Source organism: Telopea speciosissima, chromosome 4 (assembly GCF_018873765.1).
Source record: "Telopea speciosissima isolate NSW1024214 ecotype Mountain lineage chromosome 4, Tspe_v1, whole genome shotgun sequence".
Classification (NCBI taxonomy): Eukaryota; Viridiplantae; Streptophyta; class Magnoliopsida; order Proteales; family Proteaceae; genus Telopea; species Telopea speciosissima.
The window spans coordinates 10,131,394-10,186,441 of NC_057919.1; the positions used below are offsets into that span (position 1 = coordinate 10,131,394).

General features: G+C 38.4%; 5 protein-coding genes and 1 long non-coding RNA gene across 10 annotated transcripts in view; 5 read left to right on the top strand and 1 right to left on the bottom strand.

Annotated features, from left to right (window-relative positions):
* The first annotated feature begins 353 nt into the window (after positions 1 to 353).
* LOC122657964 (RNA-binding protein 39-like) lies at positions 354 to 20,258 on the top strand. Its single transcript, XM_043852778.1, has 14 exons — positions 354 to 489; positions 744 to 1,417; positions 7,456 to 7,534; positions 7,647 to 7,703; positions 8,689 to 8,744; positions 10,392 to 10,626; positions 12,254 to 12,340; positions 12,418 to 12,492; positions 12,750 to 12,833; positions 17,374 to 17,438; positions 18,537 to 18,786; positions 18,874 to 18,962; positions 19,852 to 19,966; positions 20,054 to 20,258. The coding sequence occupies exons 2-14, from the start codon at positions 813 to 815 to the stop codon at positions 20,093 to 20,095; spliced, it is 1,839 nt and encodes a 612-aa protein (XP_043708713.1). The 5' UTR covers positions 354 to 489; positions 744 to 812; the 3' UTR covers positions 20,096 to 20,258.
* Positions 20,259 to 22,490: 2,232 nt separating this feature from the next.
* LOC122657968 (probable 26S proteasome non-ATPase regulatory subunit 3) lies at positions 22,491 to 27,484 on the top strand. 2 transcript variants are annotated; one of them, XM_043852785.1, is made up of 9 exons: positions 22,491 to 22,654; positions 22,752 to 22,831; positions 22,947 to 23,137; positions 24,409 to 24,546; positions 24,645 to 24,781; positions 24,935 to 24,989; positions 25,367 to 25,477; positions 26,150 to 26,389; positions 26,808 to 27,484. In XM_043852785.1, the coding sequence occupies exons 2-9, from the start codon at positions 22,753 to 22,755 to the stop codon at positions 27,321 to 27,323; spliced, it is 1,467 nt and encodes a 488-aa protein (XP_043708720.1). In that variant the 5' UTR covers positions 22,491 to 22,654; position 22,752; the 3' UTR covers positions 27,324 to 27,484. The 2 variants fall into 2 exon arrangements, with proteins under 2 accessions (XP_043708720.1, XP_043708722.1); XM_043852787.1 differs by having other exon boundaries at positions 22,510 to 22,654; positions 22,743 to 22,831.
* Positions 27,485 to 29,771: 2,287 nt separating this feature from the next.
* On the top strand, positions 29,772 to 44,140 carry LOC122657963 (probable ubiquitin-conjugating enzyme E2 23). Of its 3 annotated transcripts, XR_006332394.1 has the most exons (10): positions 29,772 to 29,865; positions 30,816 to 32,850; positions 32,947 to 33,048; positions 33,304 to 33,432; positions 36,663 to 37,145; positions 39,370 to 39,439; positions 39,556 to 39,695; positions 41,382 to 41,693; positions 43,463 to 43,767; positions 43,937 to 44,140. XR_006332394.1 is itself a non-coding variant. In XM_043852776.1 (9 exons), the coding sequence occupies exons 2-9, from the start codon at positions 30,838 to 30,840 to the stop codon at positions 43,712 to 43,714; spliced, it is 3,501 nt and encodes a 1,166-aa protein (XP_043708711.1). In that variant the 5' UTR covers positions 29,772 to 29,865; positions 30,816 to 30,837; the 3' UTR covers positions 43,715 to 44,140. The 3 variants fall into 3 exon arrangements, 2 of the variants coding, with proteins under 2 accessions (XP_043708711.1, XP_043708712.1); XM_043852776.1 differs by having other exon boundaries at positions 43,463 to 44,140; XM_043852777.1 differs by lacking the exon at positions 29,772 to 29,865 and adding an exon at positions 30,441 to 30,684 and having other exon boundaries at positions 43,463 to 44,140.
* Positions 33,808 to 34,415, top strand: LOC122657975. The gene is made up of 2 exons (XR_006332395.1): positions 33,808 to 33,926; positions 34,109 to 34,415. It is a non-coding gene; the product is annotated as an uncharacterized LOC122657975 (long non-coding RNA).
* Positions 44,141 to 45,693: 1,553 nt separating the features above from the next.
* On the bottom strand, positions 45,694 to 46,347 carry LOC122657973. Its single transcript, XM_043852794.1, has one exon. The coding sequence runs from the start codon at positions 46,244 to 46,246 to the stop codon at positions 45,797 to 45,799; it is 450 nt and encodes a 149-aa protein (XP_043708729.1). The 5' UTR covers positions 46,247 to 46,347; the 3' UTR covers positions 45,694 to 45,796.
* Positions 46,348 to 50,592: 4,245 nt separating this feature from the next.
* Positions 50,593 to 55,048, top strand: part of LOC122657972 (protein Abitram) — a 5,435-nt gene continuing 979 nt past the window's right edge. For both annotated transcript variants that reach the window (XM_043852792.1, XM_043852793.1), the window contains exons 1-5: positions 50,593 to 50,823; positions 50,915 to 50,963; positions 51,041 to 51,164; positions 54,560 to 54,630; positions 54,720 to 54,792. In XM_043852792.1, coding sequence (XP_043708727.1) covers positions 50,634 to 50,823; positions 50,915 to 50,963; positions 51,041 to 51,164; positions 54,560 to 54,630; positions 54,720 to 54,792 — 507 coding nt within the window. In that variant the 5' untranslated portion in view covers positions 50,593 to 50,633. The remainder of the gene's footprint in view (positions 50,824 to 50,914; positions 50,964 to 51,040; positions 51,165 to 54,559; positions 54,631 to 54,719; positions 54,793 to 55,048) is intronic.

Here is a 55,048-nt window from a genome sequence, read left to right on the forward strand (position 1 = left end):
TCCAATTCCAATGTGTACTGGACAATTTATTACAATGTATGAATACGTAAAGGCAAAATGGAGATCTATAAAGATCTGTTTGTTTATTGGATAAAAGTGGGATAGGCAAAAAGAAATAGAAAAAGTGCCGTATTTCCCCCACAAAATACAGGATGTGTGTGTTTGGATACATGGGGCGGGAAAAACACAAAATTTTATCCCACTTAGACGCCCTAGGGCCAGGCTAAGGCAAGTTTCCCCATAGGCCATAGCCATCTCCTACAGTCACGAAATACGTTACACAAACTGTCTCTAATCGTCTAGTGTCTTTGTTAGCTGGTAGTTGGAGTCCATATAGTCGATACTCGAAGATATGCTACACCCATTTGCCCTAAGAGACTGAAGAGGGATAGAACTATGGAGACCGTAACACGAAAACCGTTGTAGCTCACTGTTGGCCATAGCCGTCGAGTTTTGAGCTTCCTTTTCTTGCTGCTATATCCCGTTGAGGTAAACGTACCATTTGCTGGAACCCTAATACCCTATCCTGTTTTCTTCTCGCTAGGGTTTTCATGTCAACTCACCTTCTCTCTCCATACATTTCTCATGTCTAGGGTTTTAGCTTGATTACTTTTTTTTTAATCTATCTTGAGAAAACCCTCACGGAAGACTCGAAAAGCCTAATTATTAAGTTCATTTCTATTCTTTATCGCTTTTATTGATTATAACTTGGTTGTTTTGGTTGAATATCCTGTCGGTTGCAGAGTTTTGACTGTGATTGGGTTCTAAGCAAGGTCGTTTACGGCCTTGTTTTGTTGTCCGAAGAGTATTCGATGGATTTCGACGAGTATGATTACTTAGAGAAAACAGTTGAAAATCCAGAAGCGCCGAAAGAAGAGAAGATTGCAAATGGTGGCGACGGGACTGTTAAATCGGGAGAGAAGGACCGTAGCAGGAGCTCCAAGCATAGGACTGATGATAACGAGGATGATTTAGATAACCGCTCTAAGCGAGCACGATCGGGAGATGACTCTCGTGATCAAGATCGGCACAAAGAGAGGGGCTCCTCTCGTCACCGCTCGTCTCCTGATCACCGGTCCAGGGATGGTGAGAGGAGCGAGAGGGACCGGCACCACAGGGATAGAGATAGGGATAGGGAGAGGGACAAGGACAGGGACAGGGAGAAGGAGGAAAGGAACGGGAAGGACAGGGATCGTGACAGAGATAGAGAGCGGGAGCGTGAAAAGATAAGAGAGCGTGACCGAGAAAGTGAACGGGACAGGGAAAAAGAACGGGAGCGTTCACGCCGCAGCAGGAGCCGCTCTGAGAGGCACCGCAGTGAGCGTGATAAGGATGCTGAACGTGAGATAGACAGAGAGAAGAGCAAAGAGAGGGAGTTCAAGGAAAGGGAGTTACGAGACAAGGATCGAGATGGCAGGTATCTCTCTCTCTGTACTCTCCTCTATGTTTTTTCAATTTCCGTTTTGTATAGACTTGCATTCTGAAGTGCTCATTTTGTATATTTTAACTGCTGAATGATTCATACCCGTAGACTGCCCATCTGGACTAGCTTTCTGCAAATTCTTTTATGTTATTGAAGATTTGAAGTTGTTACTTAATTGTAGCTAGCAATCAATAGGCAATCATAAGATGGACTTGCCATGTTGTTGATGTCTTTAATGTCTTGCAGATTTCGGTTCCGCAGATTAGTACACAAGTTTATGCTTTGTGATAAAGCCTAAACAAGTTTAAATGTTCCTTCTTGCTTTGGGCACATACCCAAGGGAAGGTCTTGGCAGATAATTTGGTGCCAGGACAGTGATATTGTTTTAATTTATAATTTCAGGTGTTAGCTTGAGTAGGTGTTTGATTGGTTGAAGAAGTCAGTTCTCTGTTGGATGAATTCCGTGAAATTTTATTGATGTGGTGTTGATACACCTGGTGCCAATAAAGATGGGTAGAATCATGAATTTTATCATCAAGTAAATACCATTACGCATTTGGTTATGTATGATGACCGTTGTTGTTTTCAAGAATGTAGTGGATCCATAATTTGCGCTCATATCCAGGTAAAATTTATCTCGGCTAGCCTAGAGCCTTGGCATCATACAGGGATGTGCTTTAGATGTAATTCCTTATGTTTTAGTTGGAATTTCTGCATTTCCTTTTAATTAAGAAGTATTGCCCTAGAATAATGGCTAGGAGAATCTTGAAGACTTTGTAAGTGTTATGGAGAACAGTTCCTTTTCTGTTTGATTAATTTTCATTAAACTGTATCTATTGATATTAGTTGGATCTCAATGGAAGTGATCTGGTCCAATTCCATTTGTCATATACTTGTATTAGAAAGCTTCACACACTTATACAAAACTTAATCTCATGGGTTCCCAGCATATCTTTCTCTAGGATTTTGGTCTTTCATAAATAGTCCCCCGTTGCCTTGAACATTATCATTTCTCTAATTCAACTTCTGTTTCCCCCCCCCCCCCCCCATTTTTAATGGTATTTATCCTTCAACTTTGGTGGTGATGCCAAAATCATACCCTGCATATTACATTAGCTCTCAAAAGATATCCTTGGCGTTCTCTATATTTTCCACTTATAGTTGGGCACCTTTGTCATCCCCAAGAAAAAAAAAGACCAACTTGAGAAGCTTAGGGATCTTTCTAAAGAGGCTATGATGTAGATTCATCATTGAAATGTGTTTATTTCTTTAGAAATAAGTCTAGGGTTGGGTTATATACATGTTGGGCCTTTGATCCCATCGGTTTTCTATGTAATAGGCCACTTTTATGGGTCTAAAATATGGGTAATTAGGTTGCATACGGGATTAGATGTTTTAGTCCTATACTTAGTTCATTTTCATGTTTTTAATGTTTTAAATTGAACCGGTCCAAATCTGGTTTGAACCAGTGGTTCAATTTAAGTGATTTTATTAGTTTTTCTTTTAGTTGTTTAGTTGGGCTGGATTAGGACTCTATTTTGAGTCTATTGCAGTTTCCTAGTCACTTTAAGTTACCTAATAGGTTAAGGATAGGGTTAGGCCTTTCCGTTTTAGTGTCTAAGTTTATTTTTGAGTCTTCTATATAAGTTTGTACGGGAGGCCAGCATTGAATATGAATTTGATTAATAAAAACTCAGCTTTATGCTTGCTGCCTTTGTTGCTGTTGTTGCTCCTTGAGAGTGTTGCATCCTTGTGGGTTTATCAAGGTGGAAGAAATTGGTGGATCTCCAATCGACTCCTTGCATCCTGAAGATCGGGAGACCCCATTGTTCATCTTCAAAACTGTTGCCATTGAAGATCAGTGTTCAAATCAGATCCTGGTTGAACTGGCTCCTAGTAGGTCTCCTACCTATCTAGGACTATATTATGCTACTAGGTGAAGCCGGGAAATTTGATAGCTTGCATGATCTAGGAGCATCTCAAGCTTCAAAATGTATTTCTATCATAATTCTTGGGGCTAATTTTTGAGGGTCAAAATTTAGGATGTTATGTGTGCAGTTTGAAAGATTATTAAGTTTGTTTTTCAATGGGGCCAAACTCTTGTAATTCCGACCTGGTTTTGGAAGTTATAGTTAATTTACTAAGAGGGTGTTTGTTTTGAGGCTTCTCTTTGTTTCTCTTTTAGGAAGTATAAGTCGGTAGGTATTTTTATTTCTAAATTTGGGAGCATTCATTGGAGTTGCCAAGTTTTTCATTGGAGTCACAATGGTAATTTTGAGTCATGGTCACAGTATTAGAGAGTAGTTTAAAAAATTAGGAAATGGTCTTAGTGTTTGGGCTTTTAGTAAGTTTAGAGAGCCTAGATGTTCTAGGTGGTTTATGTTTTGTTCTAAGAAGTCACATGTGTTTGGGAATTGTCAAGTCAAGAAGTTTTTTCTTCAAAGCATTTTTAGCAGTATAATGTCAAGGGGGCTGACAAAGGAATGTATTCGAGTTGAGATTTACTTTCTTAATATGAAGGTGAGTTGTTGCCATTGTCTTCAAGGCATTGTAACTGTGAGCCTAGGTGACAAGGTGCCTCTTGAGGTCCAAGGCAGTCAATGGCCTGATGCACCAAGTTGTACCGAACCAAAAACTTGATATTGTTGTCCTCCACAGTTTGTAAATATCAATCTTTTCTCATTTGCACATGTTATGTTTCTATAATCTCACTTTTATTCCCTTATCACTGAAATGCTTTGGTATTGCATATTGTCCTGTTATCCTTGGATTTTTTTCCATTAGTTCTGTGTCTAGTCCAAGATGATCAGGGCTTTCAAAGGATTCATAAGGTATTGTTACATTCCTTGTTAAGGTTATCTTGAAAACTGTCTGTTCCCAACAAAATGTTGTTTCCTCATTCTGTTTTCAAGAATATTTTTGTGATTTTTAACTTCTGGTTAATGGATTCTTACATTCTTTTTTGGCACCACCAGTGCTCAAGTATCATCTAGTTGCTTGTGCTACATGTCAGTGTTGGCATTTCTGACTATTGAACATTAGATTTTGAAACTCGCAGATATGCTAGGGAAATCTTCAGATGGTCGATCTGGCAAGTGAGCCAGGCTCAGAAACTCAGGTCCTGGGTCTCAAAAGTTTCTTCTTTGTAGACTTTTTGGGGTCCGTTGAGAAGCTTGCATTTGCAAGATTGGTGTAGTTGCCAGTCAGAGTTTTTGATGAGGATTGGTGATGTCAATGTTAAGATTTTCATTATCCTCAACCTTAGAGCAAAATGGCTTAATTATATTTATTCTGTTGCAGAAATGCTGGTGAGGGAGTAATCGGCTCTGCTTAACAGAAGCACTTCATCCTCTGATGCTTGTGAGGAAAATTGGTGTTCAGTTGGATGCCAGATCTGCCATAAGATTTTACAGGATAATCTATTTTTTAATTATTTATTACTTCTTTTGATGATTGTCCACCATAAGTAAGGATTAGGCTTTTGGGGTACTTTCCAGCTAATGTCCTTTCCCAGAGGTTAAGTTTCACTGCTTATAGGTTCTCTTAATATTTGAGTCCCAAGTTTTAGCTGCAACTAATACCGAGTGCCTTGAATTTATACCCCTTTTGGGTTCTTACTACTGTAGGTTTCTGGCATCCTCACCACGTTAATTTTATCTGCCATTCCTTGTATGCTTATTTTCACTTTTAATAAATTTCTTTTTCTTCAGGCACGAAATTTTTGTTTTCCACTTGTATCTGAAATCTCACTTTCAGTCCGTATGATCTCTCTTTAAAAAATGCTGGAAGATCCAACTTTTAAGACAAGCAAAAAACTGATTTATTCTTGCCAAAATTTTGTCTTTTATGAACTTTGCCAGTTCATATTCCATGTTTGTAGTGTCTTTTCTATGCTTGTGTATAACTTGAGACAACCGAGTGGAGTGGGGAGATGTCCCCATATGTATATACAAATACTTTTTCTTTTGTTTCTGACCAAGGCAGGCAGAGAGACAGGGACTGATACAGATGGTGAATGAATCTAGTACAGTTGTGTGGGCACAGTGTGATATATATGTTGCATCAGTTTGGTCATCATGTTGATGCTTATCTAGTCTCATGGGAAACACAACAATACCATGGAAGTAGTATTGTAATGTCTCTCCATATGCTAATATTCTGTGTGCTCTTCTGCTGGCGGGTAGAGTTTTCTTTATTCATTTATTTTTACCCACGGTAGCCTTTTTTGAGATTTATTATGTTTTGTGCATTTCCGTAGTCCTTGTTTGAGGTAACTATTGACATGATTTTTTTGGTGGCTTGCTGTACAACTACTTCATTCAAGGAGATTTCACTTCTTGCCTGTTAGCTAAGGCTCTCTTTGGTTCTATTTCAATTTAGCATTCAGTGGGGTGATTTCAAGAAATTAGGATGTTTGGTATGGTTTTTATACCCTGTTTATGGGAAATAAGATGTAATAGAAGCCAAAATTCCGAAATTTGGGATTTCAATTTCTATTGCATTCCGTCTCTCTCCCTCTCCAATCCCATCTCTGCTTGCAACCTCCCTCTCTCCCGTCCCATTATATTCCCTGCAAACTTGCCTCCATCCCTGCTCGCAAACCCCTTCCCCCTGCTGTCTCTCTCGCCCCACCTCTGTCGCAACTTGCTCCCTGCCTCTCTTGCTAGCAAACCCCTTGCCATTATCCCTGCTTGCAAATTCCCCGTCGAAAATTGGAATCACAACTGCTAATAAGCAGCATCAACAACTTTGGGATCAAATATGGCGTTTGTCCTCTTTAGGATTATCAGATCAGTAAATTTTTTCCTTTCATTACCTCTGATCGATCACCATGAACCCAGCTATGCGACCATGGCTCGATGACCTCGCGGATGGCCTGCAGAGCATGAGCTTCAATTCCACTTCCGCCGCTGAAATCAATCGTAGCACCAGCTCCGGCTCTGAGACCACCTGGACCGTACTCAGTCTCGTTGACTTGCGACTTCAGAAGCTAGGGAACGTTGATATCGGGTTCGTGTACCTAGCAGAGCTAAAGGTGCCCCAGGTTGCACCATTGCAGCAATGGTCATGGATAAGAAGGAACTGGAGAGCCGGGACAAGGAAGGTAGGGCCAGGACCTAGAGGGAAATATTGGAGGTATTGGATCATCCATTTTTGCCCATTCTTTAGAGCTTGGAGCCTTGGAGTGCACCAAGTGGTTTTTCTTGTTGATGGAGTTCTGCCCCGGCGGCGATCTTCCTGTTCTCCAGTTGTAGATACGCTCAACCAGGGGCAAGGGCAGTTGGCTTTCCCAAAATTCTTCTCTGCCAAACAATTTCAGTTTCTTGACCAAAAACCTGCTCGTTGGCTAATTTTAAGAAATCAACCTGAATGCGAATTTGAAATTGAACCAAAGAGAGCCTAAGACTTGGGAATTGCCCATGCACCCTGAGCTTGTTCCTTTTTCTTGTAGTTCATCTACTGCCCCTGAAAAAAATATAAATAAAAGGCTTTATAAAAAATGTGCCAAATAGCTAAAAAGTGTGACCATTAAGATTTTCTGGTTGACACAACCAGTAATGTGTTTTCCGTACTGATCAATTAAGTCTTTATTTTTCACATGGATGGAGTAATATTTGTTTCACCAATCCATTTCTTAAAGTTAGATTACAACCTTCTACAAGACTCCATGTGTATATTGTAACTTTTTCTTGACCTTTTGTCCCAGTGCGACTTTATTTCTTCTTTTTACATGTGGTTTCATGTTAACTTATTGCAGTTTCCTGCAGGAAGTATTTACGTGGATCTGATCTCTGAAACCATGTCGGAGAAAGAAATTTGCTGCGATTTTAGTACTTTTGTTTTAAATATTTCTGACATACTTGTCACGTTAAATGCACGTTTGTTCGCAGGAGCAATCAAACGTGTCATCCTACCATTCTATGAATGGTCTTGTCTGCTTGATTTGCTGTAATGAGCATGGTTTGCTTGATAATATTGGGCCAGTCACTCATCAGGCCAGGTTGATATTTGAGGTTTTTATTCCCTTGCAGACGATATAAAGAGAAAAAGGAGGAAGCGGAGCCTGAGGCCGATCCAGAACGAGATCAGAGGACTGTGTTTGCTTATCAGGTACTCATCTCCTCCTCCATTTTTGTGCTTCCATGGTTGGTCTTTCCTTGCTAATTTATTACATGTGTTTATGGTTGTTGCTGACTGATGTTTCAACCACCGATTGTGACAGATTTGTTTGAAGGCAGATGAAAAAGATGTCTATGAATTCTTTTCGAGGGCTGGCAAGGTTAGTTTATGGTTGGATTTTGTCTTTTGCTACATAATTTAATGCTCTATAAGAATGTTATTATGTTTGACCTTAGAACAAATCAAGGTGACTATGGATCAGAAAGAAGAGTACTCAAAACTTTACGTTGGCATCTTCATGGAGCATCAGTACAGTGTTTATTGGCCCTTTTATTGTCAGCCATGGTATTTGTTGATCTAGTAACCTCTAGACTTACTTTCCATCTGTTGTGGAGTAGGAACAGTGGAAGTGTTGCTTTTGTGTGTTCGTGTATGGTGTGGAGCAGGGACATTTAATCGGTTGTGGAGGGTTTGGAATATTTGGGAATATCATATGTTTAGGACATCAAATATTTTCCTTTTGACCAAATCTACTTGTTATGACCTTTTTAATTCTTCTCTTAATTTTTTTAACATATTAATACAATATGAGAGAAACAGACCAATGAAAGAATCTTGGAGGATATCCCTCTCCCTTGAAATGATTGGACTATTGCTCGGTTAATTATGAATAGAAACAAGTAATAAACCTAGGGAGCATGAAGAAATTGGAACCCAGCCATAAATAGTGATGTAGATCTTATCCTTATGTTCTGTGCTTTCAGATCCTTCAAGTTTGTATCTTGAAAATGGCAACTCAGATTTTGCATCTGATATTTCCATCATATGTGTTACTTCCGTTATGATGTTCAAAAAGATTTTAGTGCGCCAGTAAGATATTATGCTTCTCACCATATTCATCCTTTGTGTTCCATGGAGTGTAAATGCAATGATTCTTGTTGTGGTATTATTTTGTTTGTATTTGGTGAGTTAATGATGCACTTAAAACGTGACAGGCAATCATATAGGCTGCCTCTAATGGTGCAATAATATAAACTATTAAAGTTTCTTGTCAGGGGATCATCGTTTGTAAGTTGAACCTTTTGAAAATGTTAGCGTACTTATTCTGCTGTTATCTTGTTAACAACCTTATATACTATCTTCAGGTGCGAGATGTACGGCTTATAATGGATCGCAATTCAAGACGTTCAAAGGGAGTGGGGTAATTTTCTTCATCCTTCTTTAACATGAAGTGTCTGAATCTGTGTAGAACTTAAGGAGGATGTGAGAGAGAGGATTAGGGTTAAGAAGATTGTAATTTTATTTGTGTGATTGCAATTCAAGACGTTCCAAAGGATTAGGGTAATTTGCTTCTTCCTTCAACTTTTTGAATGATTCTGAAAGAACATTTTGACTGTGTATAGAAGATGTGTAGAAAACCAAATTTAAAATATCTGATTGGTGCATGTTTTACACTAGAGCTCCATTTATTTCAGCATAAAAATAAAAAATTAGGTAAAGCTCTGTAAAAAATTTTGATGACATTAAAAATTTATAATGTTTGTGTCCTGCAAAGTAGGGTGGAAAACATCCATGTGAGGGGCCTGGTCTTTGTCTGGAGATTTTTTTTTTAATTTCACTATTTTAAGTAAAACTTAGGATTTCACTTACAGTTGGTGAATTACTTCAAAAATTTTAGAATGTTTTTGTGCCCTGCAGGATAGGGTGGAAAACATCCATGTGAGGGGCCTGGTCTTTGTCTGGGGAATGGCGAGTCTAGATCTTAGACAATTCCTAAACTCTCCAATGGAGAAATTGTCATTGTTTGATTTCATTATTTTTTAAGTAAAACCCAGAATTTCTCTGACAGTTGGTGAATTGTCTAGTAACTTCACCTTTTTTTATGTGAAAAATTTGATTTGAGTCAGAAACCTCAATTGACCATGTGTAAGAATCACATTTGAGATTTAATTGGGATTACCTGGTAATAGATGATGCTTCTGAACTGACAGTCACTATTCATCTGCTTCTTAGGAACGCAAAGGATGAATATGGTGAACATCATTTCACCATGACTGTTACGAACAATAAAGGACCTCTCCATCTCATTGCCGATTCAAATATGTTCAAAATTCATCTGCTTCCTTGATGTTCTTGAAGTTCTGAGGGAGCCGTTCGTGGAATCCCTACTCTCCTACCTCAGCGTGTTTGCTTCTTGTTGACACAGACCAAATAATTAGAGAAAAAGATTTAGAAGATCATTGGGCAACCCTTTCCCAGACCCAATCTCACCTCGTCTTAAAGATTATTGTTCAATTTTGACACTTATTTCAGGCTATAAGAGAAACTATATATATATATATATATAGATAGATAGATAGATAGGTAGAGGACAGGAATGCAATATTTTCTTTTGTGCTCGACTTCTGAGAAATATTTCGGGACGCATGATTTGAGTGCACCATATAATATTTATTTTATATGCACTGAAATAAGTACGAGAAATGCAATATTTTCTTTTGTGCTTGACTTCTGAGAAATATTTCGGGACGCATGATTTGAGTGAACCATATAATATTTTATATGCACTGAAATAAGTACAAGAAATGATGTTTTGTTGAAAAAGTTTCATTTTCTACCTTTCTTGAGGAAAAAATGGAGCCTTGAGTGAAATAACTTGATGAGCAAAAATTTTAGGTGCCACATTATGCCTTGAGGCTAGCCTTTTGTCGGGTTATCAGGGATCATGTGTAGCATACTTACCAGACTTAGAAATACTTTCTGTTTTGTTTTAAACTTTGTACAAGCTTATTGATCATTCCTTTCATGTATTTTCACCTAAGAGAACCTTATATATTAAGTTTGGCAGGTATATTGAATTTTATGATGCAATGTCAGTCCCGATGGCAATAGCACTTTCTGGTCAGCCACTTCTTGGTCAACCAGTGATGGTTAAACCTTCAGAGGCTGAGAAAAATCTGGTTCAGTCAAATACAGCTGCAGCTGGAGGACCAGGAGGTGCTATTGGACCATATTCAGGAGGTGCTAGAAGGTTGTACGTTGGCAATCTGCATTTCAACATCACAGAAGATCAACTTCGTCAGGTGAGTACATACCATTTCCAACTTGACAACAACTGATGATCATAGGTTAGAGAACTGTGGCTGTGGTACTTTTGTTACTGTTGTATTATAATAATAATAATATTAATAATGATGATAATAATAATTGTTATTATTATTATTGTTAGTATTATTATTATTCATTGTTTTTGGGAAGTTGTCTCGTGTAGTTATTGATCCTTAATTGTGAATGATTTAACTGCTTCTATTTCAATTGTTTCTCGTATTACAGTCAAAAGTCAAAACACCAAATTATGATTTGAGTTATATGTATAAATTCTGCCTCTAAGAGGGCGGGCCTTGGTGCAACTGTAAGGTTGCTCCATTGCGACCTTTTGGTCGCGTGTTCAAGTCTGGAAACAGCCTCTCCGTAAAACAGGAGTAAGGCTACGTACATTATGACTCTCCCCAGACCCCACAATGGCAGAGCCTTGTGCACTGGGTACGCCCCTTTTGTATAATTTTTGCCTCTAACTTTGTTTTAGAAGCAATTTCATTTTTGTTATTATAGGCTGCCTTTGCCAATTCGACCTGCTAGCCCCTACAAGGGCAGATTTAGTATGGTTTTGTCATGATTTTGATTGGAATGTGGTTTCGGTCTCCCTATATTAAGTCTGTTTATGGTTTCTGCAATGTAAAAACACAAATTTTATTTAGGCCTGAGGATTATTTGTTTTTTCACCACTCTTTTATTTTATCTACCCCCTCCATCCCTCGTGTTTTTCTTTTTTGAAAAATTCCAAATTTTAATGAGTGGATATGCATTAAATTGTCCATTATTTCTGTTCACTTATTTTCTGTGTAATATTGATCTTCAGCTTATTCTCAAAATCTTGAAATGTGGTAGCCAATGGCAGGGCTAATGTAATTTATGTTTCATTACTAAATCTGTGCTATCGATTAACTACTTGGAATGGAGAAAATGGAAGGGACATGGCTGGTCGTTTTGGGACTCTAGGAATATTATCTCCTAATGATTTTCTCATTATTATCACCAGCCTTGCCCGAACTTTCTTTTCTGAAGAGATCTCCATAACTCTAGATTACTGCATTCTTTGCCTAGTCCTTAGCTCTGTGAAGGAGACAACTCATGTTTTGCCGGCAAATCTTGAAATTTTTATTGAAGTCTTAAATAGATTTAAATTTAGGACTATCACAATTTGCTTGAGCTGTTGGGGCATGAATGCTGGATAAATCGATCTTGATGAGTCTGACTCAGAGAATTGGCATAACAGGGCCTTGTTATGGTCTCCAAATTTCTTTGAGGAAAAAATCTCTTTGCTGTGAGTCAAAAGCAGATGCTCTTCTCACATGAGACCTCATGTATATCCAAGGCCCCTCCTAAAAGTAGGCATTAAACTAACACCTTGTTTTATATGGCTTTGGTGCTTTGGAAAGGTAGATGCCAACTTTGTGGCTCTTAGGTCCACTGCAGTGGGCAGATACATTTTTTTCATTACCATGATTATTATTTAATACTAAACTTTTGTAATAAAAAGTAGTTGTCTGGACTTTTGCAATAAGAACTTGTTCTCATTCTAGATTTATTGGTTTTCTTGAATTGTGTCTGGTATACTAGATTAATTGATTTCTTAGCTGAATATGCTAGGTTTTCGAACCATTTGGTCCTGTGGAGCTGGTTCAATTGCCTCTTGACCCAGAGACTGGACATTGCAAAGGTTATGGGTTTGTCCAGGTTAGTATATCATTTTGAAGGAATTTAGTTCTCCTCATTTTGAACTTGGGCTAATGTGTAAAGGTACACTGGTGCAGTTTGCACGTCTTGAAGATGCAAGAGCTGCACAAAGCTTAAATGGACAACTTGATATTGCTGGTCGGATAATCAAGGTGACCTGCTGTAATATTTTTTTTATAATTGGTAAAGAAAATTCTCAAGAAAAGTCTAACATCAATAATTTCAACAAATCCTATTTCTTAGGAAGGAGATCTTGTGAATTACAATTGCATCTAAACTTCATTCAAATTTTATAATTATGTTTTTAAGCATTGCTAACTTTACAAATCAAGAGACAAAATTGATACTAGCTTGTGATGATGAAGGCTTCCTCTTGCGTCTTAACTATATTTCCTCTTTTGTCTTTTAGGTATCTGCTGTTACTGATCAAGCTGGAATGCAAGACATTGGGGCTAATGCTGGTGATTTTGATGACGATGATGGTGGAGGCTTGGTTAGTTATCCCTCTTCTATATTGGTCACAAATGCATGATGCCAAGCTTGTTTGTATCTTTGAATTTTTATTCTCTGTTTTCAGTTCACAAGTATTCCTTAGTTTTTTTTAGACCTGAGTTCTCTCTCTCTCTCTCTCTGAGCATGTGTGTGTGTGTGTGTGTCCTGCTTAGGGTTTTTGAGGGAGTGTTTGTGGTACACTTTGAGAATCCAGTTCTGTTTCAACCTGCGGGAAACAAAATCCTCATTTGTTTTAGTATGTTTGGCTGAATTACTAAATATTATGGTCTATTTGTCTTTGGTTGGTGGATGTTACTTATTTGTGCACTTGGCTAACCTCCTTTTTGGTTTCCTGTCGACTGCATCCTGTTAAGTTCTCTTTTTAAGGGTTGAGTTTTATTATATATTTATATATATATATATATATATTGAAACCAATCCAAGTTACAGTGGACTGGAACAAGGTACTACACATCAAGTCACCTGTTAGAGGTATATACGTAAAATTAAGGTTTCTGAAGTAAAAGCACTAAGATATATATATATATATATATATATATGTATATATATATTGAAACCAATACAAGTTATAGTGGACCGGAACAAGGCACTACACATCAAGTCACCTGTCGGAGGTATATATGTAAAATTAGGATTTTTGAAGTAAAAGCACTAAGAAAGATGAAAATGGCTAAGGCCACAACCCCAAATGGAGTCCTTGGAATAAGATTATGTGCTCTAATAGAATGCCAGATGAATGAAGTAGAAATATTGTTGCCCCAATTTACAAAAATAAAGGCAACATCCAAAGTTGCAACAACTATAGAGGCATAAAACTAATGAGGCATACTATGAAATTATGGGAGAGGGTTATTGAAACCCACCTAAGTAAAGAGAGCACTATTTCGGAGAACCAATTTGGTTTTATGCCAGGAAGATCCACAACAGAAGCTATCTACCTACTTAGAAAACTCATGAAAGACTTAGAGAGAGTAAGAAGGATCTCCAAATGGTCTTTATTTACCTAAAGAAAGCTTATGACAGAGTTCCTAGAGATTTAATCTGGCATGTGCTACAAAGGAGAAATGTGTCAAGTAAATATGTGGACATAATTAAACACATGTATGTCGGTGTGGTGAATAGCGTAAGAACCGTGGTGGGTCAAGGTAGCGAATTCACAATTACGGTTGGGTTGGAGCTGAGTTGGGAGATCCTGAGTTATTGATAAAGAGTAGCCTCCTTTACTTGGTATGTCGCATTTTAAACCCGTGAGGCCCATTTGGTCAGATTGGACAATATCATGCCAAGAGGGGCTGGGTCGTTACAGATGTGCAATAAGTTATGATATAAAAAACTGTGAGTGTTGGATCGTAAAGTGTTTGCATCATGTAAATATTCATTTAGGATGGTCCACCCATGAGTAATCACATTTCGGATTTTCCCTCATTTCAACCTCTACCAAAACCAAAATATTTCGATGAGTGTTAAATTTCTCTTATAAATTTTGATGGACATTTTGTTTCGATTTGGTAATGCAACATACTGAATGAGTTACTGGAAGGAACAACCATTGGCCCAAGGGGAGGTTTTTTTTTTTCGGGGGGGGGGGGTGTGTGGAGAGGTCGGGTTAAGGTCCACCATAATTTGAAAAATGAGGCAGCAGCAGGAGAAGTAGCAGCATATCTATCAGAATAAGAGAGAGAAGAACTAAAAAGAGAGTTTTGTGGAGGTAAAAGTCCACCATAATTTTGGGCCGATTGAAGGTTCTGGCTTCTCCAACAATTTTGTGGAGGAAGTCCTAAGATTGGTGCACAGTTTCACTTAAATAATTTATATTACCTGTGCCTCATTCACTATCTATTTGCATATACATCTCATGTTTCCTGTTTATACAAGTCCCCTCAATTTACTTAACACCCCCTATTCAAACTTCTGCCCTTGTTTTTAAATGTATGTATATCTATTTCCCCATGGTTCCAGAGTGTGTTTTATCTCTCATGTTTAACTTTTATTCCTGATGTGAACACTAAACATCAGCACTCTTTTTGTTCGTTACTTTGTTTACCTCATATCCATGTCTGTGTGTCTAGGTTTCTTAGGTTTGCCGTCTCCTGCCCCATGGCCCTGTCAACAGATCGCTCTAGTGTCTATGTGCGCACAGCCAAAAAAAAGTATATAACAAATTTGCTTGATTATTAAAAAATGTTACAAGTATTGCTTTATTGTCAAATTGAAGCTATTTTGATGCAGTACCACCCTACTGCTTGGACTAATATGATCGGGTTTGGAAACCCGAACCCTGACGGAACTGGCCCAACCCGGGTTTTTGGTCTAATAAGGGCTGGTAGTAGTTTAGTTAATTATTTGGGTTTAAGTTGTAGTCTTTCCTTTTTATCATGTTTTGTTTTGAGTTGGATACGTAGGAGATAGAGTTTGAGCCAGTTTGGGTTTTTCATTCCAGTTAAGAGTCTTAGTTTTACAACTTTAGATACGGGTATTGCTTGTAACCAGTGGACAAATTTGAAATAGATAGTTGTTATTCAGTTTTGCTTGAAGTGAGTGTGGCGTGATTCTCTTCCTCCTTGCAGCTCTTAGTTCCTTTTCAGATATCTTTCGTCCTCTCTCTGACTAATGCAGCTCCAAGAAGGAAGAAGAAGAAGAAGAGGCTCTGAACTTAGGGTTTGAATAGGGAGCCATAGATTAGGATTTATTATTTTTCATACTTAGTTTATTTTCTTGTTTTTAGATTGAATCGGTTTAGAATTGGTTGCATCCAATTGGTTCAATGGGTCTAATTTAAGTGAAGTGTTCCTATTGGTTAATAGGTTCTTATATCCTATTGGCTAATATGAAATCTACTTTAAATTAGTTGTTTTAAGTTAGATTATTTTATTTTAAGTTAGTAGGGGTAGCTAGGACATTTACTGTTTTAATTTAAGTAAGTTAAATTAGAGCTCTCCCTTCCACGATTTTAGAAGGAAGAGACATTAAGTTGTACTAGGATTTTGGTTTAGGCCTTTATTATAAATAAAGTAGATCGTGGAGGGCTCCCCCACAGATTATTTGAAGTTAAAAAAACAGATTTTGTGGCTGCCATTGTTGCTGTTCCTTGCTCCCCTGTGTGAGTGTGCATCCTTGTGGACTTCAAGGTGGAAGGGTGGGTGGATTCCTGCGACTCTTTACGCCGTGACGGCTGGGAGGATTTCAAAGCCTCCCCCACAGATTATTTGAAGTTAAAAAAACAGATTTTGTGGCTGCCATTGTTGCTGTTCCTTGCTCCCCTGTGTGAGTGTGCATCCTTGTGGACTTCAAGGTGGAAGGGTGGGTGGATTCCTGCGACTCTTTACGCCGTGACGGCTGGGAGGATCTCTCTTTGAAGGTGGTTTCATCCTTCAAACATTCAAGCTACTGCCGGTGGATTCCAGTGTGAGTTTGAATTTTAATTTTCTGTTTTATTTTCATAAACCCTAGGAGGATCTCAATTCTGTCCAGATCTGTTCTCCATTAGAATCCTGTCAAACTTAAGCCATAGCCTCCCCTCACCATGGTTTACACTCGATCCCAACTGCTGCCCATATCCATCACCCAAAACCCTAAATCCTTCTCCATAAGAGCCCCATAAGCCCTAATTTTTCCACAGCCCATTCTGACCATCAGAATTGGACCATATCCTGGTCGAATCCTCCTCTCACGGTCCCCTACATTCGATCCCAAGCCCAGCCCTCACAGCCCACTTGAAACCCTAGTTTTGGTAGTTTCCCTTAACCCTAAAACCTAAAACCCTAACCCTAATTCTCCAGGAATTTTAAACTGAATCAAATCCTTTTTTTTTTTATATCATAATAGTCCCCTAAACCTGCATATTAAAACCGTATAAGACCCATTCCCAAATTCCCATCCTAAACCCTAGAATTAACCTAAAACCTAGGCTGTCCATGTGAACCAGCAGCCCCTTTTTGCTATTTATTCTGTTATTTGGCTCCTAGTAGGTCTCCTACTTATCTAGGACTACATTACTGACCTTGCACCATATTTTCTTTGCATTGAAAAATTGGGTAAATTACACGTTACCCCTTGGTTTTCAAATGAAACTCAGATCACCCCCTGGTTTAGACCCCAATATGACAAATTAGTCCCTACCGTTAGTTTTATGCTGTTTAGTGATGATGTCAGTCAGTTAAATAAATTTAAATCTCTAAACTACCCTTGACCAATGTTGAAGATGAAGGAAGGGTAGTATTGTAAATTTAATTCTAATGTTTTAGTACAAGGGTAAAATAGTCCTTTCACACCAATAACTAACAGCAGACTAACACCGTTACTGTAGAAGGGGTGATTTGAGTTTTTTCAAAAACCAGGGGGTGATCTGAGTTTCGTTTGAAAACCAGGGGGTGACGTGTAATTTACCTTGAAAATTTGATGTGCATCTTATTGTCAAATTGGTTTCTTTAATTTGTAGGAATTTATAATTGCTTATGCTGTCAAATTTTGTTCTTCAACTGTTTGGCATTGCTGATATAAATCTTGTCTTCGACTTGCAGTCTCTGAATGCTCGTTCTAGAGCTATTCTCATGCAGAAATTGGATCGGAGTGGCACTGCTTCAAGGTGTGCTGTTGCAACTGATGCTGTGTGTGTGTTTTTTTTTCCCATCAGTGGTGTCAAAACCAAATCGAATCCTAAAATAATAAGGGGGTTTCTACAAATTGAATCGTGAATCATAAATTTCAATCCTATTTTCCAAAAAACTTGTAAAAAAAAAAGAAATTCAATATATATATATATATATATCAGAGAACTTGTTACAGGCATAGGACTTGAAGGGTGTGTATATATATATATAGACACACACATATATTATGAAATAAATGTGAATCCATCTATTTCAATGCATGTATTTTGCATATAACAATGTAATGTTGAGTCAATGATTGACTAATGACTATATCAAGACAAAATTAATGGCATCACTAAGACTCACTTATCACCATGTATAAGCAAGCATATAAGACCAATACTGATTAAACAAGAAGTGCCTATTTGATATATAGGCTATGTTCAAAAGCTCAAATGTCCAACAGTCCACGAACCATAGTAGGTCATAATGTCATACTTAAATACCAAAAAGAGTCATAAACCTTATCTTTGATCTTTAAAACCATAAACGAAGAAGAAGAATTTAAGAACTCAAGAGGAGAGAGGGATTTTTTCCCCCTTGAGCACAATGAGTCGCAAACAGAAAAACGCGTTTTTGAACCTCCTCTGATGCTGAAAAGCATTGCAACAACAACCAGAACTAATAACCCCCAAGTATTGAAAGATAAAGATGACTTCAAAGCGAGGTTCAAAGACGAAGAAACTCCCCAAACCTTCAAAACTCTCTTATAGAGTTAAAACAATGACGTGATGTTTGGGATTAGTATAATGAGTGGGCTTAGATGTCTTTTAGAAGCAAAAAGGAGCGCCCCCCCCCCCCCTCCCTCCCTAAAAATAAAATGTTGAAATAGAAATCATGGATCAACCCTGAATCAATCAAACGATTCAGCAAGTCACCTTAGTGACTTGCCTGATTCAAAGCCATTTCTGACTTGGAGCCTTTTCTGTATTGTACGCAGGCCATTTCGAGTCGTGAATTGGTCCAATTTGATAATATTGCTTCCCACTGCCTGACACCACCGAACTTATCTCTTGATCTCTTATCTGCAGTATTGCTGGTTCACTTGGTACGTCTGTTGTCAATGGCCCTGGTCTCACTCTACCAACAGCATCGGTTCTTGGTGTTGCACCTGTGGTCAACCCCCTTGTTTCCCCACTTGGACAAACGGCTGTTCCTGCACTTGCTGGATTGCAGGGGACGGGTCTTTCAATTTCTGCTGGAACAGTTCCTTCTGTTGATAATATTGGTGTGCCCAGTGAATGTCTATTGCTGCAGAATATGTTTGATCCAAATTTGGAGGTTTGTTGGGCAAGCCTTCTTCAGTTGTTCTCTTTTCATTTATTTCTCAATATGCCGGCCTTTGTTTTACTGAAATATGCTTTGCAGACTGAACCAGATTTTGATTTGGATATAAAGGAAGATGTTCAAGATGAATGTTCAAAGTTTGGGCCGGTGAAGCATATCTATGTGGACAAGTAAGTAATTATGTGGATTAGATGTATTGTACCATCCAGCTGATGCCTGGTATGAAGTAAAATTCCGTCACTTCGAATAATTTCACGTGTCCTTGTTTGTTTATGGATCTGTTTATTGTTGCCATCTGCCTTATTGGCTTATTACTGTTATATATTGGATGCTAATGTTGGGGCTAACTCAGTAAATATCAAGCCCTCTCCGGCTTTTTTTTTTTTAAATTATTATTTTTAAGGGGAGGGGTTATTGAGGAAGGGGTGTGACTGTTAAATGATCACAAAGCTTTATTCGGAAAGGAAAGCCCAGCACAGCCAATAGGCCACCACAAATATAGTACACAGCACAAGCCCAGCAGTGCAATTGAACAACACCTCACATCCCTACTAACACAACGTCACTGCTATACCGGTGGATTAAGGACCTACATAAACATGGTTGTCTGACCATGGATAGGGCTATGCGCCCTGCATGTTGTGTGTGTATGTTTGGGGGGGGGGGGGGGAGGTGTTGTATTGTTGGTGGTTTTGCTACTGCATGTTGGATCTCATCCATGTAGTAATAACTTCCTTGTCCCCTTCCCACATTGAGGTGCATCCTCCACCTCCACAATGAAAGCACATTGTGGTTTTTATTGCTCTATTAATTCTTGCTGACCCTGAGTGCCGTTGAACCACCATTCTGCCAAAGATTCAATTTAGGGGGATGGCTGCTAGTAATATTATTACTATTATTATTATTATTATTTTTTGATAGATGGCAGCAGGTTTTCAGGATACTATGGCTTTGGTTTGTTATGATGCTGTCTAGTCGTGTCGTTAGAATGATCATGTGGAAGAGATCATATTGGTTACACTAAATATGCTTTGGCTAACTCTTGGCTGTTCGGTGCAGGAACACTGCTGGGTTTGTATACTTGCGTTTTGAAAATGCTCAATCTGCGATTAATGCACAGAATGCACTCCATGGTAGGTGGTTTGCTGGAAAGATGATTATGGCGACGTTCATGGTGAGTAACGCCAATGCAAATCTTAATTGTATTTCACCAGGTTCCTAATATCTTCCTAATCTCGTTCTCTCTTGAATGTATATGCAGCCTACTCTTACATATGAGGTGAAATTTCCTGACAGCAGATAGCTTTGTTTAGTCATGATGGACCGAGTGGGAGTTTAAACAGTAGTTTTACTGTTAATATTCCTTTCTCAAATTTGTTGCTTCAACGTAGGGTAGTCTGGACGTATCCTTGTGTATCAAAAAGGTAAATGTTGGTAGTCATTCGGGGGGCCTGTTTAGCCCATTTAAGAGGGTTTTATTTTTTTGTTGGAGGGTGAGGGGGGGTAGTACCTGTTTGTGAGATTAATCGGAGAGCTACTGGTGAAAAACAGTAGTAACAGTATGAATTGAAATTATTAATGTGGTTTAACATTTTGACTTCTCTCTATTTGTTGAGACCTGTGAGTGGTTTGATCTCAATCTTATTTAGTGAAAATAGTCGCAATACCGTTGGGTTTATTGGCCCCGGCATTTGTTAGAATAGTAATGGAGCTCACCATATGGCTGCAACATGCATTTACCGAAAATGTCCAAACCCGGAAACTGAGGGGCCAAGATTGTATAGTGAGTCAAGTTCTTGATTCGGAATCTGGAAAGTTCTCTTCAAAACATTATACAGATTTCTAAATGGTGCTTGAACATCTCTTTCTTTATACATGTCCACTTTAAATGTCAACAAGTGTCATGTAACATCCTTAATAAGTGGTTTGGTTTTGATTTTAAATTTGTCAAACTGTTTAAATCGAAACAAATATTATTAATATGTAATGATAATAATTGATTATTAGTGTCTTTATACAATATGTTGCTGCTAAATTTGAAAACAATGAAGTCAACCATGGATTGGTAGAAGTGTATGTGGAATTTGATATAAATTAATTGAGTTGGATTCATTCAAATACATTAGTATAATAGTCTTCAACGTTTCTATGAATATTTTGGTTTCTCCATGAATTAGAATCATGTCCTGTTCAATGTGTCATTAAATTCGGTGTAAAACTATCTAACCGTTTAGGAGCCATGTATCTAAAAGCATGATCGAAACCATTTGAGGTCGATAAATTGAAACCGTTTAGTTTTGGTTTTAATTAAAAAAACTTTAAACAGAACTGATTACATTGAAATCGAACCGTTTAACATCTTGACATGGGGTCGTTAGTACATAGAGGGCATTTGATTGAGTTTTTTTTTGGGGGTAAATTACACGTCACCCCCTGGTTTTGAAATGAAACTCAGATCACCCCTTGGTTTTTGAAAAAACTCAAATCACCATCTCTACAGTAACAGTGTTAGTCTGCTGTTAGTTATTGGTGTGAAATGATTATTTTACCTTTGTATTAAAACATTAGAATTAAATTTACAATACTACCCTTCTTTCATCTTCAACATTGGTCAAGGGTGGTTTAGGGATTTAAATTTATTTAACTGATTGACATCGTCACTTAACAACATAAAACTAATGATAGGGATTAATTTGTCATATTGAGGTTTAAATCAGGGGGTGATGTGTAATTTACCTTTTTTTTTTCTTTATTTGGAGGGGGGTTGTTGTTCAAGGGCATTTCATTGAGTTCTGCTTTAAAATTTGGTATATGGTTAATTCAGACCATGAGGCCTTTTTAATAGTTATAGGGTACATGGCACCCAACATATTTTTTAACAAATTGTAGTTAAAATACCCAACGTTTCACATATTGCGTTTGGGATACTTAAATACTTGGGTATCACTTGTTAAAGGAATACCCAAATATTTATCTAAGTCTGAGGGGGCGTTAAGGTCGAATCTTTCTTTGAGGTGGCTCTTGAAGGAGGAATGAGCATTCTTGCTATATTGATCTCAAGACTTAGTAACATTAAGTGCTTGTCCTGAGTAGTGGCAATAAGTTGCAAGAATACTTTGTAGAACTCCGGTTTCTCAAAATGTTGCTTTCACAAAAAGTATAAGATCATCTACAAATGTCATATGTGTGCTAGCCTCATTGTTACCAGAAAGACTGATACCTTTTTTTTTTCTTTGAGTATGTGCAAGTACAAGAGGAGAAGAGAAAGCCTCAAAACAAAGGATAAATAAATATGATGAAAGCAGATCCCTTTGACGAAGTCCTCTTGAAGGAGTGATGTATAGGAGAGGGGTTCGATTGAGAAAGATTGAATATTGAGATGGTTCCACACACAACATCACTCGATCAATCCATTTACTGTTGAAACCAAAGTGACTGATACCCATTTCCCCAAGGGTGAAATAGTAATAAAAACTGATTTTTATTAAAAACAAGGGTGAATGTGTCCAATTTGGCCCGATTCACCAATCCGATAACCAATACCAAAATTACGAACCATGGGGAAGGTTCAATCCCTGGTCCGGATGGATCCGGATCAGAGTAGACCCAGGAATCCTACCTAATCATTTATCAGATTTTTTTTAGATCCACGGCTTCTGATTGGGGTTTATGGTCATGCTAATAGACCCTCGACCACGAGTCTTTTCGTTTTGTTGCTTTGCTCTCAGCTTGCAGAGAAAGAAAATAGGATACTAAAGTCTTCTGTGCAAGATTGGGTGGGACTTGGGAACCCTAGTTTATCAACTGCGGATCGCGTAGATCCGTACGAGATTTAGTTCAATTTATTCTCCAGATAATCGAGGTGAATTTCTTGTGATTCTTTCTCTGTAATTCCTAAACTCGTATAATTCTCCACACAGTCTATTGTATTTTCTGTTACATCAGTGTAGTTTCTGCAGGATGACGCAAGATGTGGAGATGAAGGAGCTTCAGGTTCCTTCGAATTCTGCTTCTTCTACTGCTCCGTCGACTTTGCAGCGTAAGAGAAGATATAAACCCTAGTTTCCTTCTTTTTTGGGGGCGTTGGGGGTTGGTTGGTTTTCTCCAATTATTCATTTCAATATGTGAGTTAATTAATTCGTGAGGATTTTCAGTTTTGAAGGAGATAGGGTCTCTTATCGAGACAGGCTCTTATGCCAGGGAGGTCCGGCGGATCGTGCGGGCCGTTCGCCTCACAATTGCATTGAGACGGAAGCTTAAGGCTCCTGTGCTAGCCGCATTCCTCAATTTTGCTCTTGTGCCAGGTTCTGAAGCTCACACTCGGTTATGCTCCTATCTTCCCAAGGTAAGCCATGAATCCTATCGTATTTGGTTCTTGTGAAATGGTTATACTCATTCCTGTGGAAAGATTAATGCCAATTTCCATGGGAGATGGTTTACTTAATATTATATGTTGGTTCTGTATAACTAGAGCACAAATTTGGTGGAAAAATGTCTCTTTTCAGATCAAAAGCGTTTCATTGACCTTTTAAAATTTGTAGTAAACTTATCCAAAAAAATTGAAAACATTTGTAGTATCGTGAAATGTAATCCGTTTTGTATACATTGGTGCCATAAGAAGCACCTGCACATGTAACCAACATTCTAGTCAAGTATAAGTTTGTGTTCAGTTTCTAACTCACATGATTGAGAAATCCCAGCTTGAGATACTACTCTGTCACACCCTAAACCACCCCCCGGGAGGATTTAGGCGAGTGACCCGGATATCCTACGACATCCGCCAATCCCCAAGGATCCAGAAGCAGTACTTACATGTCACAAACCACACAATGAGGTTAAAAGATAATAAATGGATATCAGAGTGCAACGGAAAACTGAACTACCCATAGATGATTGGGCACGGTGGGTTTGACCTGACTTGAGCCCGATTTACACAAGTATTCTATGTTTTTGTGGCTATATATATTTCTGTAATGTAAGGTGCTCTTGTGTTCTAATGGTTCTATCAACTACTGGAATTGAGTTTGAGACCCACCGTTTTCCATCCTCCCTAAGAAATATATCTTTGTATCACTATTCAGGCAAGGTTCAACCTGTCCTGGCTCAAAGTTGGGTTTTTTTCAGGCCAGACCTTGTCCTAGTTTGTTCCAACAGGCTGGTCTGGGGTAGATATTTTCTAGCCTGACCTTGAGCCAAACCAGGCTAGGGTGGGAGATTGGGTTTTCGAAAAACTTGTCTAGTCCATGGACTTGCACCTCTAGTTGTTTGCTGCCTCTTCCAGCTGCTGTGCAGGTTTCCTAAAACTGTTTTGAAGTTCTTTTTGGAATTTAATCAATCCCAAGTCTGCACTTTCACCTAGCATTACTGTTTTCATGATCTGAATTAATATATTTATTGTTATTACGCCAATCTTACAGTATTGGATCTATTTCACCATATTTTTTGTTCATTGACCTGTGCTGATAGGTCTTTGAGATTTCCTGATCAATTTCATTTGTGCCTTATCATTCAGGTTAATCTTATCCTATTGCAGATTTAGACCATGCTAAGGCACAAATTCTGTTAGTCTTAACCAATGTGTGGTTTGGTCTTACATATGATTTAATTTGGCTGTAGGAGGATGAGCATGATATGGAAGTTGATACTGCAACATCTGCAGCTCAAACTCTTGCGAAGCACTCACTGCCTGAGCTTGAAATTTACTGTTATTTGCTTGTTCTGATATTTCTGATTGATCAGAAAAGATACAATGAGGTGAGATGAACTTTAGATTGATGGGTTCTATGCTGTCATTTTGCTTTGAAATTGTTCTGCCTTTTTATGTTGTTCTGTGGCTTTGGTTCGTCTTGCAGGCCAAAGCTTGTTCCTCTGCAAGCATTGCTCGTGTAAGGAACCTGAATAGGAGAACTGTTGATGTCCTAGCATCCAGGCTGTACTTCTATTACTCGTACATCTATGAACTTACCGGTGATCTTGCTGAAATTCGGGGGTGAGTCATAAAATAGCTCAATGCTTTCCCTTGAGATATGTATACGCTTATGCACAGTAGTAAGAAAAATGAAGGGGATGCATGTGCTAAGGTTTGTAATTTTTTCGTTAAATATGCTTCTCTTCTCTGATTTGTATTTCCTGCCATGACTAGCAACCTCCTTGCCTTGCATCGGATTGCCACATTACGCCACGATGAGCTTGGTCAGGTACATTCCATTATGGTTTTAAATAAACTTTATGCCAATTTTGTAGGTATTCACCATTGTCTGGTCATCACCAGTAAGATGAATCCATACTTTTGGGCCTATAGATATACATTTACCTGGTATATCTCCAATTATGTACAATCAGGAATAATGTTGCTAACATTGGTAGATAATTTGTTTTTTCTTTTTGGTAATTTTTATAGAGAACTACAGACTGAAATGCTGATGTATTTCTATTTTCAAAAGGATGTCTTATTGTAATTGTACATCTTTGTATCACCTGACAAATTGATAACTAAAATGACTTTGCAATTAAGTAAGATTTAATTTTATGTCAGAATTATATGTGTTCGTATGTATTTTATTATGTACTGCAGGAAACACTACTCAACCTGCTGCTTCGCAACTATCTGCATTACAATTTGTATGATCAAGCTGAAAAATTGAGATCTAAGGCACCCCGGTTTGAAGCACACTCTAATCAGCAGGTAAGCATAAAATTTAATTGTCTTCGATACCCCTGTTCTTTGAATTTCGTTGCTGAAGTTTCCAAATTACACATTTAGGGCATGGTATATGGTGTAAATGTGGTAGATTATGGGAGTGCTTATTTTTTGTACTCTCCGCTGTACTGAATAGGAGAAAGAATACCCATTTAAATAAGTCCCACCTTGCTGATCTTCTATGTGTAACCTATTGGAGTATTGGAAACATTTACATAGAAACTCGTATCCCAGATACAGGTCTTATATTTAGATGATTTGTAATGAAATATGACTTTTTAAGGCTCGGGGTACCTTCCGGGTATAACTATATAAGTATTGTTTTAGGGCGGGCCTTGGTGCAACGGTTAAGGTTGCTCCATTGTGACCTAGAGGTCACGGGTTCGAGTCTGGAAACAGCTTCTCTGCGAAAGCAGGGTTAAGGCTGTGTACATTATGAACCTCCCCAGACCCTGCAGTGGTGGGAGACTCGTGCACTGGGTGCACCCTTTTTTTTTTTTTTTGTGGTAACATCAAATTGATCCCTTCACCACTAGATTGTTTTTGTTTGATAGCATAAATGCCAGAAGTTTTGATGACTGGAGTTAAATGGTAATGACCCTTTTGCATACAGAAATCTATGGCTTCTTATTGAGACTGTCTATTTTCTCAATGCAGTTTTGTCGGTATCTCTTCTACCTTGGGAAGATAAGGACTATCCAGTTGGAGTACACTGATGCAAAGGAGAGTCTCTTACAAGCCGCTAGAAAAGCCCCGGTTGCAGCCCGTGGCTTCCGAGTTCTATGCAACAAGTGGGCTGTCATAGTCCGGTTGTTACTGGGGGAGATTCCAGAGAGGACTGTGTTTGTGCAGAAAGGCATGAAGAAGTCTTTGAGACCATACTTTGAACTTACAAATGTTAGTCCTGTTTACTGAACTCAAAGATTGTTCCTTGGATATTGTAAGAAACACATGTCTTGGTGCTTCCTCCTTTTTTGGCAAGTGGACTTGGTGGAATAAGATAGGTCTATTTGCCTATTCCATCAGACCCCTTAAAGCTCAGGGTTTCCTTGATGGGCTAACAAACATGACTTGGCTGGTAAGACAGTCAAGCCTTGTAAAGTTCATATTGAGGCCAAACCAGCCTGTGAGATAGCACTTGGGAGTTGTGTTTGGTCTTTCCTTTTCCTTTTTTTTTGGGGGTGGGGGGGGGGGGGGGGTGGGGAGGGGTTTTGGTTTGGTTGGGGTGGGGGATGTGATTTAGTCTATTGATTTACGTAATTGCACCTATTATTCAAGAGTGGTTGACGATGTGTGGTGGATTGCACTTTGTCAGGCTGTTCGGATTGGTGATTTGGAGCTTTTTAGGACTGTTGCTGAGAAGTTTGCGGGGACCTTTGGTTCGGACCGGACGCACAATCTGATTGTGAGGCTACGTCATAATGTCATCAGAACTGGGCTACGCAACATCAGTATCTCTTACTCTCGCATCTCACTGGCAGATGTGGCCAAAAAATTGAGGTTGGACTCGCCAAACCCTGTTGCTGATGCTGAGAGTATTGTGGCCAAGGCAATCCGAGATGGTGCAATTGACGCCACAGTGGATCATGCGAATGGGTGGATGGTTTCCAAGGAGACTGGGGATGTATACTCCACAAATGAGCCTCAGTTTGCGTTCAACTCAAGGATTGCATTCTGTCTCAATATGCACAATGAGGCAGTGCGGGCTCTGCGGTTCCCACCCAATTCCCACAAGAAGGAGAAGGAGAGTGCTGAGAAAAGGCGAGAAAGGCAACAACAGGAGCAAGAGCTTGCCAAGCATATCGCGGAGGAGGATGATGATGAATTTTGATTGTCCTTTGGATTTTCCTGATTGAAGGTGCATTTCCTGTACTTGTTTAACTACTGTGCCAAAAAGTCATGGGTGAGGTATTAGGGATTTCCTCAATTTCTTGGATTAATGATGATGAAGTTACTTTTGTTTTCTCCCAATATTATTGATTTTGTTGTTTCCATATTCTTAGAGTTTCAATTGATTTGGAATACCAATTATTATTTTCTCCGATGTGCTTTCTTGGCTTATGGAGTCGGAGGATTATACATCATCCTCCCCCCACCCCACCCCCTCTCAAAAAAAGTAAGAGGAAAGAAAGAAAAGAAAAAGTATTAAATATTTGTTGACTGAAGATTTAAGGTGTTTGTTTCTTGATAGAAGGTTTAGAATTATGATGTCGCTTCTCTGTAAGGTGGTTGCATGAAAGAAGTTGATGTTCTTATCTCCTTCACGTAACCAGGTGATACATGATTTTTTTCTCCATAGTTCCTCTTCATTTTTCAATTCATTGTTCAATGCAGAAGTAAGATCATTTATTTGAGATTTGATAGAATCCGAAAATGGCAATCTTTGTGGAGGCTCAATATCTTGCATTAAAGATTTAATTTTAAACTGAACATTGCCAAATACCTCCATATTCCACCTAGTATAATGCTATCGGCAATGTCCAATTTCTGATATAAAATTGATCAGTAAGTCCCCGTAGAAGAAGTAGACCATGCACTAAAAGCAATTGATTGACGGTCAAGATGTCAAAACCAGATGGATTCAAAGCGAAAGGCTTGTCGTTCTCAATAAGTAAGGGTGAATGGTCTGAGCCAATAACAGGTTTAGCAAACATTGCTGCTGCTGCTGCTGCATTGTCAAGATGTACTCTCCATGCCTGACTACATAACGCATTGTCCACTTGAATTTTAACATTGGCACTACCAAGTCTTTTGTTACTTCTTGTAAAGATTTGGCTGTGACTACTCAAATCCGTTAGATGATAGGAATCCATCATAGACGAAATTGTGCCATATCTCGTGTATCAATGCAATTGCCCCCTTGTTCTTCTTGCTAAGATAGATGTGAATTAAAATCACCAAACACTAATAACCAGTTTGTCTGAGCTCCCAAAGAGACCAATTTATTCCAAAATATTTGTCTATTTGATTTATCAAAGATCTCTCAATACTCAGACAGTTCCAACTAAGAACTTTCAGCCACCACGGGTGTATTCTCTTGAACCTCGGAAGTTGGAAGTATTTGCAATATCATAGAGTGGACAGAAGTATCTGCCTCTACCCACAAAAAAAAATGCGGAAGTATCTGCAATATCATATGACTCGCGTGGTGTGGTTCGGTTCGATCAAGTAGGACCAGTTTGGTTTGGTTCGGTAAAACCAATTGGGGTTTGGTCTCTTTAAATAAAACGTTTTTAATTAATTAATTAATTTTTTTAATTCAAAGAGACCTAAAGTCAAGTCATATTTTTTTTTTTTTTGGGTAAAAAGACCAAAAGTCAAGTCATTCCATTTAAAAAAAAAATTCTTAGTCTAGATCCTCCCTGCCCCGTGTTGTGCAGACACAACAAGGCGTGCAATTACTGTCTTACCCCCACTTGGACAGGTACTTGAGTAGGGGTAAGGTGGTAATTGCAAGTCTTGCTGTGTCTGCACAACATGGCGCAGGACAGGAAATGCCAGTAGAGGATCCAAATTGGTCATTATGACACTATTACTGTGTCTATTGCAGTGATTTGCAAGGATTTGCGATGACAATTGCATAATACATGTATCCAGAAAAGACAAAAATCTCCTGCACCGCTTTCTTGTAGCAGCTTTAGTTGTACACATGGTTCTAAGTATCGGTATTGTATCGTCCGTATCAAATGATACGCATCGGTTTTGCTAGTCGCCGATATCGATACCGTGCTGATACTATATCGATAGCATGGTACAGACAAGGGGTAAAATGATTAGAAAATTTGTTTTTTAAGGAAATTCAGGGGTATTTTTGTCTGATATAGTTGATCCAGGCCGATACCATATTGATATTGTATTGGTTTTGCGGGTCATTGATACCCGTTCCAATACCGCGCACTAAAACCATGGCTGTACATTCACAACTACTAGGACTGGACAAAAGCGCATTATCCCGATTCGGGAAAGGTGCTTGGGTAGAGAAGGGTAAGACGGTAATTGCACACCTTGCTGTGTCTGCACAGCACGCGCAGGACGGGCAGCGGCAGTAGAGGATCCAAATTGGTCATTATGACACAATTACTGTGTCTATTGCAGGGGCTTACTGTGATTCTGCTTCCTACTGTGATTTGCGAGGATTTGTGATGGCAATTGCCTAATACATTAATCCAGAAAAGAAAAAAAATCTCCTGCACCGCTTTCTTGCAGCTGCTTTAGTTGTACATTCACAACCAGTAGAATTGGACAAGAGGGCCGAGACGTTCATCCAAAGAGGCCTTTCATTGATTCTCCCTTAATCGCTCTCCGCAATTGACTGATTTCCGGTCAAATTCTTTCTGTCTTGGTGTCGAGATTCTTCTACGCCTGCAATAAAGGTTCTTGTCCTTAAAACTTAAATTCCTTTTACTTTTTCTTTTAATGGTGGTTTTAATTTGTTTACTGTTAAACTATTCAATCGAGTTTGGATTTATCGGAAAGAACTCGACCTCCGTTAAATTATTGTTTTGATTTGTGAAGTGTCGTCTCTTCGACCCGAGGATCGGTTTGTCTGCTGATTGTCAGCTGCTTAGGGTTTCTCTCTGTTTTGTTTTAGCTTTTGAAACCCGGCGGTTTTTTTTCTTTTTTCTTCCTGAACGAGTACCACGTTGAGGATGCTATTGGTCTTCTCAGAGTGTATTTATTTTTTGAACCTAGCTGGATAGAGCTGTTTATGGATGGATATATGGTTGGAACGGCAGAATTTATCGGTCTGAAGTTTGGGTGTTAATCCTTTGTCCCGCCCCGTTCCCTTTTTTATTTGAATTTGTAGCTATGAACTCATTATTGAACCGTGGGAAAGTTTTAGTTTAACATGAGGTGAGAAGTCTATATGGTTGGAACGACAGGATTTATCTGTCGGAAGATTGGGTGTTAATCCTTCGTCAAGCTCCACCCTTCTTTTTATTTGAATTTGTAGCTATGAACTTTATATGAATCCGTGGAAAAGTTTTAGTTTAACATGACGTGGGAAGTATACTACTTTCTTTCATGAATTTCTAAGTTGAGCGATCGGTTTGGTTCCTGTTTCAGGGACAATAGATGCAAAATGCTGCTCCAATTCTGATGAATATCACGAATATCTAGGTTCTCAAGATATATATGCATGCCTTTTGATTCTTATGATCATAGAAATAGCTGTTGACGAAATCATCCTGGTTTTCTGCTGTTGCACATGCTCACCGCTAAAACTTTCCTTAAAAGTGGAATTGTTGTGATTGTGTATTGTGGTGGATATTTACTACAGGATTTGACGTTGGACTTTTTGTTTTTCTTCTTTTATTTTCAGAACTTTTGATCCAAAGACTCAGATGGAGAATGGGCATTACAATGGTACTGCCAGTGTTTTGGAGCCTACTCCAACTGTAAATGATCAGAGCAACTTGAAGGTGACAGTTTGTGCAACAAATGGTTTTACTTCAGGGCCAACTGGAAATTGTAAAAGTCAAGAAGCAATTAGACTACGGGAGGTTGCAGTTAACCAGACCAATGTGGCATGTGTTTACAGACAAGATGTTGTGAGGTGCAACAAAGATTGGAGTCGAATTGGGGTTGTGACAGAAGTTGCTGGTGATTCTGATTCAGAAAGCGACATTACCGATGATGATGATGATGATGATGAAGAAGAAGATGATGATGATGATGACGAATATGATGATTATGATGACGGTGTTGATGATGATGGTTGTGATTATGATGAGCTTGATGGTGATTCTAATGGGAATGGCAACAGGAATGGAAGAGGTGTTTCAAAGAGTGACCCTCTTCGAGCTGACCAAGTCAGGGTGTTTTGGATGGATCGCTCTGAGACAGCACACAATCTCAATGACATAACTGTTGTAGATAGAGGCGTTTTGTATGGGGATGTTGTTGCGGCTGCTTCGGACCCAACAGGACAAGTGGGTGTTGTGGTGGATGTCAATATCTCCGTTGATTTATTAGCTGCTGATGGATCCATCATAAAGGATGTATCCTCCAGAGACTTGAAACGTGTACGAGAATTCTCTGTTGGTGATTATGTGGTTCTTGGTCCTTGGTTGGGTAGAGTTGATGATGTTCTAAACAATGTAACTGTGTTATTTGATGATGGGGCTATGTCTAAAGTCACGAAAGCTGATCCTCTGCGGCTCAAACCAGTTTCCAAGCACAATCTTGAAGATGGGCATTTTCAATACTACCCAGGTCAGCGGGTAAGAGCAAGTTCTTCATCGGTTTTCAAGAATGCTAGATGGCTTTTTGGGCTGTGGAGAGCTAGCCGTTTGGAAGGTACTGTTACTAAAGTTACTGCTGGGTCTGTGTTTATCTACTGGATAGCGTCTGCTGGCGCTGGGTCTGGTTCTGGTTCCGCGAAAACTCCTGCTGAGGAGCAGAATCCAAAGAATCTGAAACTATTATCATGTCTTGCACATGCCAATTGGCAGCTTGGTGACTGGTGTCTATTCCCGTTGCATTCTCAATCATCTTCCAATCAACAGGATACAGGTTCAACAGGAGTAAAACCTGAAGATCCTATTATTGATGGACTTGTGTCAGCTGATCCGGGAAGTGGATATGGATCAGAAGAGGGCATTGAAGAGAAATTAGGTGTGGATTGCCCATCATCTCAAGACACTGAAGCCATGGATCTTGATACAGCCTTTATGTTGGATGAAAAAAGTGGAAATATGGAAAACAATGTCTCACCGGAATGTAGCTCTTGTGGTGTCTTGTCAGGATCAAAGGAACCTGTGCATGAAAATTGGCCTATTCATCGCAAAAAAATCCGTAGAGTCGTGGTTAGAAGAGATAGGAAGGCTCGAAGAAAAGAAGAAAATTTTGAAAGAGCCCTTGTGATAGTAAATACCAAGACAAGAGTAGATGTAGCTTGGCAAGATGGAAAGACAGAACTTGGGCTGGATTCAACCACTTTAATTCCAATTGATACTCCTGGGGATCATGATTTTCTTGTGGAACAGTACGTGGTGCAAAAGGCCTCAGATGACAGTGATGAAACTAGTGAAGTGAGGCGTGTTGGGGTTGTGAAGAGTGTTAATGCAAAGGAGAAAACAGCCATTGTGAGGTGGTTAAAGCCAGTAGCTAGGCCGGAAGACCCCCGGGAGTTCAATAAGGAGGAAGTGGTAAGCGCGTATGAACTTGAGGCACATCCAGATTATGATTATTGTTATGGGGATTTTGTTGTTCGGTTGTCTCCAGTTTCAACTTCTGGTCAAGCTGTTGGTTTGAGGAACTCCATTGAGGAATTAAAGCAACACGCACCAAATGAAGTTAAGCGGGACCTAAAAAGTCATCCTGGATGTGAGGACGTAGATGAAACGTCCAATGATGAAACCTATGCCGAATTCTTAGATCACTCTTGGATAGGAAATATAACTGGCCTTATAGATGTTAAGTGGGGCCTACAAAGTCATCCTGGATGTGAGGAAACCTATGCCGAATTCTCAGATCTCTCTTGGGTAGGAAATATAACTGGCCTTAAAGATGGTGACATTGAAGTTACATGGGCTGATGAGATGGTTTCTACGGTACCTATCCAGTTCCTTACTAATATTGATTGCCTTCTCTCCCAATAAGTATTCCATGTCTCTTGAATTTAATACCATGGTTTCAAGTTCCATAAGAAAACAGTCGCTTGGCTTTCTCATCATTATGAGCGTTTATACTTGTGCAAAAGCAAATAATTATTTTAATTCTGTTTTTGTAGTCACAACAATGGAGCTGTTGATTTAACCTTTGCAGCACTTCAAACAGTTCTTTAAGTAACTGATCTTTGGTCTCAGGTTGGGCCTCAAGCAATCTATGTGGTTAGTCGGGATGAGGATGAAGCTGGGAGTGAAGTTAGTGATGATGCGGCGAGTTGGGAAACAGTTAATGAAGAAGAAATGGATGTGCTTGAGAATTGTGAAGAGGTATTTTCCTTTTAAAATATTGCTATCATTGTCAATAAATTAATGATCATACATATGTGTTTTAAAAGGCTAAATCGTAGGTGATTATTTGCCCTAGAATAAGATAGTGGAACTTAAAAGAAAAAAGCTTAAAAGACATTTATTGATAAATTAGTAAAACAGGGAAGGTGGGACATTGATGGAGGCACTAATATGATGTAGAACAAGATGACTACTTATATTAAGAATGTTACTAAAGAAGTTTTAGGTGAATCTAAAAGAAAACGATATTCATTTAGGGAAACTTGGCAAAGGACTACGGATGTGAAGGATTAAAATGGTATAAATTTGCTAGATATGAAACCATGAAGATAGTTGGAAAGCAAGTGTTAAGAAATATGAGGATCTCTATAACAATTTCAGCACAAAAGAAGGGGAATAATATATCTATAAACTACAGCTAAAATGAGGGAAAGGAAGAGTAGATTTTTTCAACCATATTAGATGCATTAAAAGTGAGGGCGGGCCTCGGCACAACGATAAGGTTGCTCCATTGCAACCTAGTGGTTGCAGGTTCGAGTTGGGAAACAGCCTCTCCGCGAAGCGGGGGTAAGGCTGCATACATTATGACCATCCCTAGACCCGTGGTGGGAGTCTCGTGCACTGAGTACACCCCTTTTATTAGATGCATTAGAAGTGAAGGTGATAAAGTATTAATTAATGATGAGGATATTAAAGAGAGATGGAAAAACTATTTCTACAACTTACTAAAGGAAAACAATACAAGTAATAGTGTTTTAGAAGGTTGTAATAACCATAAAGAAATCACAAGTCTTAGATATATACAAAAAATTAGGGTGTCTGAAGTTAAAAAAAATCTTTAAAGAAGATGAAAATAGGTAAAGCAATAGGCCTAGATGGTATTCCAATAGAGGTGTGGAATAGTTTAGGAATCAATGGAATATCTTTGCTAGCTAAGTTGTTTAATAAGATTATGAGCACAATAAAAATGCCAAACAAAGGGAAGAGAAGCTTTAAATAATAAAAATAAAAATGATATTCAAACCTATAATAACTATAGAGGAATGAAACTTATGAGTTATACACTTATTCTATAAAATTATGGGAGTGTGTAATTGAAACCACTTGAGACAAGAAACTAACGCTTCAGATAACCAATTTGGTTTTATGGTAGGAAGATCAACCACAAAAGCTATTTATTTGCTTAGGAGACTAATGGAAAAATGTAGAGATTGTAAGGAGGATTCCATCTGGTTTTTATTGACTTAGAAAAAGCTTATGATAGAGTTCCTAGAGAGTTAATCTGGCAAGTATTGGAGAAGAAAAGTGTTTCGAGTAAATATCTGGACATAGTTAAAGATATGTATAATGGTTAAAAGTGACTGTGTGTGTATGGGGGGGGGGTAGTGAATTCCCAATTATGATTGGGTTACATCAAGGATCAGCTTTGAGCCCATATTTGTTTGCCTCAATCATAGATGGGCTGTCTAGAGACATTCAAGATCAGCTTTTATCCCTTGGGGTATGCTTTTTGTTGATAATCTTGTTTTGGTGGATGAAACAAAAGTAGGGTTAAATACAAATTTGGAATCATGGAGATCAATATTGGAATCAAAAGTTTTTAAGATAAGTAAAACAGTATATGGTGTGTAACTTTAGTAACAATAGGACTGAAAAGGGGTGGTGAGAATTGATGACAGGGAGATACCGCAAAGTGTGAATTTTTGGTACCTAGGTTCAATCATGATTAATGAAGCAGAAATAGAGGATGATGTTGTACAAGGAATTAGAATAGGATGGATGAAGTGGGAGGGTGCGTATGGAGTGTTTTGTGATCGACATATTTCTTTAAAACTGAAAGGAAAATTTTATAGCACAATTCTACGACCAAAAATGATGTATGGAGTTGAATGTTGGGTAGTGAAGAAACAACATATAAATAAACTTAGTGTAGCTGAAATAAGGATGTTGAGATGGATGATAAAATAAAGAACGAACAAATTAGAACTAATTTAGTAGTAGCTCCAATACATGATAAATTGCGAGAAAGTTGTTGAGGTGGCATGGACATGTGAATAGAGGCTTTTGAATGCTCCAATATGGAGGGTGATTTGATTCAGATTGAAAGAGTTTAAAGAGCCAGGTGTAAGCCTAAAATGACTCTAGGAGAGGTGGTGAGGAAAGACATGCATAGCTTAGGACTAGTAACAAGGATGGCTTTGAATAGGGCTGATTGGAGAAAAAGGATTCACGTAGCCGACCCCATTTAGTGGGGATAAGGCTGAGTTGAGTTCTGGAAACAGCCTCTCTGCAAAAACAGGGGTAAGGCTGCGTACATTATGACCCTCCCTAGACCCCGCAGTGGCGGAAGCCTCGTGCACTAGGTACGCCCTTTTTTATAAGTCTGAGTTGAGTTGAGTTGAGTTGTTATGTTGGGAGGAAGTCTATCTGTCTAGTGCTTATGCATGTGTGTGTGGTCCATAATTTATCATGGTTCAAGAACTCGGTTTCGGTACTGGTTTCGCCCAGCCAAAAAACCGAGTTGGACCGAGATCTCGGCGAGTTGGTGCATTTTTTTTTTTAACTCGATTGATGGTTTCGGTGGGTTTTTGACCTAGTTTGGGCATGAAAGTCGGTATACAGCCTATTTTGGGCCATTTAAACACAATGACACTATCAGATTTTGAAAAATCAAAGTCCAAATAGGAGTTTGACTTAGTGGGAAACCAGGACAAACACTTATTTATATGTCCTACACTGGAAAGAGATTTAAAAAAAATACCAGTAGGATCTAAGATGTTCTTAACCATAGATGATGCACATTACTTATGGGAACTCTGGGAGTAAGTGATAGATCAGGTGATTATAATTGTTCTGTTGGGACTATTCCCATATTAGGTATCTTCAGGTGGGGACATGAAATGGCTGGTTGAGCCCATGCATGTGTCATTGGACATCACTTTGCCCTTGGTAGATCTCTCTTTCTACCCCTGCCCCCTTTCCAAAACCCAGAAAATCACTTGAGGTCCCTGGCATACTCTTTAGAATTTTATTGATGAGAAAATAGAAAGAAGTACATCTATCAAAAAAAAATAAAAAATCCTAGAGGGAGATTGTTGTTATGGTTTACCAGCTGGATATATTGTATTTCCTGGCTTCTTATATTACTTGTTTGGTTTTCTGTGTTGGTTAAGTGAATGGATTGTGACTTCCAACATAATTATGTTCAGGATGCTGAACTGCAAAGTGCCATTGACAACAATCCTGAGGCAGAAAACAGCAAAACAGTTCATTCAGGAGAGAACAGTTCTGGACGAAATGGACCGCTATCTATATCATTAGCTGCCCTTGGGTTTATTGCGAGACTTGTCAGTGGCTTTTTCTCAAGGGGAAGAAAACAGACAGATCCTCTGTGTTCAGAATTTGGGGATGAGACTGCAGCTGAATCACAGAATGAGAGAAGAAGAGTAACAAATTCTGCCTCCAGTTCTCAGGAATCTAATGCAGTGGATGGTTATGGTCCTCAAACTACTGAACATGCCTTAGTGGGTGCGGATGTATTGGATGCAACAGAATCTTTATGCAGCTTACGGTCTAAAGAACCAGATGCTTTCAGCATGACAACAAGTCATGAGGATGGTGCTTGCAGCTTCAAACGTTTTGATACTGCTAAAGATCCTTTGGACCACTACTTTATTGGTTCAAATGGACAGGTGCGTATGTAACTTGTTTGATATTTTTTCCATTAGCACACTGTTCAGCTCCCCCACCCACGTGATCCTTTTTCAAAATCTTTATTGAGCGTATAAGTATCCTTGACATATTTGGAAAAAAACCGAATTCATTAAGTGTTACAATGGACAAATATTTTGGGACATTAAGAAAAATCCAAGGACTGATGCAATTAAATCACCTAAATGGGCTCATGTTAATGGAAATAAGCCTTGGGTTGGGTTATATATGTGTTGGGCCTTTAGTCCAACGGGTTTTCATTATAGTGGGCCTATAATATGGGTATAGGCTAGGCATATGGGATTAGTTAGTGAAGTGTCTTTATTTCTTTATTTTAGTTGCAGTAAGTGTTTTAGTTAGGCTGGATTAGGACTCTATTAGTCCAGTCCTGTTTTGAGTCAGTTTTCTTTATTATTTCAGTTTCCTAGTTAGTTTTGGTTACCTTATTTATTAGGGATTGAGTCAGGCCTTTTCTTTCAAGTGTAGGAGTCTATTTTTTATTCTTCTATATAAGTTTAATAGGGAGGTCTGCATTGTACACGAATTTTGATTAATGAAAAGCTTTTGTTGCTCTTTTTCTCTATTGAAGACTTCTTGTGTTTGATCAAGAAACCCCTTGTGCGTGATTAAGGTTGATTGGTGTCTGATCCAAACAAACACCTTGTGGTGTGAAGCCCGTGTGGATTGCTCATATTCTGAAACTACTGTAATACTGGATTTGCTAGTTATGTGCATCTCTTGTTCTGTCATTAAGAAGTAAGTTCATGTTCTGAATTTTCCTACACTTCCTTCTCTATTGTAAAGCCACATGCAAGGTTTTTTTTTTTTTTTTTTTTTTTTTTAGTTTGCATGAATTTTGTTGTATATGATTGAATTCTGATACATACACAGAATCAATTGATAGAACTGAACTGTAATTCTGACTTCAGTTTTGACCCCCGAAGTTACTGTTTTGCCCTTTCCTGGTCTAACTAGGATTGGTCCATATTTTCTGATCCAGCCATCCGATTGATCTCAGATTTTCAGCAAGTGTTCTGATTCTCTATTACTAAATTTAATTTGAGTTTTAGTCCATTCTAACCATCTGATCTCGTGCTATCTATTATCTCCCTAATCTGAACTTCTCTTTGATTAAAGGATCTTGTTTATTGGCGCTGTTTTGAGTTTTGAAAATCAGTTCTACATTAATGAGAGTCATTGTGGGATGGAGGGATAGTTATGACTGAAAATCTATTTTATATTCAAAATGTCCTTTAAATACAATAAATAAAAGTTGTATTACATTCAGTTCTATTTCAATGGTGAATAAAATAAGAGAACCAGACCCATTCATATTTTTGTTGGCCTTACTGTAACGGGTTTTTTCTGGAAATATGTCATATTTTTACACCATTATGCTCATTGTGTCAGTAAATAGTCAGCCTGTTTCTATTTCTCTAGATGTGATCCAAGTGGGTTCAAGTGCTTGATGGGCGTATCTACCTTCCTGGATGAAGTTTTTTTAGAAAGGAAAAAATCATGTGAAGAAAGGAAAAACTCATGTAATATCTTTTTATTTTAATTTCTAATATCTTGATTTTTTTTTTCATTTCTTTGTTTTTTCATTGATTTCTAATAATATAGGGAGCGGGGTTCATCACGCCATACCCTCAAAACTGTCATATGGCAGTTCAGTTGGGGAACAGATTTGATGGACATGTTTGTTTACATCATCATCGAACCACTGTCAAAATCTGAGACCAATCTGACAACCCCTTGTGCCATTACGGAGGTTTATTAAAAAAAAACTCTGACAAGTCTGGGAGAACTCTATAGAAGCTCAATAGGAACTGCTGAAAAACCAAATGTCAACTCTCATACACAGTGGGTCATACAGTTGAGATATGCCAATATATTTGACGGTCGAACTATCAAGGAGGTCTTATATCTATCCAATGGTTACACTGCCAAATCATTATTCTACGTAGCCTGCTGGATCATGCCGATGGAGGAAGCATTTTTCCATAATATAAAATGTTCAGTATTTATTTCAAAAATTTCTCATGTTCTTATTATGTGTTAATTGGCATTTGTATCCTATTTTAGAAATGCTTGCGTCAATTATGTACATCTGAATATGTAGAAAGTCTGCCATTGCTGCACATATTGCACATTATCCACCTAAGAAATAACTAACCTGAGCACACTAACCATTCGAATTTGCAGAATAACAATGGAAGGAAGTGGCTCAAGAAGATTCAGCAAGATTGGGCTGTTCTTCAGAAGAACCTTCCAGGTATGGCTAATGTATCAGTTCTTAAGGGAGCCTAATATGTGGCAGGGAGTCGAGGATCTTTTTTTAGCTTAATTAGCTTGTGTCCTATAACTTTAAATCCTATATCTTATTTGCAGAAGGGATATACGTGCGAGTTTATGAAGATCGAATGGATCTCTTAAGGGCTGCCATTGTTGGAGCGTATGGGACACCTTACCAGGATGGCTTGTTCATCTTTGATTTTCATCTTCCACCTGAGTATCCTCAGGTTCCGCCGGTAAGATAATCTATATATGCTGCTCAAGGATTTTTAGGCAGGATTGTCCTTGGCATTCTTTGAATGACCTGTAAACTGGAAGGGTCATTATGGCAGCTTTAATAATGGTAATGATCAATTAAGCATGACATGTGGCCTTCCATTTTTACAAAACACAAGGTTAAGCCTCAAATTGTGGAGTATATGCCTCATGAGACAACTTTTTGATAAATAGATATGTAGAGAAAACATATGTCATCCATACAAATTCTTACAAAAAAAGGGATAAGAAAAAACACCAGTAATTGGGAATGGTAGGTATAGTTCAGAGGATCTAGACGAATGAGGGGTAGACCGAAAATGGACTAGGGAAAAAAATTGGAAAGGGACATGGATGGCCTCCAGTTGACAGCAAATATGACATTAAAATTGAATGTTGAAACAGGATCCATATAGCTGACCCTATTTAGAAGGAATTGGGATAAGTTTAGTTGAATTGAGTTAATTGAAGTGTTATTTTTAACTTTTTCCTATTATTTACAATTAAGTACTCATCATTTTAAACTTTTTCATGATTAAAGAATTTAATTCTTAATCATGTAGGTTCCGCCTGGTTACAAGTAATGGAAAATGGTGTGAAATGAAACTCATATAAGAAAGAAAATGGTAACTTTTGTAATTATGATTGAAAGGTGAAATGGTACTAGATTTGGTAAGTTTTTGAGTTGGATACAAAATCATTGTTGGTAACAATTACAATAGTTATTTTGTCAAAAGGTTTTATGTACACCTATATGGAATCTAAAGCCGGGAATACCTAGTTGTGTGCCATGTGGAAGGCTGATGTGGCAATTTCTGACCATTTGATATCCAGGGAATGATCTGGACAGGCCACATGTGAAATTTCAAACTCAAATTCCATCATTTAGACCCCCCATGTATTTCCATGCCATATACGTAGTCATGGGAGGCCATGTAGTCATGTATTGTTGTAATGCTTTGTTCTTTGATGTGGCCAACTTTGTTTGGGCAGAAACTTAATATGTGAGCAGGTGCCTTTGGGGTCCCTGTCCATAAAATTTCAGCACCTTCCAACCTGCCATGTGGCAGAATTTGGTGCTTCTCCAGCTGTGTTGTATAAGTGTGCTCATCCAGCAAACTCATTCCCATTGATCTTGGTTTTAATTTTATCTCCCTTCTCTTCACTTTACTTCCAACCAGATGGCGGCGTAATGATAAAATTATTGTGGACCATGTATGAAGCAGCTGGGACCTCCCAAATATATGATGACAGGCATGTTGTATGTGCCTCGCATTTTAGGCATGGACCTTCAAGGTTAGTCCTTGAGGCATTTTCTTCAACCCTTGCCTCTAGGCAAGCTTGTAGGCATAACTCTCACATGCCTTCTAAAATGTTCTAAGTTTATGGTGTAAATGATGGACGTAAGAAGTAGCAATCATTATTAAATGGTTTCACTGTTATGACAGTATGATCTCATTTTGACATTTGCAGTTATCATAATATTATTTATTTTTGTATTAGTTAATATATGCAATATTCAGTAATAGGAAATAAGACAACAGAATATAAGGACCGTTACATAATAGTAACCGCCCACACCTTCTGAGGTATAATGAATCCCTCTAAAACCTTGGTTTTGGCTACGAAAAGGCCTGATATTCTGTTTTCTTTCTTTGACCTTGAAGTCAGTGCATTATCATTCTGGTGGCTGGAGGATAAACCCTAATCTATATGAGGATGGCAAGGTCTGCCTTAGTCTTTTAAATACCTGGGCTGGCCGAGGAAATGAAGTCTGGGACCCATCATCCTCAAGCATCCTTCAAGTCCTGGTTTCTCTCCAGGGTTTGGTGCTTAATTCTAAGCCATACTTCAATGAAGCTGGGTTTGACAAACAAGTTGGGACTACGGAAGGAGAAAAGAATTCATTATCCTACAATGAGAACACTTTCTTGTTAAATTGCAAGTTGATGACGCATCTTCTGCGAAGGCCTCTCAAGGTGATAACCTCAAACCAAAAATCTCCTTGTGTTTTCACTTTGGGTTGTCTTATTTATAGTGTTCTATTTTGTTGGGACCTGAGGATTTCCATTCGGGAACCGAAAGGTTGGGTTCTGCCACGACAAACCTGCATTTTTTGTTCTTGCATGAATTGATTGGTCATTTGTTATATCACTGGGTAGATATCCTTCTCTTTAAACTAGCGAAGTTGGTAACTGAAACCATCTTCAGCAATTGATGCAAATATTAAGTTCTTTATTTAAATATTCTTCAACGTAATGGCTGTTACCGACTTTAACTGATCCAGCATTCTTATTATTTTCAACAATATTTTTTTATGTCAAGTAAACTTCATAGCACTTTAAGTAACAACAGTAGTCTCCTAGTGATTATATTTTTAGCAAAATTTTCATATTTTACTCATAGGAAAAAAATTAATGATTTTATTCTCTAAATTAAGTAGTTTTATTTTTCTAGTTTTGGCTTATGCCTGACTGTCGATGCCAACTTCTTTATCTGGGTCCACCAACTGCATTTTACTCCCTTCGTCCTACAAAGATCATCTGTTTTGGAGGATTCCTATGTCCCAATTAGTTGTTCATTGGGATATGAATTATGAAGTGCTTTAAAATTTCCTTCCTTGCCCATACTACCTTTAGCATGTTTAATGCATTAAAAAGGAGAGAGAAAGGAGAAATAGTCATCCAATTGGGTTGGATTAATGCTTGGTGAAGAATGTCTAGGTAATGAATGCAATAACAAGCTCCCCTTAAAACGTGAGATTTATCACACTTGACAATCTTTGTAGGCAGACAAATTATATTACAGGGGTGCACTGTTTTCCTTCCCGATTAAAGTGGCACACTTTGTTTATGCTCTGTATAGCCATTGATTGATTTTTGTAGAGCCATTGATTAGATTAGGATCTGACATTCTGACTGAATCTTTTACTTTTAGTAAACCTACCTGATAAGATTTCATTAGTTGGACAGTTTGATAAGATTTGCACCACTGCTAGTGGTAGACACATTGCCAAGAGGGGGTGAGGAAAAAGTAGAAAAAAAAAGTTTCATCATTTCTTCTGGTTGTCTGCATTTTCTTGTCGTCTCACTCTTTAAACAGGTGCTAAAGATTTGGTTTTCTGTGGACTTTGCTTGTTTAAATGTGAGAATACATGGTGTAATTAAAAATTCTTTTGACACCTCTAGAGAAAGAACACACGTCTGTTGGGAAGGGAGTGGAGGGGTTCTTGCATTTTGATGAGGAGATTCAGTTCTGAAATTACATGTCGAGATAGCGAGGAACATAATTTTGTTTTTTATTTTTCATGGCTATTCCTCTTATTTCTGGGAAAGAAAACACTGGGTTTTTTCCTCTTTTTTTTTTTTGGGGGGGGGGGGGGGAAGATGAATGTGGAATTTGATCCTAGGCTTCAGGATTTGCCAATGCAATGTACAAGCACTTGTAAAAGTAAATCATTCATTGGAATGCAACAGGGTGCCCTTTCTTTTTCATCAATTGCAAAAGTTTCCTGAGATCAATTTTTTATATTTTAAGTATGTGGGAGGGTTCTCTGAGCAAGTGGCATTGGGGAGTGCACCAATGAAGAGCAACAAAACGGTTTCATATATAGAAGGGTAGAGAGGTCATTTCATGTGAGGCAAGAGATAGAGAAAGGGTACTTGCGTACCCTCCATGGTTAGCTCAGAGAGCCTTTGCCCTTCTACTATTTATGAATATATTTTAACCATTTTTCTTGTTGTATTAGGACTTCGAAGAGCTCATAAAAGACCATTTCCAGATGCGTGGTTCTTACATCCTTAGAGCGTGTGATGCCTATAAGAAAGGCTATTTAATTGGTTCTCTGTCAAAGGATGCTTCCATAAGTGACAAGGGTGAAGCAAATTCAACTTCTGTTGGTTTCAAGCTGGTGTTGGCTAAGATACTGCCTGGTCTACTTCTGGCACTAAAAAAGGTTGGAGCTGACTATCATGAATTCAAGCACCTGGAGCAGTCATAGTGGAGAATATCTTCAAAAAGAGCTAACCTCCCAAAATCTTTCTTTGATTCAAGGTCAGCTCCTCTAATTTATGGTGTTGATTATTTTCAAGAACTTCCCCAATGTAAAGTTTAGCTGATATATAGAAACGTTGGATCTGCATAATCCATGCAAGAGGCATCCTCTGTCATGTTTGAGAGCTTGTCTGAACCATAATGTTTCTTCATTCTTTATTTTTAGTAGATAGAGTTCTTTAGAGCAAAGTTACGGGGTCTCCTCTGTGTCATAGTGAAAATTTTTCTCTGTGATAAAATCCCAGAGATTGGGAGCAAGTATATATAGTCTTGCAATCAGCCTTTCACTTGTAGTTGACACATTCACATTGATTTGGTATAATGGGATATCAATTTATCATATACAAGAAAAAGATTTCTTTTCAGGTGCTTCACTGACTTCTATTCTCTTCTTTGTTTGTTTCTTTCATGGTTTATGAATGAACTTCCACTAAGAAAGAATGTCCATAGTGTCAATAGGAAAGTTTTTTAGCCCCCTCCCCTCTTTTTTTTTTTTTTCTTTTTTGATGATGGAACCTCCCCTTTTTCTTGTGTTAGGAGAGAAATATTGGTCTTGGAATATCAATTACACTACCTTAGATCTGTTTTATTTGTCGTTGGATTGTAATTAGTATGAAGTCATTTCCTATACACTGGCCCAGTCAGTAAATTTTGGTTCATCAAGGAACTTTTGGAGAGTCTGGTGATGCAAACTAATCTAGTTTACAATATACCTTAAAACATTGAACGACTTGGCATTACCAGAATTGTTCGAGTGTCCAAAATGGGACAGTACTAACAAATAGATTTGGTGCCTTTGAGAGCAATGGGTTCTAGGAACTGGATGCTTGACATAACATCCCCAACTACAGTCGATCAGAACTCTCTCCAGCACAGCAAAAACCCTAGCTCTTCACCATCACTCTTTGCTCCATGATGCTTTACTCCTTTGCATTAAGGGACTGTCGTCCTTTACAACATCCTTTATGCCTCCAACAAAATTCTCCATCAAGATATTGACGGACACATAGCCAGTCCATGGATTAAGGTATCTGTATCAGATTGGCCGTGACTTTTATCAATATGATACCGTTGATGATTCAGACCGATATCAGTATTGTATCGTATCGATACCGGTATAGTGGGCCGCTTCCTCAGTTCTCGTTTCCGAGGGAATATAATAGGCCCTTTTTCAACACAAGAAATTCCGTTGTCAATATGCCCTAATGGGACATCTACACGAAAAAAAAAAAAAAACGGGAGGGGGGGATCGATGCTTGGCCCCAACACCAGGGCGGGGGCCAATAAGAGCGTGTTGAAGTAATTGAAGCTTCCTCAGTTCCAGCTTAAAAGGTTTAAACATTGATGGATTAAGTTTTCTTCCCTGGTCCTGTGATTGGATTCTTGTGTCATTGTTAAATTCCAAACTCACTAATCAAAGGGTGGATGGTGAAGAGAAACTCAGTCCAACATTGATTATATTTTTCTTTAATAATTTGCATCGCAGGAACGTAAGTTTGATTACCATAAGTCAAGATTGGTGGTAAGCCCAATAGCTAATTAGAAAAATGAGTTGCGGACGATGAAAGGGGGAAGAGCAACAATTAGAAAAAAAAAAAATGGTTAAGAACTACTCAAGATATTAGAAGTTTGTTCGTCTGGAAAAATTCCCTCCAGAGAGACACCAATAACACAGTCAGTCGACTGAACTGTTTTTCTTTTTATTTGCTTTTAAGGAACCTCGAAACAATGGACATGAATCTATTTTCTCTCACAGAAAATCAAGAGGAAGAAAGAAACAAAAAGTACAACTGAGAGAAGAAGATGACATATTCAGTTGTTCTCATTTGGGTTCAGCTTGAAATTATGAACAAATTCGAATCCACACACAAATACACGAGTTTAAAAAAGAAACAAACTTTACCCAATTTGATTTGACTGAGAGGAAAGGAAATCCTCCCCTCGTCTTCCCCAACTCGCTTCTCTCTGGATTCAAATCTCAAGAGTCAATACATAAATAATCAAATGGATACAATTAAGCTTCCACCATCTAAAGTCCATGGCTCTTGATAATTTTTCTCCTGGCCAGGAATCTTGCGATCGGAGGAGTGAGAGCAACAGTGATCGGAACCCGAACAGGGAATAAAGCTTTGTTGCATAGAACAGCCAAGGCAAGTGCTCCGCCACTGGAAGCCGCCAACTCGGCCGTCCGAGACTTCTTCTTCAACTGTTCTTCAGATGGGATGTAGAGCTCCTGCGTCTTTTCGAGGGCGAATCCATCGGGAGTTTCGGATTGAGGCATCGATGTTTCGATCCTCTCTGGTTCTTCTTTGGCCACACCGGATATACCGACTTTGCTGAGAAGAGATTCAACGTCAACGTTGTTTTTAATGGCGATGTAGAGTCCCGTTATAGAGGCACCAGAGACGGAGAAGTGGACTCCTAAAGCAACCTTACCGTATTTCTTCATGAGCTCGCGGAATCGACCTGTAAAAGTCATTTTGACCGGCGATTGTCGATAAGGATGAATTCGAAAGGTTAGGATTAGGGTTTCAGAGGGAACGAATAAAAACCAGAGCGAGCGAGCGAGGGAGAAAGAGAGGAGAGCGATGGAATGGTGGCTCAGGGCTTTTCTAGGGTTTTTCTCCCACGGGATCGCTGTCCTCGGGAGAACCTTTTAAACGGAAACATTCGGATTGGAATCAATGGTAGGGCTCAGTCATACACTTACACCAATCCAGCCGTTAAAAAAGAATTTTAGATTTGTTATTGACGTAGAGTCAGTCGTATGGTTAGTTTGATTCTCTACGATGTACATGACTTCTCAAGGGTAGAAGTCAAGGCTCAACTCTAGTTTAGAGTTTAGACTTTTTGGTTCTACGCCACCTTCACTCCACCAAAAAAAAAAAAAAAAAAAAGGTTAAAAATTTTTGTATAGCACCTCTTGGCACGGTGTTGGCTGCCGGTGTAGTAGGGCACAGACCTAAGTCTAAGGAAGAGGTCAGTAGTTCGCTCTCCTGTCGGATGTTAGACATCTCTTTTGGGTTCTACGCTACCTCCCCTTCCACCCCAAAAAAAAGAAAATTTATAAAACACCCTGAAAATGGGTCGAAATTTAAATCACCCCCTAAAATTAGAAAGTACTCAGATCACCCCCTGTATTAGAGTCCAATACTCAGATTATACCTTACCGTTAGTTAACTAATGAAATCAAATTATCAAATAGTTAAATTTATTTAAAACCTTAAACTACCCTTGAACAATGTATAATTACTAATTTACCGTTTAATCTAAAAACCCCAAAAATCTATCTTCTTCCTCACACTCTCTTCCTCACATGACCTGCAACTCAATCTCAAGGTAACGAGTCGCTGTCGTCTTCTTCCTCGCAATCCAAAAATGGCTTGCAGTTGCAGCCAAAAACTGGGTCTTGGGGCTGTTGATCTCCAATGAAATCCTTAACGAGCCGTGATGAGGTTAATCAAATTCAGAGATCACAGTCCCTGTCGGAGAACTTCTCCAAATACCTTCGTGATCGGAGCAACAATTTCTCATCAGCAATTTTAAATCGCTTCTCGTCTATGAAAGATACAGATAATCGAAAACCTTACGACAATGATTCCTCTGTGACTGAAATTCATCTTTCAGGACTCAAGGTGATTGTCCAGATGAAAAACGAAGAGAACAAAGAAATCAGCTTTAAAGGTAGAAACAGCTTTTTCTCCAGATCAAATTGCAGAGATTGTACAGAAATTCGTTCGTTCTTCAGACGGGTTTTCCTTGCTTTCTGTTCCTCTTCTTTTTTATCCTCTCTATTCTCTCCTTTTTCTCTTTCCGTTTTCACTCTCCCTTTCTCCCTGTTTTCCTTCCGTTTCTCTTTTCTCTCTGTTCGCCCTCTGCAACTCCCCCTCTTTTTCTCTTTCCCTCACTCTTTCTCTCTCTCTTTTTTCTCTGTGTTTTCCTCTCTTTTTTATTTCTCACTCTCACTGGTTTTTCTCCTCAGCATGACGATGATCCATCTCACTTTTTACTAATTCCGAGCCAGAAAAATCCAGTGAAAAACTAGTACTGACAGGATCACAAAACAAGGAATATAAAGCAAAATAGAAAGATAGAAGGGATAGCAGGGCAGGAATCCACCTACAATAGTTTTGGAATCACAAAAACCTGTGAGTCGTTCGATCGTTCTTCAGAGAGAAGGAATTGATCGAGAGAACCGGAAGCTCTACTGTGCCTCAGATTTTCTTTAATGAGAAGCCATTTCCACAAGAATAAGAAGGGCCAGCCCAGCCAGCCCGGGCAAGTTGCGGAAACCCCCTCTCTCGCTTCCCTCTTTCAAACTCTACATAGAACGAAAACCAGAGGAAAACGGAGGAGCCCCGGGCAAGTTGCAGAGCAGAGGAGGGGTGGGGGGCTACTGGCCGGCGAGGGAGAAGAGAGGAGAGAGGAAAGGGTGGGGTATTTTAGGTTGAAGATGAAGGAAAGGGTAGTATTGTAAATTTAATTCTAAAATTTTAGTACAAGGCTAAAATAGTCCTTTTACAACAATAATTAACAGCAAACTAACACTGTTAGTGTAGAGGGGATGATCTGAGTTTCGACTCATTTCAGGGGGTGTTTCATAAATTTCCCAAAAAAAATAAATAAATAAAAATTTTTGGATAGCACCTCTTGGCATGGTGGTGGTTGCCGGTGTAGTAGGGCATAGACCTAAGTCTAAGGGAAAGGTCGACAGTTCGCTCCCCTATCGGATGTTAGACATCTTTATTCCCCCATCCCCTTCTTGGTGGTTCTCTCTTCTTGAAGCAAGGACGTCACCCCTAGTGACTTATGGGCCTTCAATAGGATCTATTTTTAAAAAAAAAGTCTAGAAATTTTAAAACCGAACTAGCCAATGATTTGCAAATGAGCGTGGTCTTGATTTTAACTAGTCAAATAAAAAAATAATAAAAAGAATGTTGTAATTGACACCAATGTGGGGGGGCCAGTGAGAGTGCATGCAAGAGCATCAATTTAAATGGGATTTTGATTTCCTAGGGGTGGAGCAATAATTTCGTGTGCTCCTGCATCTTGGCACAGGGGTTACATGACCAAGCAACGATCTTTTGCCTTAAAAACAATTGAAATAGCTAGACAATAGCATAGTGAGTGTATCAAGGGATCTTTAAATTATTTAAGAGCATAAAATTACTAGACATGCTCTTGTGATATCTCATCTTTTATTTGCTGATACGTTTATTTTTTGTAGAACAACTAAACAAGATTTTTTTTTTTTTATCAATTAAAGCAATTTTAGATTTCGTTTCAGATTTGTTTGGACAACATGTTAATTTTCATAAAAGTGGAATCTACTTCAATAAAAATGTGTTTATGGATAAAAGATACTTGAATAACTTATTGGGAGTTGAGTAGATCTCTACTTAGGCTATTTATTTTGGTACTAATCCGTTTTACCCGAGAGCGCTATTTGGATTTTGTTTACCTTCTTATTGTAATAGGTACCCTCTCTTTTGTTCGAGTAGAAGACTTTGTTGCATATGATGGTTGGAATATTCTTTTCTTATGTAGCTTGTTACCCTTATCTTTGGTTACTGCTATACTCAATGTTTTATCTTATGTTTCTTGTCATTCATCATTGTGGAATCTAAATTGAGACAACTTTATACCTACTAAAACGGTTGTTTCGGTTCTCACAAGAATGCAAGTATGTTATCTGCGATATGCTATCGATTTCTCAAATCATGATCAATCATCATGCTTGTGTTTTTTACCGTGTATGAAAAGTGATGTGATAATTCTAACAATTGGATGATTAAGAATATAAGAGTGCTGAAAGATTTTCAAGGACGTCTTGCCTATATTAGAAGATTCATGTCCAATCTCTTCGTAATTGATGTAGATTAGTCACATGTTAAATTTGAGATAGATATTTAATATGGAAAAAGATCCTTGCCAAGGTGTGTGCAATCGGTGTCGAACACAACAAAGTGCAAAATGACTATCACACCCCCTAAAGTGAAAAAAATTCCACCCCTGTTGATGTACTTGTGCATGCTCTCAATTGGTATTAGACATAACAAAGTGCAAAATGATTATCATGCCCCCTAAAGTGAAAAAAATTACATCCCTGTTGATGCCTTTGAGCACGCTCTCATTGACCCCATGCTTGTGCAGGGACCAAGCATCCTAGTAGCGATCATCTACCCATTCACCACATATTTTCACCGATCAAGCAACATTCTTTTTCCCATATTCTCATCTATATACATACGGCTGTTTATGCCCATAAACCAATGATAGTCACTATTTTCTTTTCAATACATTGTTTTGCCATTTGATATAATGGAATGAGACTAAAACTTGGTATCAGAGTATAGGACTTAAGAAAAAATTCAGCCGCACTTGAATTGTCACATTGGATAGTAATTAAAGCATGGAATTGTTGGACATGCCGCCAGAGTATCTAGCATATTTCATCTTCTCTCCTCCCTCTTTGAAAAAGACTCCTTTCCTCTTGTTTACACCCCCTATGATTAGTGAATGGCGTTTGCTTACGGAAAATTGACAACATATCCAACCTAAACGGCCATCACTAACGCCAAGGCCAATCCCGATTGGGTAGATTCCATCCAAATTTTAGGATTAGGGCAACTTTGGGTCGATTCTGATTACTCATTAATTCCGATCCGGAAATGTCCGGATCATGAATTCGGGTTTTTAATCGGATCCGATCACGAGCCCGAATCCTTAAACCCTTGCTGCCAAGAGAAGGATCCATCCAATCCAACTGTGAAACCCTATTGTTTTTGAGTTAATTTTCGACGGGAAGAACGAAAATTATCGAACACTCTCTGTTTCTGAACGCTTCCTCTTTTGGTTAGTTTTCCATGGACGACTCTGCCAATAACAACAATAACCATGACACTGCTTCTGCCTCTTCTTGTGTAAATTCGTCCCAACAAGAAAGATCAAAAGAGGAACAGGAACTGCACGAGCTTGTGGTTCCTGATCTTCGAGACCTCCCAGTTACCCCCTCTTCTGCGGTCGACTCCAACTTTGTTTGCTACTTCGCTCCAGGTTTCGCTCAAATAGTCCAAGTTTTTGTCCTTAAACCCTAATTCACTATCTCTCTGTCGCCAAGACTTTTTATCGCTCTATCACTTTTCAGATTTTATGAAGCCAGGACACGACCAGTACATTTATCGCCATGCGAACGGGTATAATTTCATTGGTTTGGTTCTTCTTCTCCTTCTTATTATTCATTATTAAATTATTTTAAGCTTCTGATTTACAGGTTATGCGTGATCGGCTTGGCTCCAACCCACGTGGCTTTAAAGGAGAAAGGAGTTACAGCTATCGACTTCAATGTTGGGAAGTCTGACCGCAGTGAGATCAGGGTCTCTGGAAAGCGTAAAAAGGTAGTTTTCATTCTCTTTGAGTTTGTTCTTCAATTTGGGTATGTCTGTTTTACAGTAGTACTGTTGTAATGGTAGTTCTGCTGGTAGTGAATTAGCTGAAGTCCTGGGTAAGAAAAAATTGGGGTGTTAGCTTTTGGGGCTTGGTGCTCTGAACTGACGACTGAAATCTACGCAAGGTGGCCCAAAGCTTCTGTTTTTGAAGGTTACATGGATTATGGCTATCAGTTTGAAACTTTTCGGAAAGTACTTGATGCTGGAGTTAGAATGTGGATTTCCTTATTAAGACAATGAATTTATGTGGGAACAGGAGTTTACAGTGAATTTTCAGAACTCAACTGCCTGGTTTGAATGAGAAAAGCATTGTTTCTGGCAATTTTATTAGCATATTTTGGCACGTATGTTGTATATCTAGAGTTTTCTTTTCCTTTTCTTTTCTCTTTATTCATATAATTCTTCCACTTTTAGGAGAATTCAAAAAAAATTTGTTGCATGGCCTTGATGTGTTTTCTCTGATAGTCACTACATATTTTTGAACCTCATGACTCTAGAATTGATTATTACAAATTAGTGGTATTGATGGAGATGGAGGCAATAATAATAAAATTACATCATGAAACCTCATGAAGCAAATGATTTAAACAGTGAAGGGTTGGTGAGAGTTAGCATGGGAGCAATAATGGAAAAATCCAAAACTTGGAGACGAACTCCTAAAACTCTCAACCTCAGCTAATGAGTAGAGGTTGTTCAAAATTACATCACAGAAAGTAATTAGTGATTTCGTTTGATATTTCTATTGATCACCTATAATGTGTTAATACACAAATAGAAGGTGCAGGTCCATTAGTGATGTTGATTTGCGCGTGGTGCTAAATCGTTTTATCAGATGACTCAAGTCAAATTAGCCTAACCCAACTATTTCAGATTAGATACATGAATCCTGTTTTTATCATTCCACACTAGTAGGGCCATATCTTCTATTAAACATAAGTCAACTCATGTTTCTTTGAGACTCTGACTACATTAACCTGTTTGTTTTGGCATACTGCCACCATTAGTAGAGTATCTCTGGCGGTGGGGTCTTAGACAGTGATTGCCTTATTCCTGCTAGGTTGATGGATCTTAACAAGCCCTGATCGTAGTGGAGTCCTACAGGATGTAGGTCTGGCAGCACGAGGATTGAGCTTTATTAGATGAGGCATGAAGAACATCCTCATTGTCCAGGTGAACTATCTTTGGCATCATGATCATTGTTTTCCCTGTCCAATTCACTTTGGGTTTTTGTGAATGTATATTCTCTAGTTAGTGGTTTTGACTACAACAAACTTGTTTTCCTCTTGCGCATTTCATCAATGACCTAGGACTATATAGTGTATATGCTCCCTGCCTACAAGGTGACTATCTCTTTTCTCCCAGCCCAACATGATTCCTCATAATCCTTGCCCCTTCTCTCTCCTGTCAAGAAGAGTGGTTGAGCAGCTGGTTACTGGCTTTGGCGTCCAGAGGAATTTCTCTACATGGTTGAATCTCTGACAAATATCATGGTGTCCTTTATTTCCCCTTTGAATTTCATTAATAAAGCCCTTATTGAAATCTCTCCAGGATCATGGTACTTTACTCTATGATCAATTCCTCTTCATCTATCTCATGTCCATTTCTCCAGCTCTGGCATTGCTTTTAATGCTCATGGCATAGAGCATTAGCCTGATGCGAATTGCTTTTTTAATTAACAATACATTACTGAATAAATAAAATAAGTAATGTGAATTACAAATATTGAAGATTGCATTAGATAATCTTAAAACGAAACATGCTACTTGAAGTGTTTTTATAAACAAAACTTGAGTGCCCTCTTGGTAGTATTTGAGCTGCCTTAAGCTTGCCTCAAGGCGTCATCTTCACATGCATTTTGGAATGCTTCTGAGATCACTATTTCATTTTAATTAGATAGAGGAGAAACAGGAGAAGGGATATTATCATTGTCATGAATTATTAGAAAGGTTTGGGTCGAAGAATGGTACCAAGGCATTTTGCCCATAATATCTTTACTGATGTTGCAATGGAGTTGGGTAAATATCACAAGATTTACACTTATGTATGCCTATATGTATTAGTGAATAAGTCGTGAAGGTGTTAATATCAAACTGAATTTGAAAACTCAAAACAGCCAATAAACAAGATCTTTTAATCAAAGAAAAGTTCAGAGTAGGGAGATAATAGATAGCACAATATCAGATGGTTAGAGTAGGCGAAAAATCAAATCAAGTTCAGTAATAGGAGATTAGAACACTTGCTGAAAATTTGAAATCAATCAGATGGCTGGATCAGAAAATATGGACCAAATCCTACTTTAACCAGGATAAGGCCAAAATAGTAATTTTGGGGGTCAAAATTGAACTCAGAATTAGGGTTCAGTTCTGTCAACCGATTCTGTTTATGGATCAGAATTTAATAATATAACAAGTCATAAACAGTAGCTCGGTAAGTCATAAAACAGTAGCTAGAATGGGGGTAGGGGCAGAATAGGAAATCTAAAAAAATTCTAGATTGACAAGCCAGAATCCTGTCAAATTTGAATTGAGTTCTTCTGTTGGATTGAAGAACATTAGGTCAAAAGATGATATGATTCTTACGGTCGGATTGTTCTACACAATACTCATACAAAAAAGGCCTTGCATCTGAATCTACGTTAGAGTATGAAGTATAGGAAAATTCAGAACTTGAACTTACATGTTAATGGCAGAACAAGAGATGAAATAAGCAGCAAATTAGGTATTAGAACAATTGTTTCAGAATATGAGCAATAAAACAATCCACCCGAGTTTCACACTGCAAGGTGTTCAATTGGATCAGATACCAATCTACCTAGATCACACAGAAGGGGTTTCTTTATCAAACACAAGAGGTCTTCAATGGAGAAGAAGAGCAGCAAAAGCTTTTCATCAATCAAAATTCGTGTATAATTCTAGGCCCCCCCTTACAAACTTATATACAATATACAAAACTTATAATTCTAGGCCCCCTTACAAACTCCTACACTAAAAAGGAAAGGACTAACCCAATCTTAAACTAATAAGATAAGCTAAATTGACTAGGAAACTAAAATAACAAAGAAAATAAAGACACTTAACTAACTCCCGTATGCCTAGCCTCTACACATATTATTGGCCCTTTAAAGTGGCCCATTACAAAGAAAACCTATTGGACTAAAGGCCCAACACATATATAACCCAACCCATGGCTTATTTCTACTAAAATAAGCCCATCTAGGTGAGTTAACTGCATCAGATGTTGGCATGTTTTCTTAAATCATCAGTTCATGCTCTGACCGGGGGGGTTCAGCATGTTCTAGGATTTTATTTTATTTCGTTTGTTAATATACATATGTTCTCATGCAGAATGCACAACACTTTGAAGCTAACACAGCTTTGTGTAAAGTGTGCACAGGCGATGCGTACTATATTGTGAGGTTAGATACTACTTCGTCTTTTTAAAAAAAAAAAAGAGTTTTCGCTTTTCTTCTTTTCCAAATTTAAATATATTGGTGGCTGTTGGCAGATGTTGCGTAAAGGGCTCTCTATTGGAAGTGAATGATAGGCTAATTGATCAGCCAGGATTGCTAAACTCTTCGGTGAGAATTATCTATACTTCCATAGAGGCTAACGTAATGGTCGATATGTTACGATATCTTGACCTAATACAATATGATAAGAACCATCTATACCATAACCTCATATAAAAACTACTGAAAATTTTTCATGTTGTTTATGACATACATTTCCTTGAATCTGATTGTCGTAGCCGTAGTAGATGTTATTGTTATTGTTGTTTCTCTTCTTCATGGACTATATTGTGTAAAATATTCCCCAAGTCTATTACTGATGCAT

Bases quoted from the DNA above. Each gene is read 5' to 3' on its own strand.
- LOC122657964 (XM_043852778.1), top strand. From the start codon at position 813: ATGGATTTCGACGAGTATGATTACTTAGAGAAAACAGTTGAAAATCCA. The intron at 10,627-12,253 runs GTGAGTACATAC...TGAATATGCTAG, and splicing joins CAGAAGATCAACTTCGTCAG to GTTTTCGAACCATTTGGTCC. The intron at 17,439-18,536 runs GTGTGCTGTTGC...TCTTATCTGCAG, and splicing joins CGGAGTGGCACTGCTTCAAG to TATTGCTGGTTCACTTGGTA.
- LOC122657968 (XM_043852785.1), top strand. From the start codon at position 22,753: ATGACGCAAGATGTGGAGATGAAGGAGCTTCAGGTTCCTTCGAATTCT. The intron at 23,138-24,408 runs GTAAGCCATGAA...ATTTGGCTGTAG, and splicing joins TATGCTCCTATCTTCCCAAG to GAGGATGAGCATGATATGGA. The intron at 26,390-26,807 runs GTTAGTCCTGTT...GCACTTTGTCAG, and splicing joins CATACTTTGAACTTACAAAT to GCTGTTCGGATTGGTGATTT.
- LOC122657963 (XM_043852776.1), top strand. From the start codon at position 30,838: ATGGAGAATGGGCATTACAATGGTACTGCCAGTGTTTTGGAGCCTACT. The intron at 32,851-32,946 runs GAAACCTATGCC...CCTGGATGTGAG, and splicing joins TAGATGAAACGTCCAATGAT to GAAACCTATGCCGAATTCTC. The intron at 33,049-33,303 runs GTACCTATCCAG...CTTTGGTCTCAG, and splicing joins CTGATGAGATGGTTTCTACG to GTTGGGCCTCAAGCAATCTA.
- LOC122657973 (XM_043852794.1), bottom strand. From the start codon at position 46,246: ATGACTTTTACAGGTCGATTCCGCGAGCTCATGAAGAAATACGGTAAG.